Source organism: Mus musculus, chromosome 15 (genome assembly GCF_000001635.26).
Source record: "Mus musculus strain C57BL/6J chromosome 15, GRCm38.p6 C57BL/6J".
Taxonomy (NCBI): Eukaryota; Metazoa; Chordata; class Mammalia; order Rodentia; family Muridae; genus Mus; species Mus musculus.
In genome coordinates this window covers 58,093,728-58,154,407 of record NC_000081.6, presented here as the reverse complement: position 1 = coordinate 58,154,407, position 60,680 = coordinate 58,093,728, and the positions used below count along the sequence as shown (strand labels likewise).

General features: G+C 41.9%; 2 protein-coding genes, 2 non-coding genes and 1 pseudogene across 10 annotated transcripts in view; 2 read left to right on the top strand and 3 right to left on the bottom strand.

Annotated features, from left to right (window-relative positions):
• The window catches only part of Wdyhv1 (WDYHV motif containing 1), a 17,320-nt gene extending 4,247 nt beyond the window's left edge, over nucleotides 1–13,073 (bottom strand). For 2 of the 6 annotated variants that reach the window (NM_029734.2, NM_001326599.1), the window contains exons 1-5: nucleotides 12,827–13,042; nucleotides 5,975–6,074; nucleotides 3,752–3,802; nucleotides 1,663–1,811; nucleotides 704–828 (exon numbers count right to left, since the gene is read on the bottom strand). In NM_029734.2, coding sequence (NP_084010.1) covers nucleotides 704–828; nucleotides 1,663–1,811; nucleotides 3,752–3,802; nucleotides 5,975–6,074; nucleotides 12,827–12,915 — 514 coding nt within the window. In that variant the 5' untranslated portion in view covers nucleotides 12,916–13,042. Of the gene's footprint in view, nucleotides 1–703; nucleotides 829–1,662; nucleotides 3,427–3,751; nucleotides 3,803–5,966; nucleotides 6,075–12,826 lie in introns of all 6 variants that reach the window. The other 4 variants (XR_001781578.1, XR_001781577.1, XR_003951445.1 and 1 more) reach the window with 4 other exon arrangements.
• Nucleotides 7,666–7,792, bottom strand: Gm22488. The gene has a single exon (XR_003951708.1). It is a non-coding gene; the product is annotated as a small nucleolar RNA SNORA11 (small nucleolar RNA).
• Nucleotides 11,139–11,200, top strand: Gm23475. Its single transcript, XR_003951667.1, has one exon. It is a non-coding gene; the product is annotated as a U7 small nuclear RNA (small nuclear RNA).
• A 5,809-nt stretch (nucleotides 13,074–18,882) lies between the features above and the next one.
• On the top strand, nucleotides 18,883–60,364 carry Atad2 (ATPase family, AAA domain containing 2). Of its 2 annotated transcripts, none has more exons than XR_384045.4 (28): nucleotides 18,883–19,601; nucleotides 22,067–22,215; nucleotides 26,153–26,199; nucleotides 27,694–27,859; nucleotides 28,258–28,360; nucleotides 28,579–28,666; nucleotides 31,806–31,955; nucleotides 33,349–33,466; nucleotides 35,959–36,063; nucleotides 37,062–37,170; nucleotides 37,525–37,640; nucleotides 38,562–38,736; nucleotides 40,150–40,238; nucleotides 43,132–43,291; nucleotides 44,370–44,460; nucleotides 45,791–46,105; nucleotides 46,213–46,327; nucleotides 47,497–47,683; nucleotides 48,746–49,034; nucleotides 49,842–49,977; nucleotides 51,014–51,210; nucleotides 51,872–52,031; nucleotides 54,319–54,441; nucleotides 54,554–54,697; nucleotides 55,660–56,049; nucleotides 57,023–57,156; nucleotides 57,703–57,831; nucleotides 58,837–60,364. XR_384045.4 is itself a non-coding variant. In NM_027435.2 (28 exons), the coding sequence occupies exons 1-28, from the start codon at nucleotides 19,434–19,436 to the stop codon at nucleotides 58,879–58,881; spliced, it is 4,095 nt and encodes a 1,364-aa protein (NP_081711.2). In that variant the 5' UTR covers nucleotides 19,326–19,433; the 3' UTR covers nucleotides 58,882–60,361. The 2 variants fall into 2 exon arrangements, 1 of the variants encoding a protein (NP_081711.2); NM_027435.2 differs by having other exon boundaries at nucleotides 19,326–19,601; nucleotides 48,746–48,931; nucleotides 58,837–60,361.
• On the bottom strand, nucleotides 32,404–32,856 carry Gm7552 (predicted gene 7552; annotated as a pseudogene).
• Nucleotides 60,365–60,680: the final 316 nt, after the last annotated feature.

Genomic DNA, 60,680 nt, shown 5'->3' with positions numbered 1-60,680 from the left:
GGGATGATATCACCCATAACTGGAATGGTGTGAAAGATCTACAATCAGAGATAATGTCTCAAAAGCATAGGAACGCTGAGCAACAGTAACAAGGGTGACCAGCCTGCTCTGTTCCTAACTGTCAAGGCACCCTCAACTGGACTGCTGCTCAGAAGCACAGAAAGGAAGTGAGGCGCGGTAAAACTCTGTGAATGCAGGTCTATTGCAGGGTCACTGACAGCTCACACATAGGGAGGATGCGCTGGGGATTTCTTCTACCAGCGACTAGAGCCCCACCATGGCCATGTGCTACTGATTCCAGTAGCACACACCAGTGTGGCGGTAGAATCCCAGCAGATGTGGACAATAATCAAGCAGCTGGCTACTGCCCTGGCTTCTGTTCCTCAGCACTTACTCTCTGTGCCTCATGCAGAATCCAGGAAGCACAGAGGACCGGTGCCCTCATTTATCCTCTCCACTCCGGGAGCTTCCCCAAAGATGACTAAGTGTAACAGGCGCAGGTGGCTCACGCCTTTAGTCCCAGCGTTCGGGAGGCAGAGGCAAGCAGACTTCTGTGAGTCAGAGGCCAGTCTGGTCTAGAGAGCAAGCTCCAGGACAGTCAAGGCTACAAAGAGAAACCCTGTCTCAAAAAAAAACAAAACAAAACAAGCCTGAATAAGGGAAACATGGATCTGAGCAATGGGCAGGCAAAGCCCCGGCTCACCTCCAGTTTCAATGCAGGGGTACTCTGGGGGAGGCTCTCTCCAGTTCCCACTGGAGTCTTTCATGTGAGACCGGTCAGAAGCGAAGTGCTTCAAGTAGGAGTCAGCACGAACCACTCTAAATTTCCTGCAGGGAAATCAACACACGCTTATGTCAGGGAGGTACCACAGCTGGCCATCCAACTCATTGCTATAATGGGCTCTGATCTATGATATGCACAAGGCTACTCAGGAGGTCTGGCACGGATACCAATGCATCTACGTGTACGTGGTTAACACCTATTAAACAAGCTGAAGGAGGTGACTGAAACCCCAAGCCACACAAGGACAGAGAGTAAATCTACTCAGTTGTTTTTATGTACACACAAGGGGCACATAATACTGATGATATTGCACGTGAGGGGCAAAGGGTAGGACTCTTGTTGCCTTGCAACTTTCTTGGTTTTGACAACATTAGCCATGCTCACAGTCCAGGAAGAAGCAATCCTCAACACATCTGAAAGAGAACGTTGAGAAGCTCATCACGCTTTTTTCTTTTTTTTTTCGCTTTTTTCTTAATACATGTGCCGTGTGTGTGTGTGTGTGTGTGTGTGTGTGTGTGTGTTCAAAGGTTACCTATGGGAATCAATCTCTCTTTCCACCATGTGGATCTCAGAGATGGAGCTTGGGTCTTCAAGCTTAGCTGGTCCTCAGCACACTAATATTTCTAATGCCACCACCCCTTATATGATGAGGAACCTTTGAAACTTTAAGATGCTCTTAAGTTCTTATAGAACAGGCACACCAATAATGCAGAAACAGGGGGACAGAGACAGAGGGGAGAAGGAAGGGGAAGCAAAGAGGGGGGAGGGGAAAAGAAAGGAAAAGACGGAGGGAGAGAAGGAGGGAGGCAGAGAGGACTGCTGTGTAAACACCAAGTCTTACTTCAGAAAATCAGTAACTTAGTACTGAATTTCCTCACCTCCTAAACTGCAGATGAATGTCATCATCAGACTTAAGGGCATCTTCTATGTAAATGTCGAAAGGGCAGGGAAATGGCAAAATAGTGTCAAGATCATAAATGAAGCTTTGTCCTTCCCTTGACACATGAAGCAGAACCACATGGTAGTCCTAGGAATAATAATCACTGAGGTTAACCCAGTTAGTGGAGGATGGTCCGTCCCAGCATTGCAGGGTCAGCGCACAAGCATCAGCAGGAAAGCAGCGGCCAGGCTAACGTCACCCTCCTCGGAATACCAAAGCTAGACGATAATAAAACGCAAAGCCCCAATACTGAAAAACGGCCAGTGACCGGGAAATGGTTCAACAACCGCAGTGTGTGACACACTGTTCCGTGATATCCCATGTTCTACAGCTGAACAGGAAAACCAATTGTAGGACATAGATGTATTTTGTATTATATTTTAAAGTATGATCATCTAAAGACGGACGCGTGCATTCAAAAGCATACGCTCATTCACACATATGAATGCTGAGGCGGCGGCTACAGAGATGTCTTCCACACGCTGGATCTTCACTGTCCCCCCAAAGAAACCCTTTGGTTGAAGGTTTACTTATCAGGGTGAGATGAGACAGACTGTGGAGGCTTCAAGAGGTGAGGCCAGGATGGATGAGGTGACACACACTCCAACACTCACAGGGAGAGGCAGGTGGGTCCCTGTGAGTCCAAGGCCAGCCTGATACACAGACAGAGTTCCAGGCCAGCCAGAACTACATACTGAGACCTTAACAACAAAAACACAGTGAAGCCTAGTGAGAAGTCTGCTGGTCACTGGAGGAGAATCACTGAAGGAGATATTGGGAGCCCAGTCCTTTCCCCTTCTCTCTCTCTTTGGCTATAAACAGCTCTGCCCCACCACGTGTAGCTGCCGCACTATAGTCACAGATGCAGAGCCAAGCAGTCATAAACTGAAACCAGAAATGAGCACAAAATAAACCTTTCCTGTGCTGCGATTCATCTGGGGCTTCCAGGGTTGGGGTGAAGGAGGATGCAACTTTCCAATTTGTATTACTCTTCTAAGAAAAAAAATTAAACCAAAAAAAAGAAAAAAGGAAACCAAACCAAGCAGACAAGCTCTCATCTGCCTGAGAAGGACCTCATCTCAAGGGAGGAGGAAGTCAGCTCTCATAGCCCTGCCTGGTGACAGAATGGACGCCACTACCTCTTACTCTCATTGTATGGCAGTGCATGGCAATGCCGGCACTCCGAGGTGGAAGGTGCTGACGGGTCTGTAAGCTCACAGGCTGGCGAGCCTAGAGTCCACAGTAGGGCAATAGAAACAAAAGAAACTCTGCCTCCACAAGGCAGGTGAGAAGCAACACTACAAGATTGTGTTTTCCCCTCTGTGTGCACCTGCTACTCAGGCACGCACACGCAGTAGACAAATCATAAAATAAATATTCAGAAAAAAATACTAAGCCTGGTGTGTGTGTGTGTGTGTGAGAGAGAGAGAGAGAACACGCAAGAACTCACACTAAATCTTGAAGCCTTCTCTAGATAAACTAACAAGGCAACTTATACTTTTAATCAGTCTCCAGATAAGTCAAAAAAGCAGCCAGGCTATTATGTAATACCTGACACAAACAACCTAAATGGGGAACTGTTTATTTTGGCTCATGGTTTCAGAGACTACAGCAAACCAACCCTATGGGAAAGGCATAATGCCGGGAGTGACTGTCCACAGCAACAAGAACAGGAGGCAACTGTCCCTCACATGACAACAGGCTAGGAGAAAGAGAAAAAGAGAACACCCGTCAAAACCACAGGTAGGTAGGTAGGTAGAACCTTCAGGGCCCAGTCCCAGTAACTCACTTCTGCTACCTAGACCTCAGGTCTCATGGGTTCCACAACCTCACAGAACAGCACCCCCAGCTAGGGGATGTCCATAGTGCTTCTACCCCAGGCATCCTTTCTCAGAAGATCCTTTTACTAACTATTGTCATAGCCTTTCTCTAGTGTCACTTCAATTCTGTAGTCTCCACTACAGCATACTGGTCACTCAGAGGCCACACAGAACAACGCATCAGAGATGCTCGGGTGGCCATCTTACCCAGATCACAGGTCCATTCTCAGGTCTTGCCTGCTGTTTCCAAATAGGTACCTACAAAATATAGGATATCCGTGAGTTTCACTCAAATCCTTGTAGATCCTCTAAAGCAGTACACTGATGAGCAATAAACTAATCCTCCGCTGGGTGAGCAATGTGGAGGACTTGCTGCTCTTGCAGAGGACCCAGGATTTGTTCCCAGCATCCACAGGGCAGTTTAGCAAATATCTGTAACTCCAGTTCCTACGGACTCCAACCTTCTCCTGGCTTCGGTAGGTACAGTGCACACAAGGTACACAGACATATATGTAGGCAAACACACATACATGTTACCCCCCCTCAAAAAAAAAAAAAAAAGACAATCAGTCAAGCATGCTCTCACATACCTTTAATCCCAATACTCAAAAGCAAAGGCAGGTGGTTCTCTGTGAATATGAAGCCTGGTCTACATAGTGAGTTCCAGGCCAGCCAAAGGTCCATAGTGAAACCTTATCTCAGAAAAAAATAATTAAACTAACTAAATTAAAATTTAAAATAAAAAATGTTGGGGCTGGGGGCCGGGGGCTGGAGGCTGGAGAGATGGCTGAGCAGTTAAGAGCACTGACTGCTCTTCCAAAGGTCCTGAAATCAAATCCCAGCAACCACATGGTGGCTCACAACCATCTGTAATGAGATCTGATGCCCTCTTCTGGTGTGTCTGAAGATAGCTACAGCATACTTAGATATAATAATAAATAAATCTTTAAAAAAAAAATGCTGGGGCTAGAGAGATGGCTCAGTGGTTAAGCTGTTCTTCCAGAGGACCCAGGTTCAAGTCCCAGGACCCACGTGGCGGCGCACAACTGTCTATAACTCCAGTTCCAGAGGAACTGACACTCTCACACAGACATACATGCAGTCAAAACACCAATGCACATGAAATAAAAGTAAATAAGTCTCTTTTTAAGAAATGAAAATGTTTATGTGTCCTCCAGAGAACAGAAAGGCTTGGATTAGCCAGGCAGTGGTGGCGCACACACCTTTAATCCCAGCACTTGGGAGGCAGAGGTAGGTAGATTTCTGAGTTCAAGACCAGCCTGGTCTACAGAGTGAGTTCCAGGACAGCCAAGGCTACACAGAGAAACCCTGTCTCCAAAAACCAAAAAAAAAAAAGGTTTGGATTGGGAGACACAAGGCCAGTCAAGTCATGCCTTCCCATTCAGTTAGTCATGAGACCTCTTTGCATCTTTCCTTCTTCATGTTTTTGGGTTGTTTTTCGAGACAGGAATTTTCTGTGTAGCCCAGGCTGTCCTAAAACTCACTCTGTAGATCAGACTAGCCTTGAACTCATAGAATCGCCTGCCTCTGCCTCCGCCTCCCAAATGCACCCACCACTGCCTACCTTCCTTCTTCACTTTTATGTGGAGAAAGTTAGCAGGCCACGGCATTACATGCCTGTAATCCCAGCCTTGTCTACAAAATGAATGTGCGGCTACAGTGCCTTAGGTAACATGAGCCCTGTCTCTAAAAACAGAAGTGAAGTCACTAAAATAAATCTTGCCTGTTTCATAGAACTATTAACCCCAAATGAGACAACACAATGGGTTACTTCTAATGAGTCACAAAAGTTTACTACAGCTCTACTTAAACTTCAGAGACAAACCTTTACTTCAAATCCGAGTTACATGACTCTAACAATACAATTTTTTTTTTTTTTTTTTTTTTTTTTTTTGGGTTTTTTGGTTTTTCGAGACAGGGTTTCTCTGTATAGCCCTGGCTGTCCTGGAGCTCACTTTGTAGACCAGGCTGGCCTCGAACTCAGAAATCCGCCTGCCTCTGCCTCCCGAGTGCTGGGATTAAAGGCGTGCGCCACCACGCCCGGCTTAACAATACAATTTTTAAAAAGCTCTAAGCCATACACAGAGCATACCTATAATCCCAGTACTCAGAAGGACACTAAGTTTGTGGCCAGTCTGGTCTACACAGTGAGTTTCAGGTCAGCCAAGGTCTACACTTTGACACACTGTCTCAAAAAGAAAGGAAGGGTACGCAATCTGCATAAATATACCATCACATAGTTCATCTCCTAGGAGTAAGGGAATGAATACTTCTAAATTGAATCTAAATGAAAATAATGTTTGAAAGCTTGCTGTTCCAAAGCATATAGACAGCACAGCGTCAATACTGCACTTGGCTTCTGAGGTCCCCCTGAACCTCATCTCCTTCTGCAATCACTTACCAACTTACCATCTTCTTCTCATTTGATATGAAGACTGCATAGCACTCCTCCAACAGATACTGGTTGTGTGTCTTGATGTACTCACAGAGCTTCCAAATGTTTTCCTCACTGAAATCAAACAATCGTTTAATCAATATAATTACAAGTGAACAGCTGTCTTTTGGATTTAAACAAAAAATTGATGAGGATATAACTAGAGAAGACCTTAACCACCTCCTCTGACAGAGGGCTAACAGGTGGCTTTAGTACAGTCAACAGCTGCTAGCCAACCTGTATGTGTGCACATGTCCAGAGGGCCCTTACCTACCACAGAAGGCTGACTGTGGCCAGTAACACACTACCTCAGGACTCCAGAAGCTGAGATAAACAACTTTGCATGTTCTGGCTTCTCTAAGCACCTACTTTTCTCCTCTGTAAAACTCACATTCTTACACCACGCTATAACCCTTTACAAATCCCAGTACTGGAGAGGCATATCTCTTCGAATTCAAAGCCAGACTGGGCCAAATAGTAAGGACCTGTTTCAAAAATAAATAGGGCTGGAGAGTTGGCTCGGTGATTAAGAGTGCCTACTGCTCTTCTAGAGGGTCCTCGTCTGATTCTTAGCACCACATTTCAGCTCACAACTGCCTGTAACTCCAGCTCCAGGGAAATCTGACACACAAACACAAACTCATATACACACTCACATACATATATAAATTAAAATAAACCAAAAACATTTCAATTTAAAGACGAAAGAAAATAAAATAAAGAAAAAGAAATCATTTTTAAAGTCTTTTTAGAAGCTGGGCAGTGGTGGTGCATATCTCTAATCCCAGGACTCGAGAGGCAGAGGCAGAGGCAGAGACAGGGAGATCTCTGTGTTTGAGGCCAGCTTGATCTACAGAACGAGTTCCAGGACAGCCAGGGTTAAAGAAATCATGTCTCAGAAAAAAAAAAAAGAAAAAAGTTCTTTTAGAAACTGAAATTCACCATTTCTTGATCTGTCCCAGACAAATCTCTCCCTATGTGACAGGCCATTAGCTATCTGACATAGTCAAAGCCCACCTAAGCAGTGCTCAGAGTATCACACTGAGTCTCCTTCCCAAGCACAGGCAAGAACAGCCACTCCTAGCTGACTTCCCGGCTTAGCTTCTGGGTTCCTAGCTCTGTGTAATGAATCACAAACACCTCTGCTCAGGGTGTCAGCACCCATTTCTAGTCACCCACACCTCACTACCCGAGAAACAGCATGCAGGAAATTCATGAAATTATAGTAAACTAAAAGTATTACAGAAATATACTTTTTCTATTACATTTGGGGGAAGGGGGAATTTATGCATGCTCAGTGCATATGTGGAAGTCAGAGGGCAAGTTTTCAGGGATTGTGGATTCCAGGGACTGAACTCTCTGGTCCTCCCGTTCGGTAGCCAATACCTTTAGCTCCTCAGGCCTCATCCACCCTTTTAAGAAAAATTCAGCGCAGGCAAAATAGCTCAGAGGGTAAAGGCCTGCGTGCACTCCTGGGGATCCAGGTGGTGAAGAAACAACCAACTCAGGTTCAGTCTTCATCCTCAGACCACCCATGGACTACTCACACATGAACCAACTATGGTCTGGACATCCCCCACCCCCCAGCTAAGTACTGGAGCATACCCGGTACTGAGTCCTGTCCCACTGGGTTTGCCTGGAAGCCATGTGGATGAATAGGGGAGACACATGTAGGGGATCCATTCACAGAGAGGGAACTGCTTGTGCCCCTCATTACAATGGTCCCAGATTCTTCTTGGGTGTGTTGTAAACAGAGAAGCCATTCTTCAGGCCACCTGCTCTGAGCACACCCCATAACATCTTTATCCAAGTTCTGACAAGACGCGTGTTGGTCTGGTCTACAGGAATTCTGAACTTTTAAGCACACACAATCTTCAAGGGCATATGAGACACAAATCATGGCTAAGTGCTTAGATAGTGAATTAATGGCTACAGATGGAAAGAGGCCTACGGGCAAAGCACCAATTATCCCAGAGGGTCCATTAAAGATGCATAAAGAAAGCACAGAGGAGGGACTCATTAACTGAGAGAGAGAGGAAGCAGCAAAGGTACAGGTTAGCAGTTTCTCCTTTTTGCCTTGTCCCCATCTCCATCCTGAAGGTGGTCTGGGGTTAATGTACAGTCCAGGAGTCTACAAATAGCATTAGCAGGCAGAATACATGATATGGCTTGAAGACATACTGCCCGATATTTCTCAAGTTTCTGTGAATGTTACATAGGGTAAAAATAAATAAAATGTGCCAGATAGTGGTGCACGCCTATAAGCCCAGCACTCGGGAGGAAGAGGCAGGCAGATCTCTGAGTTTGAGGCCAGTCTGGTCTACAGATAGAGTTTCATGACAGCCAGGGTTACACAGAGAAACCCTGTCTCGAAGATAGAGAGAGAGAGAGAGAGAGAGAGAGAGCGCGAGCTGGAGAGATAGCTCAGTGATTAAGAGCACTGACTACTTTTCCAGTGGACCTGAGTTCAATTCAGGAGGCAGGGTAGGTATATCTCTTTGAGTTCAAGGCCAGCCTTGACAGTAAGATCCTGTTTTATAGGAAAGGAGGGGAGGGGAGGGGACGGGAGGGGAGGAGAGGAAAAGGGGAAGTGTGGTCTGGAGAGATGACTCAGCAGTAAAAAGCACTTGCTGCTCTTCTCAAGGACCTAGCACTAAATCCAGTCTGGGGGAATCTTCTTCTAGCCTCCTGGGTACCAGTTACTCATGTGGTGCATGGACATATATATAAACACATTAAAAAAAAAAATCAACAGCCTTACACTCCTCCATTGTACTACCTGTAAGTCCAAACTCTGAGGTAGAACCCTCAGGTAAAACTCAGAGTTTTACAAGCTCTCAGATGACTCTTCAACACATTCAAACAGAAGAGTATGAGGTTTTGAGCAATATGAAACCAGCAGAAGATGAAAGAGTGTTACTTTCCCTGTTGCTATGGCAACATCTTTTTGTTTGTTTTTCTTTTTTGGTTGAGATAGGTTTTCTCTGTGCAGCCTTGGCTATCCTGGAACTAGCTCTGTATACCAGGCTGATCCAAGGCATGTGCCACCTCCACCCAGCTGCCAACATCCTAAGGAAAGGTCTATTCTAGCTCAGAGGGGAAGGCATGAAACAGCTAGATGCCTTGTATCTATCGGCAGTCAGGGAAGCTGAGAGACAAATATGGTGCTCAGCTCTGCTTCTCATTTTTACTCAGGCAGGGACATCAGTCCATAGAATGTTGCCCACTTTTTGGGTGGACCTTCTATCTTCATTAATGCAATCTAAAATCTCTCACACAGACACGCCCACAGCCCACAGGTTTATCTCCCGGGTGACTGTAGATCCTGTCAAATCAACAATATTATCCATCACAGAGAAGTAGGCAAACAGGCCTATTAGGAAGCCAACAGCCGCCACGATGGCCAGAGAGCTCAGCTGCAGCTCAGGAAGCCAAAAAGAGACCACCTATTTGTGGGAATCACATCTGGAGTTTACTTTGGCTGACTTCTTGCTTGCAGTTAATGATGAGTGAGTCTGCTTACATCTGCCTTGGCGTGTTATGCATATGTCCTTGAGAGACTGTCTAAGGCTAAAGCCTTAGTCAGACATAGATACTGTGTACCATAAACTCCCCATGTAAGCATTTGTAGTCATAGTTCAACATCCTGTCATGCTTTTGTTGCTGTGAAAAAAAAATACACTGGTTGCTGGCATGGTACTGACCAGCAGTCTTCCCATATCTGTCTCTTGCATCTGCTTTCTGCCTTTCCTATAATCACCCTCACTTCCATAGTGGTGGTTCCTGATTTGACTGAGCAGCTCTCGCACCTACTGGAGAGATGCCACCTCCTGTCCCTCCTCCACCTGACCGCTCCATTCCATTTCCCCATACCCCTTACTGCTCCTAGGAACACTCACTGCATGTATTCTCGGAGCTTCTGAACAGTCTTTACTCCGTGCCTGAAATGACCTTCTAATATCCACAAAGCGCCTATGCTTTTCCCTCAGATGTCTGTTCAGCATTATCTCATCAACCACGTTGTCCTTAAGTATCCTGACATAAAGTCATCATCTTTTCTCTCATCCTATTGCTCTCACAGTCTTTACCACCAGCCAGACTTAGCTTATGTATGGCTGTCTGCTTTCCCCTCACTGAAATATAAGAATTGTGAGATCCTGACATGCCAAATCTGGCATGGCCTTGGTAGGACAGAATGACATGATTCCTGCCCCTAGGACAGGGCTAGCAGGTGTGGGCATAATGCTTGCTTGTATAATTATGGACATTTTTTCACACTCCTCAGAGGAATGCCCTCCTCCCAGTTAACATCAATGACTCCATGAGAATCTGAGACAGCATGAGTCCAGAAAACGAAGGTGTGGCTAATGTCTCAGCAAAATGGTAAATACTGTGACCCTCAGGACAGCCCTTAAGGCTGTGGGAAAGAGCTCTAAATACATGAGTTTGAAAATATATAATTTCTCAACTATGCAAAAACATAAGGATGCAATATGAATTGTATAAGGAGTTTCACAGATCTAAATAGACAAGAGGCAGCTACTCTATATGACACAGATTTCTGAGTTCAAGCCTGGAACAGATCAAATTTAGGTCCAGGAGTGGTCAGAATGGTAATCTCCGGACAAGGTCCCAACTAGCTAAATTTACAAAAGCAGCCAGATCTCTGAATTCTTTTACAATGCTAAAAAAAGGGGGAGAAAATCTGCTTGTAGTCTCCTAAGAATTAAGGGCCTGGGGTCACAGGATTCATAGGATAATCAAAGGGGAACCTGGAGGTTGAGAACAGCTCTTCAAGAATTTTCTTTTTTCTTTCTTTCTTCCCGCCCTCCCCCACACCCTCCCAGGGTTTCTCTCAGTAGCCCTGGCTGTCCTGGAACTCTGTAGACCAGGCTGGCCTTGAACTCAGAAATCCGCCTGCCTCTGCCTCCCAAGTGCAGGGATCAAAGGCGTGCGCCACCAAGCCCGGCTAAGAATTTTTTTCTAACAGGATTTGGAACATGGTGGGACAATGTAAGGAGGGCGACCACAGCTCTTTCAGATCTTTTCTTAGCTCTTTTAGAATTTTCTCTAATAAGATTTACTGACACAGCTCTGTTAGCATGTCTCCTAGCAGCTAAACAGAAAAAGCTGGCAGAAGAGTGAACACAGCTCTTTTAGAATTTTTTTTCTGGCTTTCTGATTTTGATCAGAAAACCCAAGAATTACTTTTTGAGTATTTCTAACAGGATTTCTGACTTGGTCAGCAAACCCATGAGCTATCCAAAGAGCTTTTAGAACTTTTAATAGCAGAGAGAGCTGTCTTGAGCAGAAAGCTAGCTGTTTCAACCAAAAAGTTTTCAGAATAGCAAGAAAAAGCTGTCTCAAGCAGACACAGAGAGAGCAGTCTAGAAAGCCACATCAGCGGAACATAGACCACCAGCATGGACCAACAATTTGACTTCAAGTAGTTTTCACTGCTCCCAAACACCCCTTCTTTCAGAAACCCGGTCCCAGCTGAGGCCAGTCCTTGGCACTGCCAGGAAATTTATCTACCTTGTTTACTGCTCTATCCTCTGTGCATAGAATCAACCAACATACATTTCACATCCCTACGAAATATTTACTAAATAAATGGAAGACACAGAGTAAATGTTCCAGATAAAAACTAGCAGGATTTGGAAACCAGGCGGAGCAGATCTATAATGCAACAGCTAAAAAAGAAGGACTCCCAACCACCATGTAGACTCCAGATCTCATTCCACTTAGTTGTGTGGTCTGGGACAAACCACAACCATTCTATAGTTCAGCCTTTGTAGTGTCAATAATTACCACAGAACCTGTCTCCAAGACATCGCTCTACCACCCCCTGTTCTCAATCTGTGGGTCATGGCGTTGAATATCAGATATTTACACTACGATTCTTAACAGTAGCAAAATTAGTTGTGAAATAGCAACGAAGTTTTTACAGCTGTGGGTCACCACAACAAGAAGATCTGTATTAAAGGGTCACAGCCCTGGAAGATTGAGAACCAGGGCAAGCACTTGGACTTGAGCTAAAGTGGTCACTGGTCAGTCACAGCTGAATGCTAAGTTCTTAGAGTCCTTGTTTGAGTGACCAGCTAGAGTTGAGAGGAGTCTATTTAAATGATCCTGAGGTTTCTCCTGAGTTGGGATAGCAGTCCCTACACAAAAGGAAGATGAGGCCTAGGGACAAAAAAGGCAAGGTGAACGGTGTTTGCACAAGCAGCCTAGGACACTAACCTCACAATCCCGGGGCCTTGTGTAAAACAGCAGCACACCCTTCAGTACCTCAGAGTTCTTCCAAGCTGCAATCACACCAGTACCTACCTCTTGGGATTACTGTGAGGTTCAACTGAGTTAATTTACACCATGCACGCAAAACAATGCCTAGCATATGGCAAGGATGGTGCAAATGCAACCATTATCATATGGCCAGTAAGGTAATGCCAGTAAGGTAATCAGGGTAGCCAGTTGCCTGAACTGGATTTCCTACTACCACAAATTCTGTGTCTCCATTGTCTTTAAAATTATAAAGACGTATACTTCAACCTGAATCAATGCAGACTTCAACAGTTACCATTGGGTCTCCAGCCTAACTCCCCTCCCTCCCTTGTCCCTATGCACTAAGACGCCCCGACTTCACCCCACTGCTCAGGCTCAGCTAAGGAGACCAGAAATGCGTTCCCCACCCTCCTCATCCCGGCGCTAAACCCGGGCAGTGTAGGCCAGCAGCAGCACTCAGGGGAGCATCCAGGAGAGGGGCGCATTGGTGGCGGCGCGCGAAACCGCGCAGATTCCCGGGGTCCGCGCCCGCGCTCTCTCACCAATAGCAGCTGTTGTAGACACATGCGTCCCGCGTAGGACAGACCGGCTGGTACTGCGGGGCCGTGGCGGCGGGGCCGTCCCCCTCCATGACCCGAAGCTGTGGCTCACAGGTCAACTAAACAACCCGCTGGCCGCAATTGTCGCCAGTCTCCCAGGAGGAGAGGACAACAGAGTAGGCGGCCAGGACAGTTTCCGGGTGGGAGAGCCGAGAGCCGGGTGGGCGGGGCCCCGTGCAGCGTGAGGGCGGAGCCCGGGATGACGAAGCCTGCGTGGTTCCGGGTGGGCGGGGCCTGAGAGAATGAGTGGGATCTGAGGGGGGTGGGGGTGGGGCGAGGCTGGTGGAGAGGGGGCTGGGAATGCGAATCTTAGGATGACTTGAACTGTGTAGTTCTTGCCAGGTTTTGCGTGGTGGGTGGAGCCTGTGGCAGAGCGGGATGCACTTAGAGGCTTCCCTCTCGCCCCGCCCCCCCCACCACCCGGACCCCAAACCGAACCTGTTCTTGAGCTACGCTGCGTAGACCTAGTCGCCCTCCCATGGAGGGATTGCTTGTGTTGTTGCCAGTGTTTAGATATGAGCTTCCGGATACACTTAAAACTCCAGCTAAGGTTGCCCGCTGTGTGAAACCAGAAGAAACTCTAAACTAAGAGATGCTTGGGCACGCACGAAAGCTGAACCTTTAGAGCAGGAACTGAGAAAGAAAGGCGAACGGGGGGGGGGGGGGGGGGTGTTAGTGCAGTGCACCCAGATCTCACCATATTGTAATTTAATTTCTTCTCATCTGGATCTCTCTCCCTCTCCGTGTGTGTGTGTGTATTTTAAAGAAAAAAAGTTTTAACCAGGTGTGGTGACAGACACCTAAAGTCCTTGCATGCAGGAGACTGAAGCAGGAGGATTGCTTCTAATGCAAGGTGATCCTAGACTACAAAAGAATTTTTCTTTTAAAAAAAAAAAGATTTAAAGAGTCTGGATAGCATTTTGTGTTAATCATATTTATTTTCAAAAGAGAAGACACCAAATTGCTAAAACAGTGTTTATGCATAGTGAATTAAAGACATAGAGAACTGTCTCTATAGACATCCCAGTCTCCTGTGTGTGCCTTAAGTGCTCAGAGAACCTCCCTGCAAACGCTGGACTTCTTAAGATTAGATTATAGGCCACCCACAGACTCTCAGCCTTCTGAGACCCCAACCCCATAAAGTGCTGTGCTGGTGGTATTCTGGTGAACTTCAGCTGCTGTCCAAAACCCATAAATCCTACAAACTAAACATGTGTTTGTGTCTGTTACCAATTTATTGTTTCAGCTTGAATACTCCCTTCAACAGAGGCTGGGAGGCAGGGAGTGGCAGTCATGAAGCCTCTCTTGGTTAGTACAAAGTGAGTGTGAAGTTAAGCTTTCTCAGTAGAAGGATGGAAAGAGATTGCAAGGGAAAGAGGATCCCTGCAGTTTCTAGAAGGGACCAGAGCTAGTTGTGTGATCATCCTGCCCTCCAGTGGAGTCAGCTCTGGACAGACACCAGAACTTGGGGAAGCCTGCTTGCAGTTGTGTGTGGACAGCAATGGCCTTCTGTCTTAATCAGGGTTTCTATTCCTGCACAAACATCATGACCGAGAAGCAAGGAAAAGCAAGTTGGGGAGGAAAGGGTTTATTCAGCTTACACTTTCACATTCCTGTTCATCACCAAAGGAAGTCAGGAAGCAGGAGCTGATGCAGAGGCCATGGAGGGATGTTACTTACTGGCTCGCTTCCCCTGCCTTGCTCAGCTTGCTTTCTTATAGAATCCAAGACTACCAGCCCAGGGATGGCATCACTCACAATGGGCCCTCTTCTGCCCTGGATCACTAATTGAGAAAACACCTTACAGCTGGATCTCACGGAGGCATTTCCTCAACCGAGGCTCCTTTCTCTGTGATAACTCCAGCCTGTGTCCAGTTGACACACAAAACCAGCCAGTACACCTTCTATCCTCTTTCCTCCCTCCATAGCACTTTTGCCCCAGGTGCTATGAGAATCAGCCCTGCTGCTTCTCAGACTCGCCCTCATCTGCCTCACACAACATCCAGCCCTACTCACCTACCCACACACACCATGGTCCACCCTTAAAGTCACAAGTATAGGGCTGGAGAGATGGCTTAGCAGTTAAGGGCACTGCCTGCTCTTCCAGAGGTCCTGAGTTCAAGTCCCAGCAAGAACATGGTGGCTCACAACCATCTATAATAGGATCTGATGCCTACTTCTGGTGTGTCTGAAGACAGCTATAGTGTACTCATAGAAACAAAATAAATAATTCTCTAAAGAAAATACACAAGTGTACCCTCCACTTCTGAATTGTTAAAAATACAAATGAAAATAGTAACCAGGAGGGGCTGGTGAGATGGCTCAGGGGGTAAGAGCACCCGACTGCTCTTCCAAAGGTCCGAAGTTCAAATCCCAGCAACCACATGGTGGCTCACCACCTGTAACAGAGATCTGATGCCCTCTTCTGGTGCGTCTGAAGACAGCTACAGTGTACTTACATATAATAAATAAATAAATAAATAAATAAATAAATAAATAAAAATTGATTCCTGTTGTTAAAAAAAAAAAAAAAGAAAGAAAGAAAAAAAGAAAATAGTAACCAGGAAATAACACCTAACATGGCATACCTATTCCTTGTTCTACTGCAAACACACAAACAGTGAGGAGTGGAGTCTTACCTTGAGGCCACCACTCCCTTAATTTCTAGGACTCTGCTTCATTTTACTTCCTGCTGCCCTATAATACTTGAACCATACATTCTGTATTTTCAAAACACTCTTCATGAATAAACCAAGAGTGAGCCAGAGGATAAAGGCTTTTCTAAGACTTCCTTTGTCAGTGCAATTAATCGGATTCTCTTCACTTTAGCCTTAGCCTCAGGCAGATTCTTCAGACATGGACAAAAGCAGCCACATTCTTCACCAAACTATCACAAAAACAGTCTCTAGGCCACATATTAACTTTCTCTGGGGCTGGAGAGATGGCTCAGTGGTTAAGAGCACTGACCGATCTTCCAGAGGTCCTGAGTTCAATTCCTAGCAACCACATGGTGGCTTACAACCATGTGTAATGAAATCTGGTGCTCTTTTCTGGTGTGTCTGAAGATAGTGACTATACTCAATATACATAAAATGAATAAATCTTAAAAAAAAAATCTCTGACACTTCTTGAGCCAGGTCCCTACAGTCCAAACCATACTCAGCACCAATGTCTTCCATATTCCTACTAGGATTTCCCATTAAGCCCCACTCAAAGCATGCCAATACTTTCCAAATCCATATTCTTGCAGTCCCTGGTGTCCAGCCCACCCCATACAATGCCACACCTCTTCTAACAAGGTCACACCTTCTCCTAATAGTGTCATCCCAGAACCAAGCATTTTCAAACCAGCACACCAGCTTTAGCTGCATACAGAGTATGTCTCTATTTTGTATTTACTTTGTATTCAACTGCTGCCTAACCTGTGGTTGTCTACTGATTATTTTGAGGCATATGTGCAAAGGTGGTGGGGACATGGGATTTCATATCGCCCACATTTGTCTTGAACTTACTGTGTAGTCAAGAATGGCCTTGACATATCCTCCTTGCTCTCTCTACCTCCTGAGTGCTAGAATTGCTGGCACATTATCACACCTAGACACCTAGACTTTGGACATAAGTAGCAGATTCTACCAGTTAATAGATATGTGCCCTTGAGCAGAGCTTCTGCAACATCCTCCCCATGCCTGTTTCCACATCTGTAAAACTGAGGTTAAAAATAGGTTTGCTACAAGGATTGAGTTTGTCTATATGATGAACTTAGTAGTTGCCGGCACATAATCATGTAAGTTACCATTAGTTACTTGAAGTATAGTCCTCCCAAAGAGACTTCAACAGTCAGTTGTGACTTTCCTGACGATTCCATTAGAAAGGAATGGCTCTTCCTTTAAGGGCCATTGAGAGACTTCTGGATTGTAAAAGACAAACATTGACAGATCTTTTTAGTGAATGTTCTGCGGGGAGGGGATGTCAGAGCCTATCAATGTTGACAAAAACAAATCTCCTGCCAGTGTTTAGCTTTCCCAAGCAGTAGTGTTAATAGGGGCAGGAGAACCGACAGGAATTCATCTTACTGATACAACTGCTAGAAACTATGTTAATGTTTTGTCAGGTCTCTTAAAGCAGAGGTTACTATGTTGCTATCACGTGAGCAAAGTCTAAGCATTAGGCCTGGCATAGATCCTTTTTTTGGGGGGGGGGGGTTACTGATGGCTGGAGATGTAGATCCGTTGGTAGAATGTTTGCCCTTCATGCAAGAAACACTTGATTTGGGCTGGAGAGATGGCTAGGCCGCTAAGAGCACTGACTGCTTTTCCGAAGGTCTTGGGTTCAAATCCCAGCAACCACATGGTGGCTCAGACCCATCCATAATAAGATCTGATGGCCTTTTCTGCAGTGTCTGAAGACAGCCAGTTATCACACTTGAAGCAGGTCCAGGTGGAGTCTGTTACACATAATAAATAAATAAATCTTAAAAGAAAGAAAGAAGGAAAGAAACTCTTGATTCAATCCCAGGCACCACATAAATGGTGTGATGGTACAGATGTGTAATTCAGCACTCAAGGGGTAGAAAACAGGAGTATTATAGATGAATATCAAGGTCCAACTAAATGCCCACTGGGATCTCCAGTTTCTTCTGCCTCAGAACAAAGAATTGAGACAGGGATATGTGGATAGTGGTAGAAACAGAAACTGCTACTACATACATACATACACACGTTTTGTTTTAGAAAAAAGTTTTTTTTGTGTGTAGTCTTATAAACCAGGCTGGCCTACTACTCATGAGATCCACCTGCCTCTGCCTCCTGAGTGCTGGGATTAAAGGCGTGAATGAACCACCACTGCCAGCTACAGAAACTGTTTATTAAGAGAGTACCTCAAATCAAAATGGGCCAGGGCTGGAAAGGTTAGAAGTTCAATGGAATCTGTTCCTATTGAATTGGGACATTTATATCTCTTGTTTAACAAAGCTTTTTATTTATTTATTTTTAATGCCAAATGGCCTCTGTATCAATTAAGAATGACAGAGGTGATTTATCTGTTACGTAGACAGCCACCCTGGGCTACTCCATGGTGATCTTGATGGCTTTGTTTGGGGCAGAGGTTGTCAGTCTTCCACCACCAGCTGCCACAGAGGGTCCTATCATCGGCCTTATGTCAGACCCAGAAGGTCTGAGAGATTTTTCTGCGGAGGAGGAATTCTGGGGAGCTGAGGTACCTTTGCAAGGCAGGGTAGAGCAGTCAACCCGTGTCCACAGTTTGGACTGGGCTCTGGCAGTGGGTGAGGGATGGGGTAGTTCTTTGCCAAGTGGCCAGTTAGCATCTGGGAAGCAGGTCCAGGTGGAGTCTGTTACTGCTCATCTTCCTCAGCTGAGGCTAGCAGAGCTGGTATTGTCTGCCGGGGGAAGCCATTTTCATGAAACACCTTAAAATGTCAGTCAGAAGCCGGGCGTGGTGGCACACGCCTTTAATCCCAGCACTTGGGAGGCAGAGACAGGCAGATTTCTGAGTTCGAGGCCAAGCCTGGTCTACAGAGTGAGTTCCAGGACAGCCAGGGTTATACAGAGAAACCCTGTCCCGAAAAACAAAACAAAACAAAAAAAAAATAAATAAATAAGTAAATAAATAAAATAAAAATGTCAGTCAGCAGATCTCTTTGAGGGGTTTGAGAGCCATCATATAATCTATTATGTATACCCCTAATTAAAAAAAAAATGTTGCATTTAATTACTTTTTTTACGCTTAACCTTGACAAAATAGACACAGCAAAAGCTTGTCTCTGTAAATGAATTACATTTGTACCTAGCACGACTACAAACCATTCTGAGCACAGGAAAGAATTTGATCATTTATAAGGTGACTGGCCATTAACTTTATGTCGTAATTACTTTACAAGTTAGCTTTTTTTTTTTTTAATCCCGGGTAAGTTTATATGACTCATTCTATCCCAATAGCTGTTGCCAGTTCTTTTAGCTGTCTTTAAGGACCATTATATTTTCTTTCTTTCGTGCAGTTTATTTTTGTTAGTTCATCAATAAAAACCTCTTCAAGTCTCAAAGTCAAACCTATCGGAGGCAAAGTGCTTGGTTTAAGGACCTTTTTTTTCTGGCGTTTGAAGCCTAGATGGCGGGAAGCCGCCGGCAGGGAGCCAAAGGGCCCTTCCGCCTCCACGCGCCAAAATTCCAAACAAGACGCTGCACCGCTCTCTCCGTCTCCTTCCACTGAGGGCGGAGAGCCGGAACTACAGCTGGAAGAACGACGTCGCAAATTCCTGTGAGGGGGCTCGACGCGGTTCGCTGGCGCCTCGGTTCGCGTCGGCTCCGGTTCCCGCGCTCTTCGGATTGGAGGAGAATTTCGGGTTCGTCGATCTGGGGGTGGGGTCAGGAGGCGTGGCCGGCGGCGGAGGGATTCGGCGCGCGTACGCTGCGGCCGCTGGGCGCGCAGTTTGTGGCGCCAGAATTCAGAGCGCGTGAGCGCCTGAGCAGCCTCCTCCGGAGCCAGGTTCTCCACTTCCCCCGCCTCGGGTTCCGGCTTCTGCAAGCGGGGCACCATGGTGGTCCTCCGCAGCAGCCTGGAGCTGCACAGTCGCTCCACCACCTCCTCGGCCACCGACTCTCTGGACCTGTCCAGTGAGTTCCTCAGCCTGCAGGACAGCGGCGGGAGGCGGCCCAGATTGCGCCGAGCCGGGAGGAAATCGACGGCGTCCAAGGCGGCGGGCGTGAGTACCGACCTAGGGCGGGGAGCTTTGGGCCCCGGGTTGGAGACGCGCGCCCCGCTCTGGGGTAGTGGGCTGTCGTGGACCAGCGAGGTGGAAGGTTCTGGAAAGACAGAACTGGCTGGAAGCGGGCAGAGCAAGTTGGTCGCCACCTCTTTCTACGCAAGAGGAAACCTAGAGCCGAAGCGCTGCGTAGGGCCGAGCGGAGGAGCTTTGGGCCGACCTTGTGCTCCCCCCATCACCTCCTTCCCGGTTCCTTCCCCGGGTCGCGTCAGTCAGGGGAGTGCGAACCCCCTGACTGCTGGAGCGCGTGCACGGGAGCATCTTGAGTTGTGGGCCCAGACAGTAAAGAGTCCACTGACCTCCATGTACGGTCCAGGGAGGTTCCATCGTGAGACTCAAGCGAAGTAAAATATCAGGTTGCATAATATGGAGGGACGAACGGCGACATTGCGTGGTTGCACTTTAAGTCTCTTGACAAGCCTTAGAGGACCTTCTGGTTGGTGGTTATCGGTGTGACAGATGAAGACATGGGCTCCAGAAAGGTAAACAGAGAGTGGTAGACAGTTCTGGAATTGGAACTTCGGTTTTTTGTGCCTCCCACAGCTTTCCTTTTCTGGCAGCTTCATGCTGCATTTACAGTCTCTGTAGTGGGAGGTTTGCAAATGCTTCTTGCCCATCACTGGGACCAGTGCGGAGAGATTACACATCGCCCGGCTTCGGCGGTGGTGGAAGGGGGACAGCGGGGACAGCGTTCACCAAAAAGGTTGAGGTTGAGGAAGAAACACTAAAGTTTCCGAAACCGGTAGTGATGGTCCGGTTGCAGTGAGGGAGTAGGAAAACAGACGCGTAGCTGGTCAGGAGACTGGAAGTCTGATCAGGAGCGCTGCGCTGGGAGTGACACAGCAGTGTCCACTTAGTTCAGACAACCCTAATCTTGTATTGGCACTATATAAAGTGAATCACTTGTAGACAGACGTAGCTTCCTTGGGGACTGGGATGAAACAGTCTTCGTTTGTTTGCTTTGTTTTGGTTTGGTTTTTTTTTTTTTTTTTTTTTTTTTTTTTTTTTTTTTGAGACAGGGTTTCTCTGTGTAGCCCTGGCTGTCCTGGAACTCACTTTGTAGACCAGGCTGGCCTCGAACTCAGAAATCCGCTTGCTTCTGCCTCCTGAGTGCTGGTATCAAAGGCGTGCGTCACCACACCCGGCTTATATTTTTGAAATGAAGTCCTCCCTTCTATAAATCAAGGTATTTTTGTAGAGCTTCTAATTAGAGGCTAATTAGGGGTGTTATATCGGATTTTCCTCAAGGACGACAGATTCATATTACAAAACACCATCTATACCAAGCATAAAATAGCTTTGTATTTGAAAAGTTTTATAAACTGGGGGCTTTATATTTAGTCCCATGTAAGTAAAAATGTATGTTTCAAAAACTTAACTCTCAGCCAGGCGTGGTGGCGCACGCCTTTAATGAGGCCAGCCTGGTCTACAGAGTGAGTTCCAGGTCAGCCAGGGCTACACAGAAAAACCCTGTCTCCAAAATCAAAAAACAAAAAAACTTAACTCTCTGCTTACCCTAGTCTTTGAATATTTCTTAATTTCCAGTCACATATTTTTCAACAGATGGTAGAGATACAGATACAGATGGTACTTTGGATGGTAAAATTTATTCACTTTAAATTCATTATTGTGATTTTTCTTGGTTTAATGTTGGAGACAGACCTTAAATTCTGAAGGTATGGAGAGGGACCCATAACTACAATGTACCTTGTTTTAGTTTTGAAGGCAGTTCTGTCATTTCGACTTCAACAGGTTCTCATCTGCACTGACTAGATTTTTTTTTTTTATGTGGTAGTGGACCCTTAAGTTACCAATGTGTAGTGTTTGGTGAGTCATCACCCTCGTTACATTTTCTGGACAAACATGGAAATGACATGGAACACTACTTATTTATTGAGCCTGTTTATCAGTGTACATCTGGAGTCCACATCCCCTTTGTAGAAGATTTCTGGACTTCGCACACTTTCTTGAAGCCCATTCTATGGATGTACTTTTTTTTTTTTTTTTTTGGTTTGGTTTTTTGAGACAGGGTTTCTCTGTGTAGCCTGTCCTGGAACTCACTTTGTAGACCAGGCTGGCATATGACAGACATATGCAACCTTGGACTTCTGATCCTGCTGCTATGCCCCCACCCATACCCTTCCCATTCACATCACCCCAAGTGGTGGGATTGCGGGCAAGTGTCACCCACCATGTCAGGGAGTAAATCCTGTACTTGCAGTTTCATAGCCTGTTCGAATACTTGTGATAAAATAATTATTTTGATTTATTGTTTTGTGGGGAGATATAAAAATCATCCTGTACTAAAAGCAACTATTAACATAATCAGAGAACTATTAGCACCTAAATAAAGTTGGTCTTAACTAAAGTCAAACTTACAGCAGCTTTCTTCATTTATCTTAAAGGATGGATTCACAGTTAAGGGAGCTGAAACCTACCACAACACGCGCTCTTTAAGGTCTCTGAGAAACCAAGCACAAACTTCTTCAGAGTCTAGTTTTGACAAGAACGTGGACAGAACAGAGAAATACTCCAATGGCAGACATTTCACAAGGTAATACAAGAAAAACTGCTTGCTTTTATTTTATGTTTTTTCATTTTACATGACTTGTACATGCATGTACGTGTGTGTGGTAAGTATGTGGATGTGTGTGTGTGTGTGGGGGGGGTGCACTTGGAGGTTAGAGACTGATGTGGAGTGTCGTCCTTGATTGTTCTTTGTAGGAACTCTTGTGTACTTGCCCTGCCTCTGGCCTTTTACACTGTAGCCAGCACCCTATTTTTTCTTTCTTTTTTACCCCATTTTTATCTTTTGGGTGTTTTCGAGACAGGGTTTCTCTGTATGTAGCCCTGGCTGTCCTGGACCTCACTCTGTAGACCAGGCTGGCCTAGAACTCAGAAATCTACCTGCCTCTTGCCTCCCAAGTGCTGGGATTAAAGGCATGTGCCACCACTGCTCGGCCTGTTTTTATCTTATTTGTGTCTGAAAAAACAGATAGTCAATACTGTAGGGAAAATATAGAAAATTTGAGGGGCTGGTGAGATAGCTCAGCAGATAAGAGCACTGACTGTTCTTCCAAAGGTCCTGAGTTCAAATCCCAGCAACCACATGGTGGCTCACAACCATCCGCAATGAGATCCGATGCCCTCTTCTGGTGTGTCTGAAGACAGCTACAGTGTACTTACATATAACAATAAATAAATCTTTAAAAAAAAGAAAGAAAGAAAGAAAGAAAGAAAAGAAAAGAAAAGAAAAGAAAAGAAAAGAAAAAAGACTTGAGAAGCCATTCCACACTGGATCTAAATATTTCTGTGACCATGATGTTCTTGCCTTGGGTCCAGAGATCACATAAGTCAACCTTCAGAGAACACATGAAACCTGTGAAGTAATATTTAAACTTGTATTTGCAGTTTTCTAGGTAGAAAAGACTAAGGCTTTACTGAGATTCGCAGGGTTACAATCTGGCCACGGATTTCTTTGGCACACACTGTATGCATCTGTGCCAACTTGCATGCTTTTATGGTGTTAGTTTTGACAGGCATAGAATGAGAAGACTGATAAGACTAAAATATTAGTTATCTTTCTAGTACCTTCACAAAAAAATTTAGTAATTTCTGTAAAATTAAAAGCCCACCTAAGCCAGGCGTGGTGGCGCACGCCTTTAACCCCAGCACTCGGAAGGCAGAGGCAGGCGGATTTCTGAGTTCGAGGCCAGCCTGATCTACAGAGTGAGTCCCAGGACAGCTAGGCTACACAGAGAAACCCTGACTCGGAAAAACCAAAAAAAAAGCCAAAAAAAACAAAGCCCACCTGGTCCAGTACACCAACAAATTGCTACTTTAATTGCTCAAACTCTTTTTTCCTTTATACTCATTGATTGAGTGGGTGTACATGCTGAAGACAACTGTCAGGAATTTTTCCTTCTGCTATGTGAATTGCAGGGATCAAACTGAAATCAGCAGCCTTGATGGGCAGGTGCTTATACCCACTGAGCCATCTTGCTGGCCCTGCTTAAAATTAAAAGCCCTTATTTTCTCTTGTTGTTACCTTTGTTCCAAGAAAGGTAAGGAGTTAATGTTTTCTCACACGTTTCAAAGGATATGTGAGTGAATTATTCTAGATGGTTTCCTTTTAATTTTTTAACTTTAGCATTTGGTATGAGTTCATGTCTAGGTGTGTGCACATGTATGTAAGGGTACATGCATTTTTGGATACTAGGGGACTATATATCAGGTGTCTTTTTCCATAACTGTCTACCTTATTTTGAGGCAGGATCTCTCACTGAGCTTGGAGCTCATCGATTTAGCTAGGCTAGCTGACCAATGACCTCTAGGGATCTGTTTCAGTTTACCTCCACCTTCGTCCCCATCCCCAGTGCCACACCCAGGTCTTAGTTGGTACTGGGAGTCCAAACTCAGATCCTCATGCCTGTGTAGTTTGTACTGAATCGATATTTTTCCTCTTTCTTTTCTTTTTTTTTTTTTCCCCAGACAGGGTTTCTCTGTAGCCCTGGCTGTCCTAGAACTCACTTTGTAGACTAGGCTGGCCTCAAATCCGCTGCCTCTGCCTCCGAGTGCTGGGTTTGAAGGTGAGGTGAGCGCTACCATGCCCAGCTTCTTTTTTTGATGCAAAAGAACCTAGGACCCCAGACATACATAGGAAGTGCTTTATCACTGAACTGTAGGCCTAGCCCTACAGTAGAGAATAGAGTCAATACATACAACTATTTAGATAAAAATATATATAGGTTTTGAAAGATCAGAAGAACCCATGTGGAATGTTTGGGTTTGGTTTTGTTTTAATTCAGTAGATTCTGTGTGTCATTTTTGAGCTTGTATGTGTGTTTGTTTCAGACAAGGTCTCTACCTGAGCCTAGCCTTGAATTCAAAGCTGGCTGTAGACTCCTGTGTTTTTTGTTGTTGTTGTTTGTTTTATCTTTTTTGTTTCTTTTTGAGACAAGGTCTTCCTATAAAGCGCTAGCTGTCCTAGAACTCAGTAAGCTGTCCTAGAACTCAGGCCAAGTTAACCTTGAACTCGGATCTGTTGTTTTTCTGGGTGTGTGAGCACTCCATAGTAATACTCTTGACCCAGTTTCTCAGGTGTTGTCACTAGTTTCAAGCTATTGTTCATAGAAAACAGTTAACATATCCCTAGGGTCCATCAATTCTCTTTAGATTTCCAAATTCCTCAAGGTCATGAAGTTGCCATATCCTTGTATGAAACACGTTTTTACGCAATGCTTTTTTCTACCTTAAATACTCGGTTCAAGGATTTCACTTACTATTTTAAGTGAGAAACTTTGACTTGTTTCTTCTGTTTGGCTAGAGTTAGTAGCCAATAATCACATCACTTAGAATACCGAGTCAGGTTGAAGCTAGAGAGATTGACCAGCAGCTAAGAATACTTTGGTTCTTCCCAAATTCAATTCTCAGCGCCTGTATCAGTTGTTTCAAATGGTCTGTAACTTCAGCTCCAGGGGATCCAACGCCTGGACTCCACGTGCACAAATACATATAAATAAATAAAATAAATAAAGCTTAAGGCTGAAGTATTGCTATTAGTTCAAGTCTAGCCTGAGCTACAATGTGAGACTGACTTAGGGTTTCCTCTGCTGTGAAGAGACACCATGACCGTGGCAACTCTTATAAAAGAACATTTGCTTGGGGTTGGCTTACAGTTTCAGAGGTTTAATCCTTTATCATCATGGTAGGAAGCATGGCAGTATGCAGGCAGATATGGTGCTAGACAAGGAGCTGAGAGTTTTACCTCTTGATGGGCAGGCAGCAGAAGGGGACTGTGTCACACTTGCGTGTAGCCGGAGCATATTATAAAAAAAAAAAATCCTCCACTCGCGAGGCAGAGGCAGGCGGATTTCTGAATTTGAGGCCAGCCTGGTCTACAAAGTGAGTTCCAGGACAGCCAGGGCTATACAGAGAAACCCTGTCTCCAAAAACAAACAAAACCCTCAATGGCTGCCCGGCGGTGGTGGTGCACGCCTTTAATCCCAGCACTCGGGAGGCAGAGGCAGGTGGATTTCTGCGCTTGAGGCCAGCCTGGTCTACAGAGTGAGTTCCAGGACAGTCGGGGCTACATAGAGAAACCCTGTCTCAAAAAAGCCAAAAAACCAAAACAAAACAATCTCAAAGGCTGCCTCCACAGTGACACACTTCCTTTAACAAGGCCACCCCTCCTAATAGTGTTACTCTGTCTGGGCTAAGCATCCAAACACACAAGTCTATGGGCGCCAAACCTATTCAAACCACCACAAAGACTGTCTCAAAAAGACAGACAAATAGGTCTGTTACTAAATTCAAAACAGACTTGCTTATCCATAACATATAGATATCCTCAGTGTTTCTTGGGTTTTTAAGTATCCCAGTATTATACTTTCTTGATCTAACTTTCCACTTTAGTTTGTCATATAGAATGTAGAATTTAAATGTCTGTCAATTGTATTTTTAATTGATTTAGCATGTTTTTTTTATAATAGGCAATTTGCTCGACAGCAGGCTGATAAAAAAGAAGAGTGCAAAGAAGGTAAGTTGTGCTAATGGCATTTCACCTTTGTAAAGCATGCAGTTCATAATATTTATAGGCTCATTGAAGCACGTGCAAAAAACTGTGTACTTTGTTAGACTTGACATAGTATGTAAAAGAAGCCATCATATACTAATTTCAGGAAAATAGCCTTTACCCCTAAAAGTTTCTTCAAGTTCCTGTTATGGTTTGGGTAAGAGTGGCCCCTGTAGGCTCATATATTTGAATTTAAAGTACCAAGGAAGTGGAACTCTGGTGGAATTAGAAGGGTTAGGAAGTGTGGCCTTGATGAATAAAGTGTGATGCTGAGGGTAGACTTTGAGGTTCAAAAGCCCAACCAGGCCTAGTGCATCTCATTCTCTTCCCCTACAGAGCAGGATCTTGTTCTTAGATACTGTAACTACCACCATGTATGTCACTGTGCTCCCCACCATAATGATAGAGGACTAAATCTCTGAAACTAGAGTTGTCTTAGTCCTGGTATCCCTTCACGGTAATACAACAGTGACTAAGACACTGTCATATAATCTATCTTGGTTCTTCTAGTTCCTGTCTTGCCCTCAGATTCCAAAGTAACTACCAGTCTGTTCTCTTTTCCTAGACCAGGTTTTCTCCATGTAGCCCTAACTGTCCTGGAACTCCCTCTGTAGAGTAAGCAGATCCACCTGCACCTGCTTCCCAAGTGCTGGGGTTAGAGGTGTGCACCACTGCCGCCCCTTGACTAGTTTTCTGTTGCTGTAGATTAGTTTGTATTACTTAGAGATCATTCCGGATCTCTGAACTTAGCACTCGATGGTTTTTTCAATGTAGGATGCTCTGTTTGCATGTACACCTGCATGCCAGAAGAGGACATCAGATCCTTTATACATGGTTGTGAGCCACCATGTAGCTGCTGGGAATTGAATTTATTAGACCTCTGGAAGAGCAGTCAGTGTTCTCAGCAGCCTCTGAGCAGCCCTCAGACTGATCTTTTAACTCAGGACTGCCTGAGCTTCTTGAGGTCAGGGATTGCAGGCATTCCACAGCACCTGCCTTTATCTCTTCATCTTTCAATAGACTTGAGCTGTTATTGATTGTGAGCTATTAAAACTGCTTTAAGCCGGGTAGTGGTGGTCCAAGCCTTTAATCCCCCACTTGGGATCCACCGCACTGGCAGGTGGATTTCTGAGTTCAAGGTCAGCCTGATCTACAGAGTGAGTTCCAGGATAACCAGGGCTACAAAGAGAAACCCTGTCTCGAAAAACCAAAAAAAAAAAAAAAGGAAAAAAACTGCTTTAAACTTTCAAATACAAGTCTTCATATGATGTATCTTCTCTGAAGTGAGGTAGATTATACCATACCATAGGTATATGTTACAACTTAAAAGTTTTCTAGAAAAACAAGTTTAAGATTCTATAATTTTGCTATGAAAGTTGATGTTCTGTTGCACATTTTCAAGTTGTTTTGCTAATACTTATTTAAAATCTGTTTATTTTTCCGTACATATCTATAAAGACAAAGTTATTCCAGTTATTCGCTCATTGAGGAATAGAAACATTGCTCCAACTGCAGAACATTTGCACGAACAAAGTGGAGATGTTGAAGTTCGAAGAAGTTGCAGGATTAGAAGTCGTTACAGTACCATGAACCAGTCTGTGCTATTTGACAAGCTTATAACAAAGTAAGTTCCAGAACAAATTTTGTGGGTGAAGGATTGTGCTGTGGGCACTACTGTCCTTTCTCCCCCTCCCCTGACATGTAAAATTATGTAATTGGCTGTCCTTGAACTCAGATCTCCTGCCTTAGCCTCCCAAGTGCTAGGATCAAAGTGTGCTAGCACCCTGGCCTTTTCCCCTCTCTCGCCCTAAATTTTAGGGATTGGATATTTATTTTGTGCTTGCATTACAATTGAGCTAAATTCCTGACCCCATCCTGAACATTGTAATCTCTTTGATTTGGGTGAAACATACAGGAGAATTAGTCACCTTTATTACATATGTGTGTTGAAATTCTTGGAAAGAAGTATTGAATATATTACCAAGTAAGTTAATGCCGCCTTGCTGAAATTCTGTTTCTGAGCACTGCTGAAGCTGTACTTCAAAAGATGGATGACATGAAAAAGATGCGCAGACAGCGGATGAAGAAGCTTGAAGACTTGGGAGTATTCAATGAAACAGAAGAGGTAACCATTTTTTTTTTCATTAGGTGATGACTTAACATCTCATTTAGTGCATGATCTACTCATGAGTAATAATCACTTTGTCCAGCATTTGTTGATTTGTCACAGATAACTACTAGAATTAAAAGTTTATAGTATGTCTGCATTTTAAGAATAGTTAGGTTTTAATTTTTGTGTGAACATATACTAAATATTAATGGATTTTATTTAAATATTTGTAGAGTAATCTCACTATGTACACAAGAGGAAAACTAAAGGCTATCCAGCGAGCTGATGAAGAAACAACTGATAACCAGGACGGCAGTGTGGGTACGTTTTCTTTTTATCTCATGTTTTCTGGCTTCAAAGGTAAGCCTTTTTTTTTTTAAAGCTTTATCTTATTTATATGAGTATACTGTAGCTGTCTTCAGACACACCAGAAGAGGGCATTGGATTCCACTATAAATGGTTGGGAGCCACCATGGGGGTGCTGGGAATTGAAATCTGGAAGAGTGGTCAGTGCTCTTAATCGCTGAGTCCAAAGTTCAGCATTTTTAACTTAGTAGGCAATAGCTTTCTTATTTAGATTCTGTGGCATTTATTGTAGTTTCTGGTGTTTATAATTTAAAAGAAATATAGACAATCAGAAAAGGATACTCTGTTTTGTTGGAGAAAGTAACTGAAATCAATGGTTTTAAAATAACTGGTTTGCTTGTATAATAAAACTACAGATAGTTTATCATACATCTCTGCATTTTATTTTAGTTAAAGTGATTAAAGTTAATTATGGTACTACTGCATTTGAGACTTAATAGCATATTGTATTTTTTATTTTTTAAATATAAAGCATTTTTTATTAGATATTTTATGTATTTACATTTCAAATGTTATCCCCTTTCCCAGTTTCCCCTCCGGAACCCTCTATCCCATCCCCCCTCCCCCTGCTTCTATGAGGGTGCTCATCCACTCCCACCTCACCACCCTGACCTTCCCCTACACTGGTGAATTGAGCCTTCACAGGACCAAGAGCCCCTCCTCCCATTGATGCCAGATAAGGCCATCCCCTGCTACATATGCATCTGGAACTATGTGTCCTCTTTAGTTGGTGGTTTAGTCCCTGGGAGCTCTGGAGGTTCTGATTGGTTGATATTGTTGTTCTTCCTATGGAGTTGCAAACCCCTTCAACTCCTTCAGTCCTTTCTCTAACTCCTCCATTGGGGTCCCCGTGCTCAATCTAATAGTGACCAAGCCTGCTCAGTCAGTCAACGCCTTCTCCATCTCAGGAACAAGGATTAAAAAGAAAAAGACCATTACACAACATTGTAGCATGACCCCAGCCAGTTCTGAGGCTGAGGCAGGTTTATTTTTTCCCATTCTACTTTTATACCATTTTAATTACATGCAAGTAATAAGGTCAAGCAGCACAATAAACACAAATAGTCAAGGAACAAGCAAGGCAATAAGCAAAGTCCTATGATCACTCCTAAGGGCTTATCAAGATGACCAAGATATCTGAGCCTACTTCCCTGTCCTAGCCAAAAGTTATACTCGTGCCTGAAGCCTACTTTTGTTCTAAAGTTAGATTCCTGCCTGAACTTACTTCCTTGTCATGGCCAATGTCAGATTCCTGCCAAGTAGCCCCAAAAGCTCTCCACACAACAATTGCCTGTGAGCATCGGCCTCTGTATTTGTCAGGCTCTGGCAGAGCCTCTCAGAAGACAGCTATATCAGGCTCCTGTCAGCACTTCTTGGCATCCACAATAGTGTCTGGGTTTGGTGTCTGTATATGGGATGGATCCTCAGGTGGGGCAGTCAATGTGAGTTCTTTCCTTCATTCTCTGCTCCACACTTTGTCTCTATATTTCTTTTAGACAGGAGCCATTCTGGGTTAAATTTGGAGATGAGTGGGTGGCCCCATCCCTCAACAGAGAGCCTTGCCTAACCTCTGAGTATGATCTCTACAGGTTCTCCCTCCCTTTGTTGGGCATTTCAGCTAATCTCATCCCCCATGGGTCCTGGGAACCTCTTGCTTCCTGACATCTGGGACTTGCTAGTGCCTACCTCCAGTTCCCCATCCCCTGTTGCCACATACTTCAAAAACAGCTCCTAAAATATGTTGATGAAGGTTATCTTATCATTATCATAAATGTCTTTGTTAGACTGATATAATTCCCATAGCTGGGAACTGAACTCAGGACTTCTGAAGAGGAGCCAGAGTTCTTAACCACTGAGCCATTGCATCAGTCCCTTTACCACCCTCTACTCCTGCATCTAAATTTTATTTATTTTTATTTATATATATATATTTTTTTTACATTACTTTGGGTATTTTTTTTAGATTATATATGTGTGTGTGTGTATATATATATATATGAATGAGCACACTGTAGCTGTCTTCAGACAAACCAGAAGATGGCATCAGATCCCATTACAGATGGTTGTGAGCCACCATGTGGTTGCTCAGAGTCAAACTCAGGACTTCTGGAATAGCAGTCTGGAGTGCTTAACCACTGAGCCATCTCTCTAGCCCTTGCATCTAAGGTTTTTTGTTTTTTTTTTTTTAATAATTAATTTATTTATTATATGTAAGTACACTGTTGCTGTCTTCAGACACTCCAGAAGAGGTAGTCAGATTTTGTTACGGATGGTTGTGAGCCACCATGTGGTTGCTGGGATTTGAACTCCGGACCTTTGGAAGAGCGGTCGGGTGCTCTTACCCACTGAGCCATCTCACCAGCCCCCCTAAGTTTTAATTTTATAATTTTCACTTCTATTTTGAAAAAAAACTTTATTTTTTAAAGTTTTATTTATTATTATACATAAGTACACTGTAGCTGACTTTAGGCGCACCAGAAGAGGCTGTCAGATCTCACTATACAGGTGGTTGTGAGCCACCACTTGGTTGCTGGGATTTGAACTCAGGACCTTCAGAAGAGCAGTTAGTGCTCTTATCCGCTGAACCATCTCACCAGCCCTGAAATTTTTTTTTTTTTTTTTTTTTTTTGGTTTTTCAAGACAAGGAGGTTTCTTTGTATAGCCCTGGCTGTCCTGGAACTCACTCTATAGACCAGGCTGGCCTCGAACTCAGAAATCTGCCTGCCTCTGCCTCCCAAGTGCTGGGATTAAAGGCGTGCACCACCACTGCCCAGCTTGAAAAATTCTTAAATGTAAATTCTTTATATGAATAATGGAAAAGCAGGTAAAAAATTTAAAGATTCCTTTCTCCTAACTCCCTATGTTAAAAATTGTTAATACTTTGGTGAGTATATTGGATGTATTTCCTTTGTAAAATTTTCATTACATTAATTTTGTGGGTGTTGGTAAGAATGTATGTGGAAGTCAGAGGGCAGCTGCAGAACTTGATTTTCTGACTTTGTGGGTCCTGGGAATGGAACTCATTTTGTTAGTTTGGCAGTTATCCTTACCTGCTGACATCTCTCTGGCCTCCTGTGTGTATTCTTAATTTTAGAATCATCTGAAGAGGGGGAAGAGCAAGAGGATGATGATGGCGAAGATGAAGATGATGAAGATGAAGAAGAGGGAGAAGAAGATAATCAAAAAAGATACTATCTTAGGCAGAGAAAAACAACGGTTTACTACCAGTCTCCACTGGAAAGTAGTAAGTACTAAAATGATCTTTGAGGAGGAAGATTTATTACCTCATTTTTACTGTCTTTCTGGGGTTTTCCTTTTAAAAAACATTTTTTTATTACACTTAAAAATATTCTGTGTGATCTGTGTGCACACGGGGCCGCCAGTCAGAGGACAGTTTGGAATCAGCTAGCTGTCTTGTACTGTGAGCCTTAGGGTCACACTCACTTCATGGAGCAGCGCCTTCACTACCTGCTGAGTCATCTTTCTAGCACTGTTCTGTTGTTTTCGTTTTCTCAAAAAAAAAATTTTTTTTTTTTCACTTTGCCAAGTGTTCATACTGCTTTTCTTTAAGACAGGACATTTCTATGTAGCCCAGGCTGGCCTCAAACTTGGCGATCACACTGCCTTCACCCTCTTGAGTCTTGGGATTATAGGTGTGTGACACCATGCTCTGATAGGGTTGTTTTGTTTTGTTTTTTAACAAAAAGCACAGGGTTTTATTTCTCACCCACTGGGCAGGGTTGTGCAGGCCTTCGCAGGGCAGGGAGAAGGCTTTACTTGCCAGCGATGAGCGGATTCCGCAGCACCACAATGACGGAGTCCCTGCTCAGGAACATCTTGGAGATGTAGCGGTCCTTGTTAACAGGCTTGGACTTGCCCTTGCCGCTCTTGGGGACCTCAGTCCACATCTCCTTCACATTTTCCAGCACCATGTTGCAGTGCCTGTCAAAGGCCTTCACCCGGCCCAGCGCTTCTTCTTGTTGTGACAGTTAATGAGCACTGAGAGGGGACCTGTGTTGAATTCTTCCTCCTCCTGCTTCTGCAGCTCCTCTGGGGTCATCTCACTCTTGGGTTTATTGAGGAGACTCATGGTGTAGGTTTTGCTCACAGATCACTCCCACCTCCAAGTGCGTTGCTCCAGCCTTCCTGATAGTATTTTTTTAATATATTCCAAATTAGATGTAAAAGGGTGGTTTATTCCATTGTCATTTCTTGCTGTTTTGAGATTTTGGGTGTTTTTTTCTTTTTTTGTCTTATGTATATAAAGATAGGATGTTTTGACTTCTATTAACATCCTACTTAATATTTGTATGCCTCTATAATCATAGGAATTGTGTGTGGCTAGTGTGTGTTGTATTTGGTTGTCCTATACATATTTATACTTGATTGTGAGTCTGTGTGCAGCACCTGCATATAAGTACCCACGGAGGCCGGGACTCTTACAGTTGGAGTTTCAGGTGGTTGTAAGTCACTTTGGTTACTAGAAATGGAACTTAGATCTCCTCAAAGCAACTGCTTGGCAACTGCTGAACTCTCTCTCCAGATCCCTCTGTATTTTTAATATCAACCCCATTTTAAAAAGGACAAAATTACTTTTTTATATTTTCTATTATATATACTCCTATTTCTTTTTCTAGAACCTCGTCACCAGAGAAAGCCCAACATGTTTTATAGTGGCCCAGCTTCTCCTGCAAGACCAAGATTCCGCTTGTCTTCTACGGGACCAAGAAGTCCCTATTGTAAACGAATGAGCAGGTTAGGTTCTGAAATAGCGATCAATTTACAATAACATAAGTGGCTGTGATGACAGGGTTCTAGAGTCTTTGGATTGAGTGTATTAGAATTCTAGAATCTCATCTATGGGAGAGCTCTGGTATGCATTTAGTGCTCTAACTCCCATTACCAGTGACTCTTTGCTTTTGCTTTCATTAATAGAAAGTATTTAAAAAAAAAAAAAGATAATCTTTGCCGGGCGTGGGGGCTCACGCCTTTAATCCCAGCACTCGGGAAGCAGAGGCAGGCAGATTTCTGAGTTCAAGGCCAGCCTGGTCTACAGAGTGAGTTTCAGGACAGCCAGGGCTACAGAGAAACCCTGTCTTGAAAAACCATAAATGAATGAATGAATGAATGAATGAATGAATGAATGAATGAATGTATTAGTAACTACTTGGTAAGATAATTCATCCCGTTGTAGCATATGGAATGATAGGTCTGCTTTTGACTTAGTGTATATTATAGTTAGGCTTATTTTACAAAGGTTATTTCATTTAAAATTCACATTTAGACTGTAGCCTTTTCTTTATATACTTCTACAACCATAATCTCCCTCCACATTAAATATTCTAAGTTATAAAACTTCTAGACTGGATCATACACTGGCCTTCTTTTTCTGGATTTGTTTTATAGTTTATTTCTTTGATGTTTTGGAGAAATTGTTTTTATCTCACTAAAGTATTTCCTTTTCTATACATCCCAATAGTTTTCTTCCCGATGTAAGTTTACAGGAATAACCTATACTTATTTTCCCAACCTGAGCAGTATAAGGTTTTCTGATACATTAGAATAACCAAGGTTTGAGTAGTATTACAGTGGCCTGTAAATAGAAACAAGGACAAGGATGATAAAAAAAAATCAGAAATAAGACTGAAAGAATAGTTTTCAGCTATTTAAACAATTGTCAGGGAGTCTGTAAACTATCTGATTATGTGTTGGTCATGTTTGAAAGTAGAAACTTTTTAACTGTTGAGGAATCTTTGAGGAGAGATGGTGCTTTTTTCAAGATAGGTTTTTTTCTGTGTAGCCCTGGCTGTCCTGGAACTCAGATATCCTCTTGCCTCTGCTTCCCAAGTGCCGGGGTTAAAGGCGTGCGCCACCACTGCCTGGTGAAGACTCATCTCTTTTATGAAAAATAAGTATATATTTGTATTCTTGCATGTTGTAATTTTGTCAAAATCACAAGTAGCCACTCGGCTTCTTTTCTCATCATCCCTTGTTACCTCACTGAAGGATGGAAGATCAAGAAGGCAGAGCTGCTTGAAAAGATTCTGCATTTTCAGTATTTTCGTGAACTCATTAGACTGCTGTTAAAAACCAGACTTGGTGGTTCAGTCCTCTAATCGTGGATGGAAACTGATGCATGAAGACTGTCAGTTTAAGGCCTGGGTGGGCTACAGAGCAGGTCAAGGCCAGCTTAGTCAGCTTAGCTCCAAAAGACGGTGTCTCCGGAAAGGGAAATACATTCTTCAAAGAACACATTCCCAGTGACCTATTTCCTTAGTCTGGGCTCCACTGTAGTGACACGTTCATTTATGAACTCATAAATGGGTTAATCCACTGGTGAGGTCAGCATTCTCAAGGTCTGCTGATCTCCCAGCAGTGCCACAATTGGTGACAAGTCTTCAATGGAGAAGCCTCTAGGGTTGAAGGGTTCTTTTATTTATAAAACATGCCTTGTTGTTTGCTTATAACTTTTACTAGCTTGTGAATTAAACTAGAAACCACCAGTACACTAGTATTTGGCTCTTTGGAATAAGATTGAATTTGAACATTCTTCTGATATTTTGAGCAAGTTATTTAGCCCTTGAATCTCACTGACCCTGACTGTCAAATGAGCCTACTGAAAATGTATGTTGTCTAGAATTTTCATTATGAACAAAAGACTGGTTGGTGTAACTCGGGTAGAACATTTGCTAGACATATGCAAGACCCTGGATTCAGTACTTACTAGTTGGGGCAGTAGGTGATGGGAAATAAGTCAATCAGGTATATGGAAAAGAAGCCAGTAAATACAACATTAAAAAAATTTTTTTTTAATTGTGAAATCTGTCTTAATTCTATGAATATATAGTAACTATATATAATATGAATATTTTGAGTATTGATGGTAATACTAAATATGCAGGCTTGCACCAGATACTTTTAGCTTCAGGATGATTACAGAAATGGTCTTGGGTTTGTAGATGAGTTATTTCCTTATTTATTCTGGCTTTATAAACCATTTCTCAAAACCCTAGCGATCATTTGTATTGAAATGTCAGATTTTTGGAAATGTTTACAAGGGTTATCATGTAACACATAACAAGTAACAGTACCATCTCAAGTTTACATTATATATATATTATATGTATATAAATTGTAAAGATAGGTATTCATATATATATTATTTTTAGATCATTAGCTATTTCTGATACTTAGGTCCTCTGCACCTTTTCTGTTTCCTTCATTATGATTTTAATTTCGCTGTTTAGGCGAAGGCATGCCATCCACAGCAGTGACTCTACTTCCTCCTCCTCCTCTGAAGACGACTGTTTTGAGAGGAGAACAAAAAGGAACCGAAATAGAGCTATTAACAGGTGAGCTCTGAGCCTGGTGTGGGGGCTCACACTTTTAATTCAGGCCTTCTGGGGCTGAGATCGGAGACTTAAGAGTTGTTGTCTGGGCTTTGTGGTAAGCCTGATCTCAACAAAAACAAACAAAACATTGGGGGAGGGGAGGTGGAATGGATGAGTTCTACGGTGATGACTTTTCAAATACCAAATATATTTTTTCTTACAATTATGTATGCATTATGTGTCATTTATGCATCCATGCATGCCATGGTTTGCCTGTGGAGGTCAGAGGATTGATTTAGTTGGGTTCTCCTTCCGCTGTGTGGGTTCCAGAGATGAAACTCAAGTTGTCAGGCTTGATATTCCTTCTGAGATTTTGCTGGCCTCGGATACTTTTTTATGGCTGGTAAGAAAATAGAATAATTTAGGGATAGTAAGTATACCTTAGCTGATTAAAAGGTTGCACCAGACATTAATACAAAGGGAGTTCCTGCCTTATTAGAAATGAAATATCTATAGTCGAAACAAACTAGAATAGAACATGGTTACTGAAACAGGACAGCTGGGTGGCTGGATTGGTTGGTTGACTATTATTCTTAAGACAAGGTCTAGTGGCTGAAGAGATGGCTCAGCGCTTAAGAGCGCCAACTGCTTTTCTGAAGGTCATGAGTTCAAATCCCAGCAACCATCCATAATGAGATCTGATGCCCTCTTCTGGGGAGTCTGAAGGTAGCTACAGCAATCGAGCGGGGCTGGAGCGAGAAAAAAAAAAAAGAGTCTGAAGACAGCTACAGTGTCTTTAAAAAAAAAAAAAAGACAAGGTTTAATGTAGCTCACGCTGGCTTAGAACTTGCTGTACGTAGTTCAGGATCTTGAACTCTAATTTTCCCACTGAGCCATTTTCCCCAGCCCCAAACATTTTTTAAATAAGAGTAATATTATAACATTGAATTTAAAGACAAGGCTGTTTTGATGTATGTCTTTATATATGTGTGTGTATGTGTGTGTGTGTTTTTTAATAGGTGCCTCCCACTAAATTTTCGGAAAGATGAAATAAGAGGGATTTATAAAGATCGAATGAAAATTGGAGCAAGCCTTGCTGATGTTGACCCAATGCAACTAGATACTTCAGTGAGTATTTTAAAATTTGTACTTGACTTGAAGTGTAATTTCAATCACTTTATGTTTGTCTTATAGGTAAACAAACCTTTTTTTTCCTTATCAGAAACTTAAACTTTTATATATATTTTAAAAGCAAAAATCTTTGGGGAATTGGAGAGATGGCTCAGCACTTAGAGCATTTGTAGCTCTTAGAGAAGATCTCAGTTTAATTCCCAGCATCCACATGGTGCCCTACATGTAAAATAAACAAACATTTAAAAAATATCTTTGAACTACTATTGTTAATCAGTTGATGTGGGTTGATTATGAAGACATAGGCAGTGTTTTAATTTTAATGCAGATCTGTGTCCTAATTCACTGCAGGTGCGCTTTGACAGTGTTGGCGGCCTGTCCAGTCACATTGCAGCTCTAAAAGAGATGGTGGTGTTTCCCTTACTTTATCCAGAAGTCTTCGAAAAGTTTAAAATTCAACCCCCAAGGTAATAGAAAGACGCTTTTACTTATAGTCACAGTGTGTGTGTGCAGTGCTGCTTCTCTTGACTTCCTTAAATCTTGTGTGCGTTAGAGATGTGGGTGCAGGTTCACATAAGCAGATGTCAGGAGTGTGCTCTGATACTTACCTTGAGACGGTCTCTCACTGACACTGGAGTTAGGCTGGTATCCAACAAGCCTGAGCCCCCATCCTCTCACCAACACTGGGGTTACAGATGTACACATGACTGTAGTCAGCTTTTTCATGTGCTTTGGGATTTGAACTCAGGTGTGCATGCCTGTACAGCCAGTGCTTTTACTGGCCTAGCCATTTCCCCAGTCTTCTTAAGTATGAGTGTGCATGTATGAGTGTGTGCCACCTGTCTAGGATTGCCTGTGGAGGCCAGAAGAGGTCATTCAAGCCATCAAGCTGGAATCACAGTTGTGAGCCATCAGACTTGAATGCTGGGAGCCAAGCCCTGGCCTTCTGGAAGAGCATCAGATGCCTTTAATCATAGCCTGGCAACCTGAGTGTGCCTAGAGCTATAGTAACAGGGAAGGGAAGACCCAGCTCCAGTTGTTCTCTAGTCTGCACACAGGATCACTGATGGGTTTTAAACCCATCCACATTAAAGAAAAAAAAAGAGAATTCTTGGATTGTGTGATGTAACTGCATATGCGAGGTAAGGTAATATCTATGATCAGGTAGTAAAACAATGTTTCAAATAAAGGGGTTCTTTCAGTTTTTTTTTTCATGTTGTATTGATACTAACTCTGAGTTTTAACTTGTACTTTATATAACAATGAAACTATTTTAATTTAATGTTTTAAATTAATTAATTAAAATGGTTATGAGATTGGTTTCTTAACTTTTGTTTCAGTAGTCCACCTTTTAATTTAGTACTGAAAGCATGTAACATGTTTTGCAGAGGTTGTTTGTTTTATGGACCACCTGGAACTGGAAAAACCCTGGTTGCTAGAGCACTTGCCAATGAGTGCAGCCGAGGGGATAAGAGAGTGGCGTTCTTCATGAGGAAAGGTGCTGACTGCCTGAGTAAATGGGTAGGAGAATCTGAGAGACAGCTTCGGTTGCTATTTGACCAGGTGATACTAAATTTTCCCTATATAGATTTTCTTTCCTTTTTTTTTTTTTAATTTGATGTAATAAAGTTTATTTGGGCTTATGGTTCTAGGGGGATAAGAGTATCATAGTGGGTGGCACAGTAGCAAGTAGCAGGCATGGTGGCAGAAATGGGAAGCTGAGAATTCACATCTTAAAATCTCCCTTGGACTGGTTTCACTTCTTGTGTACAGCTCCCCTTGTCAGATATCCTCTCAGTTCTGACATCTCTAGCATCCTGGGGTCTCTACTGTAACCTAGGCTTGACTTTCACAGTTGTATAGAGTGGTCTTTCAGCCTGTTGCCCTCTGTGCGCTTTCACATGGGAGCTTCCTCCTGCACCACGTGGATTTTGAGAACTCAACCATAAGGATGAGGCGTCTCCTCCTGAGCAGTTTAATAGTAGTGGATTATTTGGCTATATGGGAACAAGGCAATCCCTAGCAAATCTTTCAGTTTCATATGCTGGAGTGTATTGACAGTGTATTGTGAAATACTAGCATTCTGCTTCACCAGGGCATGCTGCTGAAGGGCTTTGTGGTTGCTTGGTTTTGGTTGTTTAGGCAGGGTCCTTCTGTATAACCCTGGCTGTCCTGCATTTCGTTATGAAGACTAGGCTGGTCTTGAAATCAGATCTGCCTCCCAGGTTCTGGGATTAAAGGTGTATGCCAACATGCTTGACATTGAAAATGAGCTTAAAAACCTTTTCAGAACTAAAGAGTCGAGCCAGGCGGTGGTGGCGCACGCCTTTAATCCCAGCACTTGGGAGGCAGAGGCAGGCGGATTTCTGAGTTTGAGGCCAGCCTGGTCTACAAAGTGAGTTCCAAGACAGCCAGGGCTATAAAGAGAAACCCTGTCTCAAAAAAACAAAAACAACAACAACAAAAAAAAAAAAACCCAAAAGAACTAAGAGCCTTTATTTTGCCTTCACTAAAATAGTTTTTTTAAGTTTTGCGTGTTGTTGAGGAGTGTTTTTCTTTGTAACATGAAAGGAGAGTACAACTGTCCTTCATTTGTTTCCATAGTCAGTAGTAAAGTTTTTCTGTGTGTCTAGTAACTGTAACTATGAAATTCAAGGTATATAAATTCTGGAGTAATTCAGATATTTCAAATTAAAAATACAAATAAAATTAATTATTAATGTGCATATGTAAAGTTCTAAAAATAGTTTTTGGAATTTCTAGTTATTATAAATAGTTACATTGTAAATAGTATTATAAATAGTTATATGACAAACTGTTAAGCAAGAGTGAATGGAAATAGATTGTAAAGATATATTCCAGTTTATAAATTATATATATATTTAATAAATTTGAGTGGAAAATGGATTGGACCTCTTTGATTAAATCTATTTGAGGATTTTTGTGGTAATACAGGACTACCGGACCTTCTTTTAGGCCTATCAGATGCGCCCAGCAATTATATTCTTTGATGAAATTGATGGTTTGGCTCCAGTACGATCTAGCAGGCAAGATCAGATTCACAGGTAAGCTTGTTAAGTTGTGTTAATATTATATAAAAGATGAGAATTAAATGGTGAACAAGAACTCAACCCACAGAATCAACTGACTGGGATTCAAGTGGGCCTATACTGATTAGGGAACGTCTGGCCTAGGTCCTATGAATACATGTTGTGGTTGTATAGCTCAGTGTGCTTGTGGAGTTCCTAACAGTGGGAGTGAGGGCTGTCTCTGACGCTTGCTTGCCTTTAGACCCTTTTTCTCCTACTAGGTTGCCTAGTCCAGCCTTGATGTAAGAATATGTGCTTGCTCTTGCATAGCTTGTCATGCCATGTCTGGTTGAAGTCCCTGGAGACCTGCTGTTTTATGAAGGAAGGTGGGAGAGGGGAGGGAGGACAAACTGTCATCAGGTTGTAATATATAAGAAAAGAATAAAAAGGAAATTTTTTTTCAAAATAAACCCCCACAAAATTAAATTAATACTATATTTAATATGAAAAAGATAAGCCATGAAAGAAACTCAAATATATATTAATATCTATATAGATTTATATATATTTTTTTTTAAGTTAACCTGTTTTGAGTATCAAGATATTATCAATACAGTTTTATAGTCTTGGTTACAGATTTAATGTATGTTACAGGCATTGATTAATAACAAGGCTGTGTATAGAATGTGGCTGACCTAGCCAATTATCTGTAGTTCTAGACTGTTCTACAACTAAGACCTGAGAATTAGATTTTCTTTATCAAGTTTTAGGCTCACCAGGCAGTGGTGGCATACTCCTTTAATCCCAGCACTTTGGAGGCAGAGGCAGGAGGATTTCTGAGTTTGAGGCCATCCTAGTCTACAGAGTGAGTTCCAGGACAGCCAGGAATAAAAAAGTTAGAAAAGTTCTACCTTTTTTTTTTTTTTTTTAATGAAAATGAGGACATGGTTGTTCCTGGGTTTGGTTGAGAAGAGTTGTATTGGAGGTATGAGGTAGAGTTCATCTAGAGTTCAGACTGAACCAGGCCATGAGTGAAGAGAGGGGAAGAGCAAGAGAGGAAGAGGCAACAGGGCAAAGCAGCAAAGAGCAAACTGACCAGGAGCCAAGTGGCCAAGTAGCTGGATTCAACAGGAATCAGAGGCTGGGGGAGAGGGTAGGGTAAGAGTGGGCTGAGAAGTACTGGGATGACCCACAGGTACTGAATGAAACTTACCCAGAGTTTCTTTGGCATCTGATAGTTTTTTCCAGGATGAGAAGAGAGCTACAAAAAACTATCTCAAGTCTAAATTAGTTTGTTAGCTTTTCTTTCATTTGAAATCTTTTTTGAGGTACCAGGTGTGAACCAAGGCCTCCCAAGCCATGGTTACTGTGAGTTCTAGCTCAACATTACTATCAGATCAGTGGTCGAACCGGGCCATGAGTGAAGAGAGGGGACAAGCAAGAGAGGAAGGGGAGACAGGGCAAAGCAGCAAAGATCTGGCTGATTTTTGAGACACGGTAAAGCATGTTTGCATGCCTTCATGTGTGATGAACAAGATGTAGTAATGTAAGTGATAAGGTAGGTTTTGACCTTCTGTATGTACTTCCGTTTAGCAATACGGGGCTTCTCTGTGTAGCCCTGGCTATCCTGGAACATGCTCTGTAGACCAGGCTAGCCTCAAACTTACAGAGCTCTGCCTGCCTCTGCTTTCTGTGTGCTGGGATTAAAGGTGTGAGCTACCATGTGTAGCTCAATTTTTTTTTTCCTGTCTTTAAAATGAGATTTGGTATTCTTAAACCAGCAAAATTCTCTGAGATGTAATTTGATCCAGATACCCTCTTATAGCACCTGGGATGGTTTGAATATGAATGCTCCCATATATATTCTACTTTGTTTGCCATTGTACACATGAGTTTGTTGCACAATTTTTATGTAATTTGTCCTATATGAAAGTCCTCATATTTATGTTGTAGGAACTTTCAAGTTCCCTGTGAAATATGCTTTATAAAAATTACGTCCAGGATCTATTTGTGACTCTACAGATTATTTACTTTGTTGCTCTTTTTTTTTTTTTTTTTTTTTTTTTTTCCTGGTCCTGAGCACACAGCCTTGCATATTATTAGGTAAACACTCTACCCTGAACTATGTACATTCCAGCCCTCGATTTCAGTGTATTTGGTTTTCTTTTTTAAATGTGTGCATATGTGCACGTGGGTGCTCACATGCATTCATGTGGCAGCCAGGGGAGGATGCTGAATGTCTCACTTTTCACTTTACATTCTTCGTGTGTATGTGCACATGTGCATGTATGTAGACAAGCTGTTTGTGGATGCACGTGGAAGTTTGTGGTTGACGTTGTAAATCATCTTGACAGCTCCTCTTTTCACTTACTGAGATGGGTCTCTCATTTTATCCTGGTGCTCAACCAGTCTGGCTAATTAATTGCCAACTTTGGGGGTCCCATGTCTTAACTTTATGAGGTGGAAACTACAGGCAAGTTTGCCACACTAACTTGGCAATTAAATGAATTCTGAGGATTGGAATGTCAGTCCTTCTGCTTGCAAAGCAAGCACTTGAACTGCTGAGCCATCTCTCACCCCCACATTAATTCTCTCACTGAACCTGAAGTTCCCTGTTTGACTAGGCTGACTAGGGCCAGTGAGCTTTGGTGACTCACCTGTCCCTGTTCACAAAGTTTAGGTGATAAGCATACTCAGTAATACCTGGCTTCTGTGGGAGAGCTGGGGGGTTGCCGTCCTCTTCTCAGCATGGGTTCTTAATCCCTGAGCCATCTCTAGTTTCCCTGTGTTTTCCATTGAACAATAGCTAAGTGCCATAAAAAATTTCATTTGCACGTTTTTACATTGAAATAAACCTTTACCAAAAGAAATGCTACTGTGTGATTCTTTGTCCATAATACTAATTTGTTTTCTTATTTTTTATGTTTAGTTCTATTGTTTCAACCCTGTTAGCTCTTATGGATGGTTTGGACAGCAGAGGAGAAATTGTGGTCATTGGAGCTACCAACCGGCTAGATTCCATAGACCCTGCTTTACGGAGGCCCGGTCGGTTTGACAGAGAATTCCTTTTTAGTCTACCTGATAAAAATGTAAGAAAAGTTTACATGCTTTTTATTATTAATAATTTTTGTAAAATGCATTCCTTTATGTGGCGGGGGTGGGGGAAATAGACAGGAAGTGTTTGTGCTGCAGAGCAGATGTGGAGGTCAGGTGTGGGAATAAGTTTCCCTTTGTACTGTGTGGTCCTGTGGCTAGAACTCAGCTCATCAAGCTTGGATGTAAGTTCTTCAACCTGCTGAGCTGTTTTCCACTCCAGTAACAAGTTCTGATGCAATAAAAAGTTGTAGACTTTAGTTTGGATCATGATCTTATGATCATTCAAAAGGCCTCAATAGAGGTAATTTATTTTCGTTAAGCATATCTCCTTCCCCAACTGCTTTTAAAATTGTTTTCGGTTAAGCATACCCCAGATGTTGTCAGTTTCGTTAGCTTCATGAGTCCTTAGCCAGCTCATTAGCTTTGCCTTCTTCCAGAATACTATTGGACTGCAATAATTAGTTAGGCTGAAACCACTTAATGCTTCTGAGAAGCATGTAAGGAAATCTGAGTAGAGCTGACTGGAATGATGGTTCAGCTTTAAGAGTGCTTACTTACAGCTTTTTCAGAGGACTGGAGTTAAGTCCCCAATACCTACATGGCGTATGTGGCTCAGGACCACATATAACTCCAACTGGGGAATCTAGCACCTTCCTCTTGAACTCAAAAGCACCTGCACTCTAGTGCATATACCCATTCAAAGATACAGTTAAAATTTTAAAATATATATTCTTGGCAAATGAGTAGAGCTGTCAGTATTCTTATTTCTTAATGTACTCCTTAATGGATAATGCTGGGGGTTTTTTTTGTTGTTTTGTTTTGTTGTTGTTGTTATTTTATTTACATAAGTAATGAAGATAACCTGGGCACATTAAATAGAAATTGCTTAATTTTGTTATATGCTTATAGGTGTGGTGTCCCGTCCCCCCCCCCCCCATTTTCATGGTCTTATACTTCTATTTGTATTAAGTTTTGGTTACTTTAAAATTTTAGATAGTCAAAAGTAGTTTGCATTCAAGCATTTCTATGATTACAGATGTAAAAAATTAGAGGGTTTTTCCCCCCCCATAGGCTCGAAAAGAGATTCTGAAGATTCATACAAGAGATTGGAATCCAAAGCCAGTGGACATGTTTCTAGAAGAACTAGCAGAACACTGTGTTGGTAAATACTTTTTTGAGCATGTATGAAAAATACTCTGTTCATTTCAGAGATGAAACAAGTTGAGGTCTTGCTTTAAAGTTTAGATTTAAAAGACTGGTGAGATGACCTAATGGGTAAAGATGCTTACAGTTCAAACCTGGTGACCTGAGTTCGGTTCTTGGAAGACACAAGAAAGTGGAAGGAAAGAACTTGGCTCCACAAGGCTATCCTCTGACCTCTATGTACTTGTACTCACACATAACAAAGCCACAGATGTAGCCAGATGTAGTAGTACATATTTGCAGTGCTAGTAGTAGGAAACAAAGACAGACTGTAAGTTTATGGCCACCCTTGTCTGCACAGGAAGGAAGAGCTGATCTGAAAATGGAGCACAGTTCGTTTGTTTTCCATCTCTTTTGTGTGTTTACCTTTAAGATCCTAGATATTAAAGAATACTTGTCCAAGGGTAGCGACATAACTATCTCTGCACCCCCAATCACTTGGGAAACTGAGGCAGGATTGCCATGAGTTGAAGGCTATGTTAAGTATAATATCAGGCAAGCTATGGGTATATAGTTATACCTTGTCTCAAAAATTGAAATATAAACATAAAATTGAGGACTAGAGAGCTAGCTTAGTGTTACAAGTACATACTGCTCTTTCAGAGGTTCTGAGTTGTTTCCAGAACCTATGTCAGATGGCTCCCAACTACCTATAGCTCTAGCTCCAGGAAATCCAGTACCCTTTTCTAGCCTCTATGTGCATCTGCATGGTAACATACATACCTCCACATGACAGAAACATAATTAAGTCTTTTTTTAATGGACAAATTGATCATTAAGGGAATTTGAGAGCAGCATAGACATGAAAATAGTAATAGCCCTGTGAATTACGCAGTATTAATTTAGATACAGAGTCCTCTGCAGAGGATAGGTGAATCTGAAAGATCACACAGTAAATGACAACTAGAATTTGAGCTTTGTCTGACTTTGGTGCACACCTTTAGTCTTGGGACTCCAGAGGCAGACGCAGAAGCAAGGGCAGGTGGATCTCTAAATCTGAGATCAACTTGGTCTACAGAGAGTTCTGGGCCAGCCAGAACTACACAGAGAGATCCTGTCTCAAAACAACACAACAGAATTCTTGCTCTTAATCTTTCTTCTGTACTTAGTGCTTGCGTGTTTCATTCAAAGGTTATTGATTTGTTGACGCCATCTAAGTTCACGAGTAAGAAATTTTAGTTTTGTTACCCATAGTCTAGTAAAATATTTAATTTTTAAAGTTTTCTTTTAATCATGACTGTCAGTAGTTTGAGGGTCTTGCTTCCCCCCTTTGCTGTTGATGGTTCCAGGCTACTGTGGTGCGGATATTAAGTCAATCTGTGCTGAAGCTGCTTTGTGCGCCCTGCGTCGACGGTACCCGCAGATCTACACCACCAGCGAGAAGCTTCAGCTGGATCTCTCTTCAATTACCATCTCAGCTAAGGATTTTGAGGCAGCTCTGCAGAAAATAAGACCAGCTTCCCAGAGAGCTGTGACATCACCCGGACAGGCACTGTCTGCCATTGTGAAACCACTTCTGCAAAATACTGTTCATAGGATCTTAGACGCCCTACAGAAAGTATTTCCACATGTGGAAGTTGGAACAAACAAATCTTTAAATTCAGGTATTAAAAACTCAATTGACCATTGAATGAATGAAAGAAAGAATGACCAAAAAAAAAAGAAATTACTAATGGACAGGCTTTTTCTTTCTTTTTTTTTTATTCTGTAGATGTTTCTTGCCCTTTTCTAGAAAGTGATTTGGCATACAGTGATGATGATACACCATCTGTGTATGAAAATGGACTTTCTCAAAAAGAAAATTTAAATTTTCTTCATTTAAATAGGTATGTTTCCCAGCAAATGAATGTTTTAGTGTGTAAATTTCATAAAAATGAGATTTTTTTTTTTAAAAACAAGGTAAAAGATGCCAGCTAATAACCAGCTTTGTATTTAAGTGAAAATATTAGGGATGGTAAGAGGCCTCAATTATCTTTTAATGCTTTCATTACAAACATGAAAGCCTAAGTTCAGCCCCTAAAGCCCATGAAAAATTGTAGGAATGAGCCGGGCGTGGTGGTGCACGCCCTTAATCCCAGCATTTGGGAGGCAGAGGCAGGCGGATTTCTGAGTTTGAGGACAGCCTGGTCTACAAAGTGAGTTCCAGGACAGCCAGGGCTACACAGAGAAACCCTATCTCGAAAAACAAAAACAAAAAAAAGTAGGAATGGTGTAATTCCAATGTTGAGAAGGCAGGATCCCTGGGACTCACTAGCCACCCAATCTAACCTAATTGGTGAGGTCCAGTAAGAGACCCAGCCTCAGGGGAGGTAACTAGGTCCGTAGGATGACAGACACCTGAGAGTATCTCCTGTAGCCTGCCCCCACACAGGCACTTGTACCCACACACATTATACGCTTAGATTAAAAATACCAAAGTTGGGTGTGAAGAGATTGGCTAAGCAATTAAGAGCACTGGTTGCTTTTCAAGAGGGCCTTGGGTTCAATTCCCAAAACCTACATCACAGTTCATAACCATCTGTAACTGGTTCCAGGAGACATGACACAGGCACTGCATGCTGGTGGTGCAGACATGCATTTAGCACTTGTGCACATAAGAATCTTTCTTTTTTATTTTTTAAAATAAAGTAATCAGTAATTGAATTTTGGCCAGATTTAGTGGTACATGCCTTTAATCCCAGCACTTGGATGTCAGAGGCAGGTGGCTCTCTGAGTTTGAGTCCAGCCTAGTCTATATTACTGAATTCCAGGACAGCCAGAGCTACATGGTGAAACTCCATCTTAAAAAAAGAAAAGAAAAAAATCAAAATGCATTGTTGCTACTGTCATTCTGATGTAAAAGTATTCTTAAACCTGGGACAATTATTATGAGAAGCTTTGCCGGGTTATAATTGGCTAGTCGTATAGGTAAGACTTGTGAAGATTTGTAATTAGCGATTTAAAGGAAACATTCAAATTTCTCCCAAATACAGCTTTTTTGTTTTTTTTTCCCCAGAAATGCCTGTTACCAGCCTATGTCTTTTCGACCAAGACTATTGATAGTGGGAGAACCAGGATTTGGACAGAGTTCTCACTTGGCACCAGCTGTCATCCATGCTTTGGAAAAATTTACTGTATATACATTAGACATTCCTGTTCTTTTTGGCATCAGTACAACATCTCCTGAAGAGGCATGTTCCCAAGTAAGTTTTCCAACCAATAAGTTATAAGATAAAATTCATTCAGAGACAGTCTAGAGTTGACTTTTCTCTGGGTTGTTTTTGCTTTTAAACTTTGTTTTTTTTTCTAGACAGAGCTGTGGTTGTCCTGAACTGGCATGGTAGAGTTGGCCTCAAACTCTCAGAGATCAGCATGCCCCACCATGCCCAGCAAACTTGGACTTATAAAAAGAAATTTTTATTCTTTTATATTTTTAAAAATTTTTATTATTATTATGTATATGAGTACACCGTTGCTCTCTTCAGACACACCAGAAGAGGGCGTCAGATCCCATTCCAGATGGTTGGGAGCCACCATGTGGTTGCTGGGAATTGAACTCAGGACTTCAGGAAGAGCAGTCAGTGCTCTCATCTGCTGAGCCATCTCTGCAGCCCCAGAAATTTTTATTTTATTTAAAGCTTACAAAATAGGAGCTGGAGAGATGGCTTAGAGGTTAAGAGGCCAGCTTGGTCTACAGAGTGAGTTCCAGGACAGCCAGGATTACACAGAGAAACCCTGTCTTGAGCCCCCCACCCCCCAAAAAAGCATAATAGTAATAATATTGCTTAGTTATTAAATAGTATACATTTTTCTACTTCTTAACATTTTGTAAGAACTTGGGTGAGTTATTAGATCTGTTTTTTGTTTGTTTTTTTTCCTATTTGCAAGATATGAGATGATTTGGGTATTGTGGGAATTGATGTAGTTAAAACAATTATTGTTTCTTAATCAGTACACAGATGCTTTCCTGTTTCTATTGTTGACATGTTTAGACTTAATTGGTTAATATAAAAATATTTTATATTTAGCAGCAGAATAGCCTTGTAGATTTCATGGTCTGTCTGTTTTCTAGTTGCCTGAATAAATTATTTTCTCCCAAATAAAGCATTTATTAAACAATTTTAAATGGTTGTAGGGTTTTTGGACAAACATTCAAGAAATTTGAAGGTTTTATGTGAGAATCCTGGGACGTTACTATAGCATTAATTTTACTAATATGCAGACTTGAAACCAAATATAATTTTAAAAAATTTTTTTCTTATTAGATGATTCGTGAAGCTAAGAGAACAGCACCCAGCATAGTCTATGTCCCACATATCCATTTGTGGTGGGAAATAGTTGGACCGACACTCAAAGCCACATTTACAACATTATTACAGACTATACCTTCATTTGCTCCAGTTTTATTACTTGCAACTTCTGAGAAACCATACTCAGCTTTGCCGGAAGAGGTAATTGGGGTAGGGTGCAGAAGAGTTATCTTACCCTAAAATAACCTACCTCAAGAACCAAGTGCTACGGGGCACATGAAACATAAGGAGTAGTCTTTATCAGGTACACCAGTGATGGCTGTTTGTGTTGTGTGCTCACTGTTTAGAATGTACGTGTCTAGTAAGGGGAGATACAGTTTTCTTTTCTTCTTCCCCCACGTCCCCTCTGAGACAGGGTTTCTCTGTGTAGCCCTGTCCTGGAACTCCCTTTGTAGACCAGGCTGGCCTCGAATCCAGAAATTCACCTGCCTCTGCCTCTCAAGTGCTGGGACTAAAGGCATGCGCCACCACGGCCTGGCATACATGGTAATGTTGTTTTTAACAAAGGTTGAACCATTTTGCTTTTCTTCACTTCTCAGCAACACTTGCTTTTATGCCATTATTTTTGAACATTGATTCCTGTTTCATGTCTTTGGGGTGTGAGACTTGGTAAGCCCATTGCATAAATTAGTATAATAACTGTTACTATATTCTAGTTAGATTCTTCAGTTTTAAAGATGACCTGATACTTAGTTACGAATTTAACGCGTCTATCCATACTTAATTCTCTGTGTATGGGTTCCCTTCCTGCTTGCGTGCTTATATGTCACATGCATGCGTTGCTTGTAGAGGCCAGAATAGGACATCAGATGCCCTGGAGCTAGAGTTACAGGTGGCTATGAGCTGCCGTGGGGGTGCTAGGACTCAGACTGGGGTCCTCTAGACGAGTGGCAAGGGTTCTAACCACTGAGCCATCTCCCTGGCTTCTGTACACCTACTTTAAAATGTTATTAGAAATATGTATTCTACTGTTGGGTTAAGTAATTGGTAACATTCATGTGTGTTTATATTTTATATATGTATGTTCCTCATGTGTTATACTTTTTTCAAGGTACAAGAATTGTTTACCCATGATTATGGAGAAATTTTTAATGTACAGTTACCAGATAAAGAAGAACGAACCAAATTTTTTGAAGACTTAATTTTAAAACAAGCTTCAAAGCCTCCTGTGTCACAAAAGAAAGCAGGTTAGTTATCTAACAGAGAATAATTATAAGAAATTATAGCTAATATAACTGACATCTACCCAATTGTACAAATTCATCCTGTTACGGGAGTGACATATTTATGACTTAAAATGGCTCTACTTCCTGCTAAAATGGACTAACGTGCACATGAGGTGTTTGCTGTGTTTCATAGACGAGCACTGGCTTGTCTTAAGTTCCTCTTTTCAAGACTTATATTTAATTATGTAAAGGCATGTGCGCATGAGAGCCAGGAGAGGGTGGTTGAAGCTAGAGTTTGAGGCAGTTGTGAGCTCCCTGAGGTGAGTTCTGGGAACTGAGCATGTGTCCTCTATAAGATCAAGGTGCTCTTAGTCACCGAGTCACCATCCCAGCTCTAGAGCTACATAGCTGTGTTCTTACCTCTACTACCACCACCTTGTTCTGTTGTTTGTTTTAAGAAAAAAGCAAAAATTGTATTTAAAATGCACACAGTGTCATAGTTTCACGTTTGGTTCTTGTAATGCTTCTATCTTTGTCCCTTATTGCTGGTTAACTTGGGACTGGAGTTACAGATATCAGTGCTGGAAATGAACCTAGGTTCTTTGCAGGACCAACAGGATGCTTTTAAAAGGTTGAACTCTCTCTCCTTTTTTCTCCTTTTCCTTTCTTTTTGGTTTTTTGAAAGAGTTTCTCTGTGTAACCCTTCTCCCTGGCTGGCCTGGAACTCAGGTTGGCCTTAAACTCACAGAGATCCACCTGTTTCTATCTTCTGAGTGCTGGGATTAAATGCTTAGTTTAAATGACTTTTTATTTAGTGTTTGTATGCACAAGTCAGGACACAGCTTGCAAAAGTCACTTCAGGAATTCAGGTCATGGGGTTTGATGGCAGGCACTTATATCTAAGCCACCTCTAGTCTCATTTCTTCTTTTAATCCTGAATATTGTTTTCCCATCCATTGTAAAGAAAATAACCCTCCACCCTTATTCGGTTTGCACTGAGTTATTTATTGCCCTCCAGTTGTGGAGGGTGTTAACTAAAATCTCCCTCCATGCGAAGTTCTGCAGGCCTTGGAGGTGCTCCCAGTCGCACCACCGCCTGAACCAAGACCACTGACAGCAGAGGAAGTTAAACGGCTTGAAGAACAAGAAGAAGATACATTCAGAGAACTCAGGATTTTCTTAAGAAATGTCACACATAGACTTGCTATTGATAAGCGATTCCGAGTCTTTACTAAGCCTGTTGACCCTGATGAGGTATTATTAATTTCGTCTTTGGATCAAATATATTTAGGCCATAATGATAGAAAAACAAAATAGTTCATGTAGGTGCCCTGCAGAACTCTGAACTTGTGTTCTCTATATGGCATGTGAACATAGTGTCCTAAGCATGTATAGACTTTAAGAGCTATCCAATATATTTCTATTGTCTCAGAGAATAAACAGTAAACTTTTCTACATATTTAGACAAAAGGAGCTTTGGAATGTTTTAATTGCTCGTGGTATTATCATGTGTAGTTTAAAAAGTTGGGCTTAGAGATGGGTTTTTTGGTTTTTGAGACAGGGACTTGCTTTGTTGTATAGGCTGGCCTGAAGTTTACTATGTATAGGCTACCATGAACTAAGTGCTGTGATTACAGGCTTATGTCAGTATTTTGCAGTCTATTCTTAAACCAACATTGAAGGATGAGTAATAATTGCATAAGGAAAAAAATAAAAGATAATACTAGCGAATATAACTGCTCAAGAATAGGAGTAAATATCAAGCAGAAATAGATTTATGGTAGCGCCAAAGCATTCATCAATATAGCATCCTTATTTTACTTCCTCTCTATTGCCACTGCAGAAAATCTTTTTCTTTCTTTCTTTTTTTAATATATATAACGCTAAGTGATTTGGTCATTTGCTTGGATTTTAGGTTCCTGATTATGTCACTGTCATAAAGCAACCAATGGACCTTTCATCTGTAATCAGTAAAATTGATTTACATAAATATCTCACTGTGAAAGACTATTTGAAGGATATTGATCTAATCTGTAGTAATGCTTTAGAATACAATCCAGATAGAGATCCTGGAGGTGAGCATTAATGAATTTTTTTCAAGGTGTGGTTTGAGGGGGTTACTCATAATTAATGAGGGTCGTTGATGGTGTTTACTTGTTTGGTTGGTAACAAATATTTTACATTCAAAATACTGTATAATTCCCACAATTACCTCATTTTATTCTACAGCTGAGAAAGGTATAGTTTAGAAAGATTAAAACTTTGTTCAGAGTCACAGGGAAGGACAAGGGCAGAATTTGGATGCACAGTTCTTGGTGGTGTTTGCTTGCTTGTTTTTCTCAGTCAGATGCCCAGATGTTAACCACATAATGCATCCTCTAATGCAGAGGTTCTCAACCTTCCTAACGCTGACATCCTCTAATACGGGTCTTTATTTCATTGCTACTTCCCAGCTGTAATGTTGCTACTGTCTTATGAATTGTAATATAAACATTTGATGTGCAGGCCTGTTGCGTTTTGACCCACCAGTTGGAAAGCACTAATGGAACAGCAGCTTGAGAAGGAAGATAAGGCACTAATAAAGTAGATTTCACTTTCTTCTCCACTTCTCTCTCTGCGTGCTCTCTTTCCTACCCTCCCCCTTCCCCATGAAGACTTCCCTGGCCTTGTCCTTGGGGCCAAGGAACTCACCCATCTAAACAGCTTCCCAGTAAACCTACATTTAATATAAAAATAAAATAGATTTCAAAGTATTCTTTTTCTTTTTTTTTTAAGATTTATTTATTTCATGCATGTGAGTACACTCTAGCTGCCTTCAGACACCTGAGAATGAGGCATTGGATCCCATTACAGATGATTGTGAGCCAGCATGTGGTTGCTGGGATTTGAACTCAGGACCTGTGGAAGAGCAGTGCTCCTAACCACTAAGCCATCTCTCCAGCCTCTTTAATTTTTTTTTTTAAATGATGTATTTATTCTTACTTTATGTGCATTGATGTTTTGATTCCATGAATGAAATGAAGATTCCATGATATCTTAGGGTATCAGATCCTTTGGAACTGAAATTGCAGTTGCGAGTTGCCATGTAGGTGCTGGGATTTGAACTCAGGCTCTTTTTTTTATTGTTGATCAGTATTTTTTAAGTTTTTAACATCCTGCTCACTGTCCCCCTTCCAGTCATTCCCCCCAACACAACACATCTCCCTTTTTCTCTGAGTGGGTGGGAGCCCCACTGGTCCCCTGGGTATCCCTCTACCCTGGGGCTTCAAGGCTCTGCAAGGCTAGGTGCTTCCAGTCCCACTAAGGCCAGACAAAGCAGCCCAGCTACAAGAGCATATCCCATGTACAGCTTTTGGGATAGCTCCTGTTCTAGTTGTTAAGGACCCACCTGAAGCTGTACACCTGTTACATATGCACGGGAAGGCCTAGGTCCAGCCCATGTATGTTCTCTGAGAGTCCCAAGGGTCTGGTTTAGTTGGCTCTGTTGATCTTTTTGTATTTTCTATCCCCTTTAGGGTTGCAATCCTTCTTCCTATTCTTCCCTAAGAGTCTCCAAGCTCTATCCACTGTTTGGTTGTATGAATGAACCCAGGCTTTTAATAGCTTAGCTATTGCAGGATATTTGATCACACTGTGAACTCCCAGTTTGTATTATTTTCTGGGGGGGGGGGGGGGACCAAAAAACTGTTTCTAGTTGTGTGGCTCTCACTTAACACCCACCTTTAATCCCAAACAAGAACAAGTTTACATCAAGTTAGTGTGTAGAAGGAAGCCTTCATGTTTGAAAGTGGAGATAAAGTGAGGAATCATTTATTCATTTAATCATTCTCAGATTTGCCATCTGAGAAGAGAGGGGAAAGGGAAGCTACTTCAGAGAGCAGTGTGGAGAGGGGCAGAGGCAGTTTTATCGAGACTATTGTACAGTGAGTGACAGACTGCACAGAGAACAGTTTAGGCACAGGTGAAGACAGAATGAAAAGGAGCCAGAAGATTAGTAAAGGACTATTAAAGTTCCTTTTGTTCTTTGTTGGGGTGAGTGGGTGGATTGACTGATTAATTGATTGACTGAATGATTGGAGTCAGAGTCTCACAGTGTAGCCCTGGCTGACCTAAACCTCACAGATCTGCCTGCCTCTGCTTTCCTGGTATAGGGATTAAAGAATGCCAGCCCCTGTTAAAATCAAGATGGCGTGGCTCTGGTTTGCCTTGACGTATCTCCAAGTCATTAAATTATTACTCAAAGCAGAGCATAACTTTTACTCTTTCTATGAAGTTGAGGAATTGTAATAGCTACTATCTTTACCCAAAATATTAAGTTTACTGTTGGAAAAGCATTAAGAATTCTACTTCCTTATTTCCCAGATCGTCTTATTAGGCATAGAGCTTGTGCTTTGAGAGACACTGCTTATGCAATAATTAAAGAGGAGCTTGATGAAGACTTTGAGCAGCTCTGTGAAGAAATTCAGGAATCTCGGAAGAAGAGAGGTAGGGAGACACTCGGGCGTCTGAAGAAGCTGCTTTGGCTGAGTGGTCTCATTCTTTGTAGCGCTTTGAGTTCTGGGAACAATTTTTAAAATCCTGTTTATCTGCTTATAAGGTTGTAGCTCCTCCAAATACGCACCATCTTATTACCACGTCATGCCAAAGCAAAATTCTCCTCCTGTTGGTGATAAAAAGCCAGATCAAGAGCAGAATGAGAAGCTAAAGGTACCGTGCACTCCTGTGGCGTGCAGCACACCTGGTAAGTACTCTGGAATAATTCTCGTGTATGGCATTCCTTCATTCTCTTCTTGCGCCCTTTACTTTGTCTTGTGCTTTGCTAACACAGTAAATGGTATCTACTCTGCTGATACTCAAGCAGCTAAACTGTAAAGTGCCCAGAGCCTTCTTTTTCTATATACATTTTTTCTTTTCTTTTTTTTGGTTTTTTGAGACAGGGTTTCTCTGTATAGCCCTGGCTGTCCTGGAACTCACTTTGTAGACCAGGCTGGCCTCGAACTCAGAAATCTGCCTGCCTCTGCCTCCCGAGTGCTGAGATTAAAGGTGTGCACCACCACACCCGGCTTCCTATATACATTTTTGCAAATACAGTGAATTGTTTAGTGACAAAGCCTTGGCGTTGTGTTGAAGTTCTGCCTTCTGTTACCACCCAAGCACTCAGCTGTCTCCCAAGTTGTATTATTTTTGTTACGGTTTTTCAAGTTCAACCTGTATTCTCCCGTTTGTAGTGTCTACTAAGCTTTATCTCTTTCTAAGACAAAAGAAGCATAGTTTTACTGTCTACCTAGACAGAAATTTAAACTCTTCTGTAATAGTTTATTCAGCTGTAAATTGATGATGCTAGTGGTAGCAAGCCTCATGAGTTTAAAGTGAGATTCCAATGAATTAGTCTGCATGGCACGCTTAAGAGAATGCTTAGTAGGTCATTAGAAGTCTTGACCTGGAGTTACTCAGTGTATGCCAATCCTGCTGCTCAGCAGTAAATTACAATGCATCACATAGATCATGTCATTGCCCCCCTTAAAGTTATTTAAGATTTTTTGATAATTCAAAAATCTCAACTTGGCCCAGGTCATTTTGTCTATCCTTCATGTCTGTCTTGTCACAGTAGTTTACTGTTCTGTGTTTCGGCCATGTGAAAGTACTGCAGTTTCTTGACTTCTTTACCTTGTCATCTTGTTTCTTATGTTAATCTTCTTGTAGCTCAGTTGAAAAGAAAATTCCATAAAAAGTCAAAGTGGCATGTAGGCACCAAAATAAAGCGAAGGAAAATTTCACAAGCTAAAGACAACAGCTTGAATGCTATGAACAGTTCAAGCAGGAGCGACACAGAAGACAGCCAGCACACACATGCAGAGCACACGGAGCCTGGAAACACGGACGAGTCCTCGGTAGAAGAAAGTGACAAGCAAAATAGACTTGAAAGCAACATAGACTTGAAAAATAACTCAAGTTCCTCTAATATTGAGAATGAACTTGAAGAGCCTAAGGAAACTACGGAGGGCACAGAACTGAGAAAAGACAGGATTGTTTGCAGGGGTGATGCCTCTGCCTCCCAGGTCACAGACATTCCCGAAGACAGTGAATCAAAAGGTAAGTCTCACAGAAAAAGTCAACTCCTCAGCACTCAGGAGGCCGAGGCAGGTGGATCTAAGTTTGAGGCCAGCCTGGTCTACAGAGCTAACTCTAACAGCCAAGGCTAGTAAAGAGAAACCCTCCCTGTTTCGAGAAACAATAATAAACACCTTTTAAAACTTGAGATAATTCCTAAAGAAAGTCCTTACATACTAATGTATTGCTTTTACTGTTTTTCAGTGCACAGAAATTAACTAAGTAGAAAGATAGCATTATCTTTACTTAACTTTTCCGCTAATAGACCAAAACATCCATGCATACATATATAATAAGCTAAGCTTTGTGAGGGTGGATACCCTGGAGATTGCATCCCTGTGGTTACTCTAAGATCATGGCCGTGTTCCGTGTTTCTCAGTTGTACTCTAATGGGCTATAGAAAATGAATGTACTATAGAAAATCTTGAGTGCAGCCACAGTATTAAAGTAAACTACTGCAGGAAAGAGAATGGAAACCAACCTCTAACCCACATACATACAGGAATCGGGCAGAGAGAAGTGGGGCGGAGAGATGCGTAGGCTTCTCCCCAGCCCCTGCGAGAGGCGGGGGCTAAGTGAGGCAAGGAAATCCTCAGGTCCTGGAGACATTACATTGTTCAGACTAACACCAACTTCTTTAGTGATTTATCCCATTAGTTGCTAAGGAAAAGTGACACTTGACTCGGTGTGCCCCCTTCCTGCCAGTTTCAAAGTACCTGTCAATCCCCTAAAAAAATCAATTTGAGAACTACTTATATTTTTGTTTTGGTGGGGTTCTGTTTGTTTGCTTTAAGTCAGATTTTACTAGGTAGCCTCAACTGGCCTGGTTTCTAATTCATAAAGATCCATCTTCTGTTTCCTGAGTGCTGGGATTAAAGGCAGGCGTTAATCTCGCTATTTGTCTTAGGCATTATGTTTGTGAACCAAATAATAATTGTTCAATTTTTCTCTTTAGAAATGGATTTTCTGCGGATGACTCTAGCTAGAGGTTCCCAGGTAGAGCAGCAGGAGCTCATCAGTATGGAGCAGGCTCTGGCCATCCTCTCTCAGCCGACACCCTCACTTGTGCTGGACCACAAGCAGTTAACAGTACGTTGAGCTGAAATCCTAATGCCCTCACTAGACACGTTAGTCTTCCTCACACAAGAGATTGCAGGCTAGAGGTAAATTAACTACATAGGGATTCCTCTTAAATTCCTTCTCCTTCAGGAAAAGCTCTTCTGGGTTGGAAAGCTGGCTCAGAGCTCTGACTGCTCTTGAGAACTTAGATGTAACATCCGGTGGCCTCTTCTGGCCTCTGGGCTCCAGGTATGCCCATAGTACACATTAGATAAATGTTTAAGTAATTTGTTTGAAGACGTTTAATTGAATATATAATATTCAAAATATATATAAATATAATTGAAATTAGCAATTTATGCTGTAGTTTTCAAGATACTGAAAGTTAAACCAGGGCCAAAGCTGGTGTCACAGAATGAAGGAAACCTAAGAAAGTCATTGCCAGAGGCCTGCATATCTCAGCGGAGGCTCACTCTGCTGACGTGTTAGCTTTATAACAGTTCCCTAAGCATTCAGAGTTAAAAATCTTGTTGCAAGGAATTAATCTGGAACATATAAACACTTGTTTTCTTTTAGAATATTTTGAAGACGGTTGTTAAAAAAAGTCAGAAATATAATATATTCCAACTGGAGAATTTGTATGCAGTAATCAGCCAGTGTATTTATGAGCACCGCAGGGACTATGACAAAACAGCGCTTGTTCAGGTAAAGTTTGGACTTAAAACTGGTTTCGTTGCTTATTTTGAGACAGGGTCTTTCTACACTGCCTTGATTATCTAGAACTTACATAGACCAGTCTGACCTCAAACCTACAGAGATCTACCTGCTTCTGCCTCTGCTTCCACCTCTAGAGTGCTGGGATTAAAGGTATGCACTACCATGCCTAGCTAACTAGAAACACTTTACACTCCCCTTGCCAGGTAATATTCCATTAAAGGTGACTGAAGTCTTAAAGACCAACCAAAGTGTGGTGACCCACTTATAAATTTCATTATTTAGGTATAGGCAGAAGGATCAGTGTCCAAGGTCATCTTCTGCTATGTAGCATGTTTGAGGCCAGCTTGAGGTATGTGAAACTCTCAAAACCGAAAAATAATAATTTAGAAGCTATTTTTATATGAAGATTATAGATTATTAATAGATATAAATGAGTATAATGTGTTATAAATCTAAGAAATAGATTAGATTGTATTTATGATAAACAATGGCTACATAGTATTGATAAAACCAGAAATATATACTTAAATATGGAAATGTAACTTTTTAAAAATAGCCTTTTTTCAAACGGGCGGTGGTGGCGCACGCCTTTAATCCCAGCACTTGGGAGGCAGAGGCAGGCAGATTTCTGAGTTCAAGGGCAGCCTGGTCTACAAAGTGAGTTCCAGGACAGCCAGGGCTACACAGAGAAACCCTGTCTCAAAAAACCAAAAACAAACAAACAAAAAGCCATCATGTTAGATGCTACTTACATATTACCAGTCACCTATAAAATCTGCCCTCTAACCACCTAGTATATGGAGTGCGTGGGTGTGGGTGCACTGTCCCTGTAGATTTCACTAGGATATATGCATGCTATTTGTAGAATACTGTTGCTTACATTCTATATAAGTCTGACCTGATACTTACATGGATAGTTAATATTCTTATCAGTAATTTTTTTTTAGCTTTTCTCGGTATTGAAATTTTCTTTCCTTTCTGTCTTTTACACAGAAAATGGAGCAAGCAGTAGAAAACTTCAATTGTTCCAGATCATAGTCGATACATTCAAGTACTTTATCTTCAGTTCCTATTTAATTGTCTTCAGATATATCATCATAACTGATGCAAGATAAGGTGAAATCTTGCATCTTCAAGAAAAGATTAAAATAGTAAAAGTATCTTAAATTTCCTGATATTTATGTACATATAGTAAGATAACTGATAAGTCTTAGATGTTTGAGTGAAGCACTGCTACAATAGTAATAGTTTGGCTAGATCTTAAAGCTGTTTTGGTAATTAATGTCTTGTGACATTTAATAATGACTTAGCAAGCATTGGATTTTTTTTTTTTGTTGTTCTTGTTAGCTAAAGCACTTTTAGTTTTATCCTTCCCTAGTAGGTTATTGTATCAGACTAGAATTATATCTGTTATATTTTGCTGTCTTTGTTTTCCTTTGTCTTTCTCCTGTTTGCCAAAATTCAATTCAAGTTGTGATTTTCAAGAGGACCTCAAAACAATTCTGTACTTAATATAAAAATCAATGTCTTTAGATAAATACTTTCATAGTTCTAATTTGGGTTAATATTTTTAAATGTATTGTTTACTTTTGTAATTATATACACAACAAATATTAGTGACTAGTTTTTGTATTTGACAACTGTTTACCATTGTGTTTAGGTTATATTCTATAAATACTCTTTATATGCATATATATGGCTATAAATATAAATTTTGTATTACTGGTACCAAAAACACTTTTTTTTTTTTTTCCAGCAGGGTTTCTCTGTGTAGCCCTGGCTGTCCTGGAACTCACTTTGTAGACCAGGCTGGCCTCGAACTCAGAAATCTGCCTGCCTCTGCCTCCCAAGTGCTGGGATTAAAGGCGTGGGCCACCACGCCCGGCTCAAAAATACATTTCTTAAAGTTGAAATCATTTGCTTCTTCCATAATGGGACGTTGAAACTTCTGCTTTCGGAACAGCGTGTGTTGGAAAGCTTGTTTGAGAATGGCTACTAGAGTTTAAGAGGCTATGTATGGAGTTTGTTGGGGATGTAGTGATGGTGGTAAGGATCAGACCTAGGGCCCAGTGTACACTTAAGCACATGCCTAACTCAAGAGTTTAGATTTTAGTATAGTTTAAAGTTGAGCTGCCTTTTCTTATGTAGCTATTTAAAATATTTCTGAAGTTCAGTAATTTGGATGCCTTCATTAGTAGATGCTGTCCTATATACCTATTAAAAATGCCAAACACTGATAACATTGAACATGTTCATATTGATAGAGATAATATTGTATAGGTCTAGTGTGTATGGATCTGGGATCTCCGCCCTTGAGGCAGAGACGGGAAGATCAGGAGTTCAAGGTCTTAGCTACATAGTAAGTTTGAAGCCAGCCTGGCTACTTGAGACTCTGTCTCACAAAAGCAAATAAACAAAGGATTATGCTTAATAGTTTTCATTGAAGTTTATTATAACTTATTTCAGATGTGTCCTTTTATTGTACATTTTGTATAATAAATGTTGAAGTTGAAAACTGTTACTCGTTTCTAGTTCTTGTGTGAGTTCATACGTGCCATAACTTTTGTGTGGGAGCAGAGGACAGCTCTGTGACGTCTTTCTTTGCTTCCATGCTTATATGATGTGAATCTAGGGAATCAAACTAGATTACTGGGGTTGTATGTGTACATGTGTGTATGCGTTCATGTGTGTGTCTGTGTGCATATGCAAATATATTCTCTTATTTTGTTACAACATTTTACATTTTCAAGATAAAACACAATTCCAAAATACAACTAACCCAGTTTCAGTTCCTGTCTTTAAGTTTTAACCCAGGGTCATGTCTGATGTTAATTACT

Coding starts and splice junctions, on each gene's coding strand:
- Atad2 (NM_027435.2), top strand. CDS start 19,434: ATGGTGGTCCTCCGCAGCAGCCTGGAGCTGCACAGTCGCTCCACCACC. Junction 27,860..28,257: donor TTTGACAAGCTTATAACAAA/GTAAGTTCCAGA, acceptor TCTGTTTCTGAG/CACTGCTGAAGCTGTACTTC. Junction 31,956..33,348: donor CCAGTCTCCACTGGAAAGTA/GTAAGTACTAAA, acceptor TTCTTTTTCTAG/AACCTCGTCACCAGAGAAAG.